At 37.3% G+C, this 64,577-nt stretch overlaps 1 protein-coding gene across 3 annotated transcripts; it reads left to right on the top strand.

Annotated features, from left to right (window-relative positions):
* Positions 1-15,760: 15,760 nt before the first annotated feature.
* Positions 15,761-61,872, top strand: LOC100375806 (uncharacterized). Of its 3 annotated transcripts, none has more exons than XM_085494528.1 (17): positions 15,761-15,852; positions 29,478-31,198; positions 31,775-31,905; positions 32,282-32,345; positions 33,399-33,488; positions 33,712-33,783; positions 35,486-35,724; positions 37,347-37,377; positions 39,060-39,467; positions 40,608-40,832; positions 44,268-44,336; positions 48,857-48,916; positions 49,708-50,103; positions 51,244-51,485; positions 52,682-52,712; positions 55,205-56,446; positions 58,461-61,872. In XM_085494528.1, exons 1-17 carry the CDS (start codon positions 15,800-15,802, stop codon positions 58,688-58,690), a joined length of 5,304 nt encoding a protein of 1,767 aa, XP_085350654.1. In that variant the 5' UTR covers positions 15,761-15,799; the 3' UTR covers positions 58,691-61,872. The 3 variants fall into 3 exon arrangements, with proteins under 3 accessions (XP_085350654.1, XP_085350655.1, XP_085350653.1); XM_085494529.1 differs by having other exon boundaries at positions 39,054-39,467; positions 40,608-40,820; XM_085494527.1 differs by having other exon boundaries at positions 39,054-39,467.
* Positions 61,873-64,577: the final 2,705 nt, after the last annotated feature.

Genomic DNA, 64,577 nt, shown 5'->3' with positions numbered 1-64,577 from the left:
TTGGTGACACAGTTGTGACCATGTTGAGAGACACTGGGTGTAATGGCATTATAGTCAAGAAGAGCTTGGTACCAGATGACCAGTATACAAAAAAGATGGGTCATATGTTGATGGTTGATCGTACTGTGAGAAGGGTTCCAGTCGCCATGGTGGAAATTGATACGCCATATTTGAGAGGCACGGTGGAAGCATTATGTGTGCAGGACCCAATCTATGATTTAATTGTTGGGAATGTGCCCGGAGCAAGACCACCAGATGACCCGGATCCAGTGTGGAATGTGAGTGGAGCAGTAACAACCAGAGCACAAGCGAAGAAATCTGGTAAAGTGAAGTCGCTCAAAGTATGTGATGTAAAGACTGGAGCACATGTAACAAAAGACAAATTAATCGAGATGCAGCAAGCAGACACATCGTTGAAGAAATATTATAATAGGAGAGAACCAGAAGTGAGAGGGCACCATACAACCGAGTTCCAGGTATATGGAGGCTTGCTATATCGTGTGTATCGGGATCGTCCAGTTCCAGGAGGCAAGACGGTACGTCAAGTGGTTGTGCCAAAACTGTTGAGGACTTGTGTTATGGAGATTGCCCATGATTCAATATTTGGTGGACACATGGGGATAAAGAAGACAGAAGACCGGATTGTGACTAGCTTTTATTGGCCTGGGCTACATCAAGATGTTACCAGTTTTTGTAGGTCGTGTGATGTGTGCCAGAAGACTGTTTCAAAGGGATCAGTTGTGAAGGCCCCATTAGGTAAGATGTCTTTAATTGATATGCCATTCAAGCGTGTGGCTATAGATTTGGTTGGACCAATTACACCAGCCAGTGACGGGGGTCATCGATACATCTTAACTATGGTGGTCTATGCTACACGGTATCCAGAGGCCGTTCCACTTAAAAATATAGATACAGAGACTGTAGCCGAGGCGTTGATTGACTTTTATAGCCGATTGGGGATTCCAGAAGAAGTATTAAGTGACATGGGGACTCAGTTTGTGTCAGAATGCATGCAAGAAGTATCAAGATTGCTTAGCATTAAGAGACTGACGTCTACGCCCTATCTCCCCATCTGTAATGGACTGGTGGAAAAGTTTAATGGCACTTTGAAGAAGATGTTAAAGCGGTTGTGCCATGAACAACCAAGGCAATGGCATCGGTATATTAGTGCTTTACTCTTTGCGTATAGAGAGGTACCACAGGAGTCAACTGTTTTTTCCCCATTTGAGCTGTTATATGGTCGAACGGTTAGAGGCCCAATGAAGATCCTTAAAGAGTTATGGACCGAAGAGAGCGATACTCCTGAGATAGTTAATAGTTACCAGTATGTGTTTGAGTTGAGAGATCGGTTAGAACAGACTTTAGAGATTGCTCAAGAGGAATTACAAAAGGCACAGAACCGATACAAGTGTTACTATGATCGTAAAACAAAGAAACGAGTGCTTAAGGAAGGAGATAAGGTGTTAATTTGGCTGCCAACTGACAACAACAAGCTATTGATGCAGTGGAAGGGTCCTTATGTGGTGGAGCAGGTAATAGGCGAAAACGATTATCGAGTGAGGGTAGGTGACAAAGTGAAGACGTATCATGTAAATATGTTAAAGTTGTATGTTGAGAGGGAGATGTCACCTCAACCAGATGGAAGTGAGACAAGTTACTCACCAAATACGGCCATAGACTTGATGAATGCTGTGCGCGCAGCTACAGCGGGGTGCAATGAGTCAGATGAAGAGAATGCTGTAGATGAAGATGATCTTCTAGAGTTAGGAACTTGTAAACCCAAGGAGTCAGGTAAAGATGTTCAAATTGGTACAGACCTGACAGAAATCCAGAGAAATGAACTGGTGGGTTTAGTCAATACTTATGATAAGGTGTTTACTGACTTGCCAGGAAAGACCAAGATAATCAGTCATAAGATTGACCTGACAAATGATACACCAATACGATCTAAGCCATACTCACTACCATATGCAATAAGGGAGAACCTTAGGCAAGATATTGAAGACATGTTAAAAATGGGAGTAATCAGGAAGTCCACATCACCCTATGCGTCACCGGTGGTGATTGTAAAGAAGAAGGATGGATCGAATCGCATATGTGTAGATTATAGGAAATTAAATAAGGTCACTGTAACCGACCCTGAGCCAATGGTAACAACAGGGGACATATTTCAGAGGCTACATAATAGTAAGTTCCTGTCGAAAATTGATTTAAGTAAGGGTTATTGGCAGATACCAGTAGCTGAAGAAGATATACCAAAGACAGCATTTGTTACTCCTGATGGAACTTATGAATTATTAAGGATGCCATTTGGAATGAAGAATTCGGGAGCTACTCTGGTGCGGGGAATCAGGGAAATATTGTCAGGTATGGAGGGGGTTGGAAGCTATATAGATGACCTGATAGTTTATTCAAGCTGCTGGGATGAGCATGTTCAAGTATTATCTGAGTTGTTACGAAGACTGAGGGCAGCGGACATAACAGCTAGACCATCCAAGTGTGTTCTGGGTGCAACATCAGTAGAATTCCTGGGTCATGAAATTGGACACAATTGGGTCCGAGTCACGACAACATGAAAAAAATTCGAGAAGCGCAAAGACCAGCGACCAAGAAAGGTGTCCGATCATTCTTTGGGCTGGTCAATTACTACAGAGACCACATCCCCTTATTCGCAACTATTGCAGCACCCCTGAGTGATCTACTAAGGAAAGGACAACCCAACAAAGTTGTATGGGGAGAGGCCCAGGAGAAAGCATATAACACTTTGCGGGAATACTTATTGGGCAAACCAATTTTGAAGTTACCAGACCCACAGAAACCATTTGTGTTGCGGACGGACGCGTCTCAGGTAGGAATTGGAGCAGTACTTATGCAGAATCATGGTGAGAAGCTTCATCCAGTTGCGTATGCAAGTAAGAAGTTATCCGATGCAGAAAAGAAATATTCAACTGTAGAAAGGGAATGTTTAGCCATTGTATGGGGCGTGAATAAATTTCGCCTATTTTTAGCCGGTGTGGAGTTCATTTTGCAGACGGATCATAAACCATTGTCTTACCTGGATAAAGCCAAGTTTGCAAATGACCGAGTGATGAGATGGGCGATGACTCTGCAAGGATATAATTATCGTGTTGAGGATATTCCTGGACGGGACAATGTGGTAGCGGACTACCTGAGTAGATTGATGGATTGAAGAACTTTTGAACAGTATAGTGGAATGTTATTCGTTTATGACTGTATTTCATATTTTATTATATTCTACTGTATGTGATTTTCGAATTTATGTACTCAGTTCGATTTGATTTATTGTATTGTTGTTTTATTTGAAATTGTTATTGTATTCGTATTATTGACGTCGTTGCTAGTTATGTAATATTATATGTTATAATATTCCTGAGAGGGGAGGCATGTCGCATACGACTTGTTTACCACTTCCGTGTGACTAAGAATGTTCTAGAACCGTACTGTGTCTGGGTGGAATTTTTAGAAACTGGTTGAATAGGTAACGGAACATTCTAGAAATTTGTAGTAAGTTCCAGACTCATTATGTATGCTGATGTAATGGTCTATTTATAGACAGTGTGGGTATATATAGGGGAGTTGTTCAGCGCAGAGATCAGATCGGAGATCTCGTTGAGTTGTATTGGAGTTCGTGTATCTAGTTATTGGAGTAGTGGAGTTTTACCGAGTTATTGTACTTGATGTTTGCAGAGTATAATAATACCAGTACCAGTTGAAACCTCATCTGTTGGCTCCGTGTTCGTATTTTATCATCGCCGCCAGGGACGTCTTTTTGTTACTGTTGCCATTTTGGTATTTGAACCATCACACCTGTACTATACCAATTACGGTAATATTACGTTGCGTGTGACAAAGACAACTAAGGCATTCTCATCATCTTCATCAATATGTATTATAAAATTCAAACTAAAAGCTGAAATTTGTGTTTGCTGATTGAATAATTTTGCAACGTGCTCAGGTAACGTCATTGCGAACGGAGGCTGTTAATTAGCTGGCTTAATTCAACTGCCACAGAATATTATAAATATTTATAAAGATGGAGGAATGCTTTTGTTTCGCCAAGAATGTGTTTAGGTATGAGCAATTTTTACATAACAGTATTAAAGTGTACCATTAATAATTTGTTTCTATAGAATTGTATTACCGTGGCTCACATTGCGTTGCAGTGCTTTATTGGTTATGCCGCCCTCAACTACAGACGTTGGCTTTATCGTCTTGAGGGCGTGATATTTAGAGTAACGTAACTTAATTAATTTGAGGAAAGTTCTGATGAACATTTGAAACACTTTCAAAACAGGTCGTAATGAATAACATCCATGTAAACATACGAAACTCACGTGTATCAGATAACGAATGCACAAACATTCCTCATATATTTTCACCGGTTCGATAGTATATATAGAAAATATTTAATTTACGGTGTTTTGTGGTGGGAGGGGTAGTCAGATAGGGAATATTGTGAAGTAGTTGTGTGTTCACAGACGTTTAAATAATTCAAATACATTAATTAACTAGATTTTATACTGACAAGTAAAATCCGCTAAATTAAATCTATGTGAACATGTAAAATAACATTAAAACTCACTGTTTTCTTGTCAAATTTGTAAAACTAAAACACAATAGTAAAACATAGAGAAATGTATTTGATATATTTGAACATCTATGGGACTCACAACGACGTATATAACGCGTAAAAAATACATTGTTGATTTAAATGAAATACCAACACGAACTGCATGAGAAGTTCATTAGGCTAAGCATGTTTAAATGAAAAAAGGATAGTCTGTTCCCGGGAAGTGTCGAAAATACCAACTAGATTGGGTTGGACCCGTGGGTACTGCTAGCAGATACAAACAAGCACTTAGACACCACACGATTGTTGATATTGATGTATTAATCACTCGACAGACTCACAAAACTCAACGCCGTACACAGAAGAACTTTGTTCGGGGAACCCCAAAACGAGGCTAGAGTCAACTCATTATCATAACAGATTTGAAAGGTCGTAATTTCCCTTTTTATCGGAACTGGCAATTAGCGTTTGTATTCGGGGATAACCGAATACCAGGAAGGCGCGGATGCGATTTTGGGCTAATACACATATATGACGTACTTATCCACCATGGATGTACGAGACGATTAGACATGATTTCAGATAGTATCAAATATATATTGAAATTAACTCATTCCATGCATGACGATAATAGGGGTTAATGTTATGATTCACTCCACTGTAATCCATGTGTTTATTACAACAAATTGTACTATAGAGCGACGGCGATAAAAGAGGCATTGACATATTTTTATACTCCCTATGAATGAGAGTAAATGTGGTAATTTCGCTACGAGTGGAATTATGTGAAATCATTATATACTACAGTCTATACATGGTACATGCAGGAGACTAATAAACATTAGCCCTGCGTACAGTGCTGTGTGTACGGGAACGCGTTGAAAAAGTTCATGAGTCAGAATTACACCAGGCTTCACACCCCCACCCTCCCCTACAGTCATGCAAAACGGGGACAATACTCACTCACTAGGGTCATTCCTACTTTTCCATCTACTATTGGTAATGCCATTTTTTCACCATCACTATCACTAATGCACACTGTTTGGGACATACTGTCAGTTTAAACCACTATGTTTAAACAGGTCTGTAGAGGAATGAGAAATTCAGGTTTTAAATTATTCTGTTATGATAGCTGTAGGTCAATTTCATGGTAAAGTTGCCTTTCCACCAATTTTTCAAATTTAATTGGCTATCAAATCATACCCAGGAATGAAGTATATAACATCTCTACTATCTAAAGCTATCACATTTTATGTTTTTGGTAAAAGAAAAACTATAAAAATAACCATGTTTCATTTTTCTTGTCACTTTTATCATACTATTAGTAATTTAATTTAAGACCTCAGAGCACTGCACTTTGACATGCTGGACTGCAGAATTTGTTGCTGTATTTAGTACCTGTGTCTAATTTGCCCTGAATATGACGTGGCAATGATGTCCCATAAGTCACAACTATTAGGGATTTGTTTACTGTGTATGTTAATTATACATGTTTCTAGAAGGAGTTTTTGTTCTTGCTATCTAGTAGAGTGTTCAACTTCATCAGAGACCAATATAGTGTTTGAGTTTCATTTCAATTGTTTCTTCTGTGCTACCCAAGAATTTTGTCCTATAAGTCACAAAAATTGTGTTTGAACTGTAAGATGTCAATAAAAGGTGGCACCAAGAGACAAAGGAGAAGGCAAGCATGGTTGGAAAATATGGGAAAACACAAAGAATGTAAGAAAAAAACAGCCACAATACCATAGGCACTAGGAGGGGAAGAAGAAATGGCAATGTTCTTAAAAGAGAGAAAAGATAAAAAAGAAGAATATGAATCAGAAAACTAGCCTGATATGACACTTAATGCAACTGATGGCTAATAACAAATTAAATGCTTTAAACTAATCAGTCAGGCAAATCATAATCTTATAATGAGAAAAAGACATAATTTGGTACAGTAAGGACAAAATCAATTTATTTTTCATACTTTTTTCCCCTAAATAGGACAGTTGACAGTAAAGTCTTTAGTAGTCATGGTATTTCTACATTTCTACATTTACTAATCTTGTCTGATTGAATTAAATGTTAATGCCTATAAATGTATTAATTATAAATTTATGTGCAATGATTTAGTACAAAATTCAGCAAATTGGAAGAGATAGCATTTTTATGATTTTGTGGGGATAGCGTTCCATCAGTCACGTTGTTTTGTTCTATCGGTCACACAGAAAAACTTGATAATATTAGAACCAGAAAGAATTATTTTTCTCAAAATTAGTATTCCTGCTGAGCTAAACCTACTAGCTTGTGAATTGGCTAAAAACCAAAACCACATTCCTTGAACTGAGATAGCATTCACATAATCAGTGGACTCAAATAACCTGGTCCGTAAATGTCCTATAGTCACAATAGGATTCTGAGCATGCTCCAAAAATATTAATAATTTACCACTATACAATTTTGGAAATATTGATCAAATGTCCCATAAGTCACAGTGAAAGTGACCTGTACAGTACACATATAGCATAACCTGTCGCGTAGTATTGCGTACTTTGTAGAGCAATGAATTTGAAGCCACAATAAAGCTACAAGTATGCAACAATGCCGCGATATTGAAGCCACATGTTATGCTATATGTGTACTGTAGTTATGATCACCCCATAATTACCAAGTTTTCTAAAAACAAATATCTGTGAAACCCAAAACATACCATGAAAGTCAAATGCCTAAAAATCATTGTGTGGGCAGGCGAAGAAAATGTTTCAATTTGAGGACTGTTTCAATGTTACTGAATAGGACCAAGATAAAGTAGTGTGTAGCGCTATATATCATAATAAACAAACTTTTGTTGAATTTAAGGGTTTAAGTTTGAGGTATTTTGATTTACCAGTTTCACGCCTAATCCGTTAGAGTTGGCAACTTTACCACTCACAGCTTATGGTTTCTGCAATTCACTTCACTGCCGAAACCTGACACCTCCGTCCCCCCGGCCCGTCCCACACTCAAAAACCTAACATACACTTATTTAGAATATCCGACTTTGTCAGATAGCATTTTACTGCAATCCGATTGACTCTCACAAAATGTTGCTTATGGTACACAAGCAGACGACTGTCTCAACATGATTTATACCGAAAATCAAAAGAATACACAAGTGTAGAACAAGAAAACTTTATAGTTACTTACCAATGTTGTTAAATTCACGTTATATTTTAGCGTGGCACTCCTCCTTTAGTAGATCTGTAAAGCTTTCACTCCGGGCTTTCACTGCGTGAATGCAACGCTATCAGTCACATGTGTGCTAGCGAAGCGCCCTCTTACGGATAATTACAAAATGTTTGAATTCTGAATAATGAATTCTGAATTTTGAATGATGAGTTTTGAAATCGGAATTTTGAATAGTGATGAACCGTATCGGCCATCGTATCAATCAGTAAGTATTATGACAAGGAAAACAAAACATCAGACGCGGAGAAGCGGCAGCGCGTCAAAAGAGTTGTTAATGTATCAAGTTACCTCTCTCTGTGATTTATTTTTCATTGACATTATTTGCTTGTTTTCTATTAATTTTAGCGTACATCTGCAATTTATTTTAGCATTGTCAGTTGTTTGCTTCATTGAATTAAACGGAGTTCGTCCGGTTGCAAACAAAGCTGTCTCGCACCACCTAGCACCTAGCATTGGACAAAAGATACACGAAAGTTTGTATCTCCCCGACCCAGTGCAATATATCCGGTTAGAATCAAAGCTCACGTGTCCCTTATTAGAGGGACCAGATTCTGCCGTAAATTCGGGATGGGATTTAAAAAAAAAGGACTTTTAAGGTGTATTTTGGCGTCATTTTCGGACATTTCAATCATTCCTGATGCCTAATATAGAGTCTAAGTTTTACCGTAGTCATTGACGCCTATTCAAGAGTATGATGTTTATTGTGACTAGCGTGAATGGGTAAGCTTCGTTTCGACAATGAGCTGTTATCACTGTGAACAGTGTTAAGTTATTCTTCACATGCTCAGTTTATTTTTTGAGAACAATTATTTAAAAATAAAATCTCTCAGTCAATCAGAAACTCGGATTCACGCCGTCAGGGAAAGTCACGTTTGGACGCTCACATCGATTTTGTTTTTCGTTCGGCGGGCTGATGCCTTCAGTGTAGCTTTTGCCTCTTCCGACATAGAAATCATCTGAATCTTCTTTCTACCTCTCTTTCTTTTCACACCACGCATAATGTAATGATAAAACTTAGGAAAAAAAAACGCTGAGGAAATATAATGTTTGGTTTGCTAGCGAGCGATAACTGATTCGAGAATAATTGCACATGCGCATGAATTGAATGAACTATGACCCATACAATCTCGACATGCATATTATCAATTATTTTAATGGTGTTCCAATAAGAATTCATTGGTCAAATTTTCACAGAATTTTCTTTAGATAAAAATCTATATAAAAAACGAAAAAAACTATTTTTGATTGAAATTCACAAATAAACTGCATCTCTACCTTAATGACTTGATCAATCAGGTATTTCTGTGCTCTGCAGCATTTGTCAGTACTTGGGTAAACAAAAATACAAGATAATTTTAGTGGGACAAAACAGGTAAACTTTCTTCTTTATAAAACCAATTTGGATGTCGGTTGCACGGATCTTACCTCCTTTCCCCGAAAACCATAACTTTCCGTTTTATTTTTGTTGAACAATAATTTCCACTTATGACAAAAATTAAAATCCAATTGTTTTAAAAGGCACTGTAAATCTATAACACTACTCAGGTCATTGGCAACACGTAGAACGCCAACAACTACAGAACGTCAATATGAACACCCAATAATGTTTCGGTGAAACTTTGGCCCAAATCGTTAAAGCGGCGAAGTCGTCACCAGATGGCCATAGCGTGTCATTGTTTACAAACAAGCGTCTACCCATGGGCTTTTGCGTTTTTAGCATGTGTGGGTTGAGACGTACAATGTAGTGATTTAAAATCAATAACTGCATACTGTAAAATACTTTATTTTAGCTGGAATTAATTTTCGCTGGATAGTTTTTTTAGTGCTTTTTTATGGAATTTTTTTTCACTGGGTTTTGATGAGTTGAATGTGAAATGTAGGAAAAAAGGCATATTCACTGGATTTTATTTTCACTAAATCACAAGCGGAAATAAAGTATTTTACAGTAAGTTATATCTTTTTATCCCTGATATTATTAACACATTACAAATTAGGCAGATAAAACCGAGAATCCGTTTGGGGGACTATACCACAATTTGATAGATAATCGCAAAAGTCAAAGTTCCGTACCTTGTGTTTTAGACCACCAATATTTCAACTAAGAAAGCTGCAAAACTGACCCAGTTAAGTCAATATCGTCGTCCATAGTGTCAATAATGTTAGCACCACGCCCAGAGTTATTAATAATAAAGCCATGGTCCAATCCTTATTTATGAGTGTTTACTGATATTAAACAAATTTCATCGGCATTTTCATCATACATGAAGGTATTATCGCCAATAACAAGTTTATATCGTATTTCATGTGTGCACTCTTTCCCTCTGCTCTTGCCTCGACTAACATGCGACCAAGCTTACGTGTCCGCTTCTTTAAAACGCTGTAGTCGTCGCGCTGCGCATGTTCGACATTTGTATTGATAAACATTGATTTTCCCACAATCCAATGCGCTCTTCAAATGGAAATCACAAGTATGAGGTTTGACCTGGGCGCGACTTGCACTGATTACCGCTGGTGACTCCTTCGATACCTTCCAATCACATGAAAATTACCTAATTAAAGCTTGGAAACGTGTCAGTTCGTACTCGTTGATCTGCGCAACAGTCAAAGTCGCCATCTTTGTTTATATGAGACCCATATATCTCGCACATGCGCAGCGCGACGACTACCGTGCTTTAACCATGGCTGAATTATCTTCTTTGGTATGATAATTAGATTGGATAAATGTTATTCTCGAGCTTTGTCTTTAAACTTGCCTTTATTTTGATGCATCACATATTGGTGCTGGGTATAGTATAAATCAATTACATAAATTTTCTGCTTCAGTAATTCATCAAAAAATAAATAGAAAAATGTTCACATTTCATAACAAGTCAACGATACGTCTATATCAAGCCCCTATATTAAGAACACCTCTCATTCGTTATGTCACACGATGTTTTTAGAGTTGAGTATTTTTCACAAAATTTCATGATAAAGTCAACGATATCCCATGAAAAATAAAAAAATAAAAAAATTCATGATAAAATAAAAAAATAGAAAATCACCAAATTTCATAATCAACGATATCATGATACAATCAACGATAACTCATAAAAAAGAAAATCGCCAAATTTCACGATACAATCATCTATAGCTCATAAAAAATAAGAAAATCACCAAATTTCACGATACAATCCTCTATAGCTCATAAAAAATAAGAAAATCACAAAATTTCACGATACAATCAACGATAGCTCATAAAAAAGAAAAATCAAATTTCATGATACAATCAACAATAGCTCATAAAAAAGAAAAATCAAATTTCACGATACAATCAACGATAGCTCATAAAAAACAAAAATCAAATTTCATGATACAATAAAAAATAAGAATATCTCCAAATTTCACAATCAACGATATCATGATACAATCAACGATATCTCATAAAAAAGGAAATCACAAAATTTTACGATACAATCATCTATAGCTCATAAAAAAGGAAATCACAAAATTTCACGATACAATCATCTATAGCTCATAAAAAAGAAAAATCAAATTTCATGATACAATCAACGATAGCTCATAAAAAAGAAAATCACCAAATTTCACGATACAATCAACGATTGCTCATAAAAAAAGAAAATTACGTCATTTGAATATATAAGACTGACACACCCAGTAAAATAAAAAGAAGTTTCAAATGTAACGTTGAGGGCGTGATCCATGCGTCACCAAAAATGGAGGTCAGAGAAAGTCACAGAGGAGTGGCAGAACGTTGGAAACATTTGTAACAACTTCTGATGTTTTTTTCGTCAATGTTACGTGGTGATGTTTTCATGTATGCACGTTTAACTTTATAGAGCAATACAAAGGTATTTTTTTTGTATTTTACGTAAATGGGCACTCACTGGTCAGCGTCACGGACGGTTACTCGTACATGTTTACTGTACGAACTATTTCCGGGAGAGTGTTTTTCCGGCTTTTATATTACGTTTGGTCTTTTTTTTTACCTCCATGGTTTGGTCATGGACCGACTAGATATGGCCACTCACTGTGATCACACAACTATGTCACTTATTAACTTTTTGTCTTTCAGTTGTTTGTTCGTTGTATATTTGAAAAGGCATTGACCTTCTTTGACCCCTATCCCCGTTCGATGTTTCCTAACGACGGGCGTCTGTGTACTAACAACGTTCAGCAACATTTTCTGTTCATTACACTTGCATGCAATTTTTAACAATTACAACTTTCTGGTGAAACTTAAGGATTGTTTAAATGGCGTTGTGTTGATAAACATTGATTTTCCCACAATCCAAAGTGCTTCTATTTGGAAATCGAGAGTATGATTTTTAACCCTTGACGACGTGCTGCGGTTCACTAGTCACTGTCGTTGATTCCTTCAATACCTTTTAATCTCCAAGTGACGGCACTTGACTAAAATTCCCAACTCTCAGGGGCGGACATCCGGGCATTTTCACTGCATGGCAACCATCGCGGTGAAAACACGGTTACTAACCGTGGTGAAAACAAAGACCGAAAACTCTCAGAAAACGGTACTTTGGGATGGTTGTTGAAACTCCCCTGAACAGTATAACAAGATTAGCCCTACGTGTGTAACATATATAAATTTGGTTGTTCAGGATTACTTCTAAGTTGAGTCTGTATTGTTTTCTCCACAGTACCTAGAGAGACTGTGTTTTCTCGAATTTTCACCGGCTCCTCGACCCCCGGCGGTGGTAGTCATGTGGTATATAGGTACCCATGCTTGTTCCCCATTTTCAAAAAATGCCCCTTTTCTCTGATAATTTCTCATACACCCCCTATTTATACTATATCAGGGAGAAATTTAAAGTTAAAAACACATCTTTTTTTCCCCAAATCTGGGAGCTTGTATTTATTTACCTATCACTATGTGTGCACATTTTAGGAGTCATAAAGAATCAATTTTCTTATCATTCTTGACCGTGCTGTAATTACTATCACGCTTCTCGATTACGAAGTTCACGCTGTTTAATATACCGCGTGGCATTCATCTTAGTACGTTCGCCGGGTACGTACGCATTGCGTTGCCGGGGATCGTTAAACGCCACATTTCCCCCCATTATTAATTTAAAAGTACCCCCTTTTTACGATTTCACGGTCCGTGGCATTCAACAAAATAACTCCCTTTCTCCGAGAATATAGGAATGAGGATGCGTACCATTTTCTTCTGGAAATGCCACCACCGGGCCTCAACCGGCGTTCCACACCAATGCACAGAGCCCATAGAAATGCATAGTACAGTGGTGCGCGTCCTAGCAACGTGGAACGTCTTGTGACCTAGCTCTTCCCCGAGGGTAGGGCATTTTTATATCAGTACATTAATATAGATAATATATATATAAATCTATATATGTTATTATCACTTGTATGCCAGTTGACTATGTCCGTTTTTCTGTGGGTTCCAAAACTAGAGAATGGTGCTTAAATTTTACCTACCACTCATCTAATAACAGTTTATAAAATTGTAATTGTCTTTTCAGATACATATACTGTTGTGCTGCAGCCACTATGGTATATCTAATAACAGTTTATAAAATTGTAATTGTCTTTTCAGAGACATATACTGTTGTGCTGCAGCCACTATGGTATATCTGATAACAGTTTATAAAATTGTAATTGTCTTTTCAGATACATATACTGTTGTGCTGCAGCCACTATGTTATATCTGATAACAGTTTATAAAATTGTAATTGTCTTTTCAGAGACATATACTGTTGTGCTGCAGCCACTGTGGTATATCTGATAACAGTTTATAAAATGGTAATTGTCTTTTCAGATACATATACTGTTGTGCTGCAGCCACTATGGTATATCTAATAACAGTTTATAAAATGGTAATTGTCTTTTCAGAGACATATACTGTTGTGCTGCTGCCACTATGGTATACTAATAACAGTTTATAAAATTGTAATTGTCTTTTTAGAGACATATACTGTTGTGCTGCAGCCACTATGGTATATCTAATAACAGTTTATAAAATTGTAATTGTCTTTTCAGAGACATATACTGTTGTGCTGCAGCCACTGTGGTATATCTGATAACAGTTTATAAAATGGTAATTGTCTTTTCAGATACATATACTGTTGTGCTGCAGCCACTATGGTATATCTAATAACAGTTTATAAAATGGTAATTGTCTTTTCAGAGACATATACTGTTGTGCTGCTGCCACTATGGTATACTAATAACAGTTTATAAAATTGTAATTGTCTTTTCAGATACATATACTGTTGTGCTGCAGCCACTATGGTATATCTAATAACAGTTTATAAAATTGTAATTGTCTTTTCAGAGACATATACTGTTGTGCTGCAGCCACTATGGTATATCTAATAACAGTTTATAAAATTGTAATTGTCTTTTCAGAGACATATACTGTTGTGCTGCAGCCACTATGGTATATCTGATAACAGTTTATAAAATTGTAATTGTCTTTTCAGATACATATACTGTTGTGCTGCAGCCACTATGTTATATCTGATAACAGTTTATAAAATTGTAATTGTCTTTTCAGAGACATATACTGTTGTGCTGCAGCCACTGTGGTATATCTGATAACAGTTTATAAAATGGTAATTGTCTTTTCAGATACATATACTGTTGTGCTGCAGCCACTATGGTATATCTAATAACAGTTTATAAAATGGTAATTGTCTTTTCAGAGACATATACTGTTGTGCTGCTGCCACTATGGTATACTAATAACAGTTTATAAAATTGTAATTGTCTTTTTAGAGACATATACTGTTGTGCTGCAGCCACTATGGTATATCTAATAACAGTTTATAAAATTGTAATTGTTTTTTCAGAGACATATACTGTTGTGCTGCAGCCACTATTGTATATCTAGTAACAGTTTATAAAATTGTAATTGTCTTTTCAGAGACATATACTGTTGTGCTGCAGCCACTATTTTATATATAATAACAGTTTATAAAATTGTAATTGTCTTTTCAGAGACATATACTGTTGTGCTGCAGCCACTATGGTATATCTAATAACAGTTTATAAAATTGTAATTGTCTTTTCAGAGACATATACTGTTGTGCTGCAGCCACTATGGTATATCTAATAACAGTTTATAACATTGTAATTGTCTTTTCAGAGACATATACTGTTGTGCTGCAGCCACTATGTTATATCTAATAACAGTTTATAAAATTGTAATTGTCTTTTCAGAGACATATACTGTTGTGCTGCAGCCACTATGGTATATCTAATAACAGTTTATAACATATCATGTATTTGTCTTTCAGATACATATACTGGGCTGCATGTATTGTCTGTTGTGATATGTCTCACGTCTGACAATGTGATTTTATTTGAGTTGTGAACATAACTGCTGCATTCCTGTGCCATTGTCAACTACAAGGTAGGCGAAAGGCTAATCATAACCAGAGAAGTTTATGATATTTTCTGTGACCTCGCAAACCAGACCAGAATAAATCATTATGTTGTTATAGGGCAAATGACCATTAGAGGTTTGGAAAAAGTTAGTTAGCTCTAAAAAACTACATGGGATAAATGCACATGTACAACCATCATAATACATGTATAGCCAAACATAAATACATGCTTTACCATATTGTCTATAAAAGATAGCCAACTTCATGGTAATTATGAAACTACAGTTCAAAAATCATGAAAGTTTTGACCATGGTTACGGGTGTTCTGCTAATCATAACCATGGTTGTTATGAACATGGTAATCTTTGACCATAGTTGACTATGGTCAAGTGGCATTGGAATTGATGCTGGACCATGATAGTTCATGGATGACATGTACAAAATCTGTTCACTGTCCACTACACCTTTATGTCCAAATAAAGCCACTGTCTGTGGAATTAGTTCATAAATGAACTAAAGTTGTTGTGCAGTGGTAATTCCAGTGTTTTTTTACATGTATGGTGCTTCATTTAGAATCTTTTTCTGCAGATTGCTACACAAGAACAACAACAACAACAATATATATTTTGCAATGAAGAATTCAATCCTTGGTCTGATACTGTGCTGTTTGTTCTTCACAACAAGGTAAAACCTTGATTTACTTTTGTTATACTATCCAGGGTAATATGTAAAAGTAGAGTATTTAACATAATTTGCAGTTATAAAATGACTCATCATTTCCCCTCTTACTCGAGTGGTCGCCCACCCAGCTTGCAGGGGAAGCAAGTTTGACGTTTCTGCCTGTGCCGAGAAGGATGGGTATATGTTTGGCGGGAGGCTGAACCTTTCAACTTTCACAGGCCTCATAGAGTAATGCCAATGTAGAACCGGCGAACCCATGGCCACATATCTCTGTCACACACAGATTGCGCCATTGTATTCTGGCTTGGAGGCAGCACATAACGAACCCCTGAACTCTCCAGGTGGTGATACACAGTTACAAGATACCGCTGCGATCTCCACCTTCCCTGTCAGCAGACCCCATTGGGGGTGCTGCCAGGGGATCCCCTCAAAACGGAAGCAATCTGACAGGAGGTGGAAAGTTTGCTTACAAAGAGTACTATACACAGAGTGTTTGTGGTTCCAAAGACTACAGGTGGCTAGCGTCCAGTTCAGACTAAATCAGTATGTGCTTCTCAGGAAACAGAGTACCACACAACTCTCTGTGCTCTGTTTTGACTGGTTAGCCTCGCTAGACTTGAGCGCTGCTTACCTGCACATACCGATGCACCAAGCGAGTCAGTGACTCCTTTGATTTGGGTCAAGTATTCAAGTTCAGGGTGCTCCCCATACGTGTTCACTAGAGTGTTGAAACAGGTGGTGCTGCTGTACACATCAACCCATACCTTGATGACTGGTTGCTACACAACAAAAATAAGGGTTTGTTGGCCGGGCAAGTAAGGCTAACACAGGATTTACTACACCAGTTAGGCTTCCTAGTAAATTGAGAAAAATCCAATCAACACCCAACACAGCGGTTGGGTTTCTGGACATGGAGTTTGACTTGGAGGTGGGCTTAGTACGACCATTGCAGGCTCGTTGCCTAGCACTTGGCAACCTAGCTGAACGTCTAGTCAATGTTCCCTCTGTGTCTCTCCAAGAGCTGATGCATATCATCAGAATGATGAGCTCAGTTCACAGGGTAGTTAGCTGAGTTACTCAGATGCCTGGTACAGCTTACTTTGTTGCAGCACCGGGATTACCTATGGGAACTGGAGAGGCGAGTAACTCTCTCAAACCAAATGAGGGATGCCTTGCCCTGGTGGATGGCAATTGCCAACCTCAGGCAGGGGATCCTGCTGGATCCACTCGCCACGGCTATGACTCTAATAACAGATGCCTCCCACAAAGATTGGGGAGCACACCTTTTGGACGAACAAGCCCAAGGAATATGGCCCCTGCATTGGGTTCAGGGCCACCATATCAATTTGCTCAAGCTGAAAGCATGGACAACACAGCGGTGGTCTCCTATATCAACAAGGAGGGGAAGACCAGATCCCCATCACTGTCAGTTCTGGCGAAGAAAATTCTCCTTTGGTACCTGGAATACATTCTGGAGCTAACTGTACACCACCAGGGATGCGAAACAGTCAAGCAGACACCCTCTCGCAGCGACTCTGTTTCCATAACAGGGATTGACAGATACACCAATGGGTGTGATGCCCCATAGGCTGTGGGATGGTCTTAAGACCTATTTGCCACACCGTGGGATGCCAACTCCTGACATACAGACTCCAGGAGCCTGGGCCAGGGATGCTTTGTCGATCCCGTCGGCCCACATGGATGCATATGCCTTTCCCTTTTCCTGCTAATTCACCAGGTACTAGAGAAACTTCAACAGGAGCTCATCTGCATTTTGACGCTGGTGACGCCAAACTAGGCCTGGTTTCCACTACTGTTGGAAATGTTAGTCAAAACACCAGTAATGCTTCTGGACATACCAGATCTGCTGTCCCAACCGAACGGCACACTGCCATTGAGCCCAGCAGTGTACCACTTACACGCATCAAGACTCTCAGTAGACTCGCTCAGACAGAGGGTTTATCTGAGCAGGATGCCAACATCCTGGCCAATGTGAATAGGGATTCCACCAATGTAGCCTATGTCTCACAATGGCGGGTGTTCGTTGATTGGTGTAGTGGAAGGGAGATTGATCCATGCCATCCCGCCAGGTAGCTAATTTTTTCATCCATTTGTCTGACGAGTTGGGCTTGTTCTATGCAGCAATCATTGGCTATAGGTCAGCCTTGTCACCCACCATCGAGAATAATTTGGGGACAAGACTAGCCGATTGTTCTATTATTAGGAGACTGTTTACTGCCTTCCATCAGAGGTTTAGACCCCGAACAAGGGGACCGCCCAATTGGGACTTGTCGCTCGTATTGTTCGCTTTAAGCAGACCACCCTTGGAGCCCCTGGGATCAGCACCACTGAAATATTCCTACTAGCTCTCGCTTCTGGTAGATGTCGTTCTGAGCTGGGGCCTTGTCCTTCTCAGATGGCTGTGTCACCTTTATGGACAATCAAGCTATGCTAAAGACACAAATTAAGTTTCTCACCAAGAACCGAATCCCAGGACACGATCCATAGCCGATTCTCATCTTGTCGGCTTGGAGGACACTATTTCCAGATGGAGCACCAAGTACGAGCGCAGGACGTTTGTGCAATCTTTCATTGGCTTTTGCATCAGGTGCCCCCTCGAACATCTACAGAGGGCAGACTTCTGGAGAACGCAAACGTCTTTACTAGTGATTATCTAAGGGACACCCAAACCATTGAGGAGGGTCCTTTTAGGGTGGGTCCCGTTGTAGTGGGTCAGACTTTGGTTACTGACCCAGTCTGAATGACTGCAGAGATCTCTCGCTTTCAGCCTATGCCCTCACGCAGAACTGTTTCAGCCTCTTATTCTTTGGAATGTTACCCAAGAATCTGGTTTTGGGTCTAGCATCTTCTGGCATGCCAACCCTGTCACCCTATCAGTAGTTGCTTTGTTATTTGTACGAAACTGGCAAAGTAAGACACCGTTTGTCACTGGTCTTAATCTAGGAGGTAGTCGTAAGTAGGGAATATTGTCCCGGGCTGGGACACCCTTTTTTATTTTTGCTCGGAAACCCACTATCTCTCGGTTCTGACTCTAAACAGTTCAAAATATTCACTTTGACTGACTGGAGTCTATGGTGGGTAATTAAATGTAGTGAATGTTTTCAGCCTGCCTATTCACATAGTCCATACCCACCAAAGCAATCGGCTTAGTCCTTGTATACGACGAAAACCAGAAGTGATCAAGTGTTGCATGACGTGGAAGAAAATCTATGAGGTTACGGGGCTTCTCCTGACCTAGATTTTTCTCTCTGTCATTGGCTGAATTGCAGATTAATGCCTACAGTTCAAAATAGTAATTTCGACTGACTGGAGTCTAATTCGGGGCTAGAATCCCTATTAGTATCATTTAAAACAACTTCCTCTTATTTTTCTTCCATTGTTTATTTGTTTGAAAATGATCTCACATTTTTGTAATGGTTTTTAATTTTTTTTTGGCGACGTGATTTGCATGTCATTTAATGTAATGAATTACATTGATTTGGATAAAAATAGGTGTTAACCCCAAGGTGAGCATCGTAGCAACCTTTCCAGAGATGCCAATCACCTATTTGAGTGACATCTATGGAGTGTAATGTCATACTCATCTGGAGTCTGTCCTGCAGTAGCTCAATACTGGTGTCATTTTGTGCTAAAAAATCATCAAAAATAAGCATTTCTGGAATTCTGGAACAGGATCCTGGATGTTTATGGATTGATTTCGTTCAAACTTGGCACATACACTAGACATCATTGTCATTTTGTTTTTCAGATTGGATTCAAAATGGCTGACTGGCGGCCATTTTCTTTTATTGAATGTGGTTCTCGAGCCATCTCTGACATGCTTTGACTGATTATGTTAAAATTTTATATATTCATTATACATCATGTCATAGATATACAGATGTTTTCAAAATGACCAATCAGTGGCCATTTTGTTTTAATTAATGCTTTTTCAGAGCAATATCTCTTAATATGGTACTGGTTTGATGATCAGATACTAGATGACTGAAAGTATTTCTGTACCATTCTTTTCTATGCGATAGTCATTTTGCGTGTTTTGTTCTGTTACACTATAGTGCCCTAGCCATTGCATCCACAGCTTATCATAGGAAGCAACAACAGTACATCTCACCCATGGTAAATGATCAGAGCTTTGCATGTCTGTCAAAATACTAATCAATAGCCTTGCTCAGTTTTATCTGAGCCATTTTGCAGGCTCCTCGTTTGTAGGTCATTGACATATTTATATGTACCTTTAATTAATTTTACGATTGGTGATCTATTTTGTCTATATCGTTTGCAAGGTCATTAGACCTCTCACTGGTCTTCCATACAACAGCTTCAAATGGTGAGAATCTCAAGCTGGTTTGCAGCGCTTCTCTGTAGGCAAACACTAAAGATGCGATGCAATTGTCCGATATAGTTACCAGAGCATCTGCTACCACTTTGGGCATGTTCTTTGTGGTAGCGGATTGCAGCCAAGCTGCACATAAACATACTGGAGATTTTAGTCTTCAGCTTGCTTTCCTGATGAGGTACAGGACAAGAAAGCGCCAGTCCATTGCGACAACCTGATGTAGTGCATTTTTCACTAAGAGGGAGAAACCTCCACACTAAGCCAACTGGTTGGGAAGATTTCGCTCTGCTGATGTATGAAGCTAGAAACCTGTCAACTGGCAAGGGTTAGTGATAGTTTTGCTGATTTAACATTCATGCAACTGATCTGTTTGCCTTGTGGTAGTTGCCAGTGATGAACCTGAGCCTGAGCCAGAAACTACAAGCTTAGGAGGTATGTCTTGCAGTTTCCAGATCCTTTGCATACTAGTACATGATGGATAAACTAACAATACCATGAACGAATCTGGACCTGTATGTGTTGCAACCATGCTCACTAATTAATGCTCTACTGGAGAAAGTAATGGTGATGTTGACTATTCACTACGTTCAAATACCCACCATAGACTCTGGTCAGTCAAAATGACTATTTTGAACTGTAGGCATTAATCAGCGATTCTGCCAATGACGGAGAGATAGAAGCCACGTGACCCCAAGATTCTTTTCCCTTACGTCACAAACCACGTGACCGAGCCCATATGGCGGCGCCATCAGGGCTGGATATCCACTCTGCTTCTTCTCCACATCGAGTGGAGATCAAGTCTAGCGAGCTCTGCCTGTATTGCTTGCTTTTTTTCCTGTCCGGGTTTCTAGCTTGGGTTGTTGCCGCTGCACAGCATCCGACATTGTAGCTGGTAGGATAAGTTTTCTTTGTCATTTTTACCCTTGTGGCGTTTTTCCCTTTTTGTGTAGTATTTTTCACAACAAAGAAATTAAAACCTGGGTGACGTAGCTTAATCACTTTTTGGTATTGTTACGTCTCTTTTTCCTACTGTAATTCGCTTCCCTCATGCATGTCGTCTTCATTTTATGCTTGATCTATGTATTTAGAAATGAATAGATGTAATGACAGCACCAGGGCTCGCTGCCGTTTTTTTTTTGGACTTCTCGTGTTTCGAGTCGACTGTGTAGTGGTTATATTCTAAATTTACCAGCATAGAACCTGCATCCAAAATACTTTTGTCATAGCTGCGTGCGGGGTTCGAGTTTTTTGCCATGAAGGCCTGTGTTTATCACTGGAGTTCTGAGGCCTGAGATCTTACTTTCAGAGCCATCAAAATCGCTGAAACTGACCGCATCGCTCGTTTCTTCACAGCAAGGTCGCGCGTCCAGTAAACGAATCAGTTAAAGTGAGTTGCATGTTTGGCATGAGTGGAAAGTCCTCACGCCCGGCTACCGGTGCTTCGTGTACGGGGACGTCGAGTAGGAGGCCCGATGGTGGAGGTACCAATATTTTTTCTCGGCCTCCCCCTGCTGATCGGAGGGCATCCTCACAGTCTGTTTTTTCAGGCGGTGGTTTACCCGATTTTACTGGCTGCAGCGAGGGGCAATTGCGTCCATGGCAGGCCAGGTAGATCAGATGCAGTCGAAGCGAGCTGTCTCCACTGCGGCCCTTGGTGGGCAAGCAGGAAGAAACACAAAAGCATGTTAGCATTCAAATGCGTCTCTTCCCGGAACCCCAGTTCCCAGCCATGGCTCTCCCACTAATTTGGGTGAGGCCGAGGCTCAAGCTAATTGCACCAGGCCTTCTTTGAAGCCTCGAGCACTGAATGCCAACGGGGTGCTGGCAGCCAAGCCTCCGATCTCTGGGCAGAGATTTCAGGGTAGGGCACACGTTGACTTTCAGCCAGCCAAGGTTCGTCGCGCGGTAACGGTACAACAATAACAAATTTATCCTTGTGTCCAGTCTCTGCTGTGGGTTTTGACTCCCTTCTCACTGACCCATGGGCATCTCCAGAGGGAACTGGCCCTGTCATAAGACACACAGTCGAACACGCTCCCTCTCACATATTTAAGGTGAAAGGAGACACAGTTCCCTCACGTCGGATACAGCCGGTACGCCGGGCGGTCCCTCAGAGTCTTCCATCCGTAATGACGCTTTTGGGGTGATGCAGAGTATCATCGATCCTAGTGATACAATGTAAAATATTCCACCCTTGATCCTGAGGCGACCACCTAAGGTTGCTTCAATGCTTATGGGATCACGGGCATTGGGATCCAAAGCAACCCCGTCAGCATGTCTAAACTCCCTGTCCGTTCGAGTGCAGAATGGGGCACATGGCGCGCAAATGGTGTTGATGGGCAGACGTTAGTCAGCCGTGGAGGAGGTAATGCTTTAGGCACCCGGGTGGGGAAAAAACCTTAGGTAATACTTCCCGCTGGACAAAGCGCTACCCAGTTGGTGTTGTTTCGGGATCAGACCCCATAGTGTGGGATGTGACCAAAACGCCCCTAACCGGATCCCAAGGCTCCTTCCCCAGATCCTGGTACCACAAATTTCCATTTGGCAAACCGGACAAACGGGGACAGCCGCGTTCCATGGGCGTTCTCGCCAGCTCAATTGGAGACGACCCATCCAGCCCTGAGGACAGAGTTATTGTTGTTATTATTGTATGTGCCCAGGACTCAGGAGACCTCAGAGGCAGAACGCACCAGCCTCCTAGACCAGGCGACACATTTACTGGTGGGCAACCACACATCTACGTGCGAAATCTCTTAGTGTCACCTGGCTCTTTTGGCTGGGGCCACTACTGTGCTACGAGACACGGTCTTAGACACATGTGTTTTTGCCGACAAACTGAGTCGGTGTGTACGTCCCCCACCCCAGTGACGCAGACTGGACATCTTCCATCCTCTTGGTTCGGGGAATGGTGGATACAGTCTTGGAGCATCGGAGTGCAATGAACCAGAGGGTTCAAATCATATCCGCTAGCCATTTGGCTCTGCCAAGGTTAAGTGGAGACCACCCAAAGCACAGAAAATGCCCTAGGGTGTCGTCCACTAGCCAGAGTCAGGCAGGAGGAGGCAAGCACTCATACCCTAGCATGGGAGGGGAGAGTAGCGGCACGCCCCTAGGAAGAAAAGGGTCAGGTGGTGGCTCCCCACTCTTCTTGGGTGGCCGTTCATCCCGACAGCGGGGGAAGCATGTTTTGATGCTTACCTCTGCAACCGGTAGGGGGGGGCAGGCATGTGTTCGGCGAGTGACCAGGTCACAACTTAGTGACTATTTCATGCACTGGGGAAACTCATCTCATGGTAGAAGAGAGCACCCCCCTCACAACTGCTGAATCCATGGCCACATATCCCTGTCGTACACAGATTGCACCGGTGTAGTCCGGTTTGGGAGGCAGTGGGTGACCGATCCTTGGACCTGTCCAGGTTGTGACATCTTGTTACGGGATATGGCAGAAATCTCCATCTCCCTCGTCAGTGTCTCCCCTATTGGGCACTGCCAGGGGACTCCCGCAAGGTGTAAGCAATCAGGCAGGAAGTAGCAGTTTTGCTGGAAAAGGGTGCCATACACAGGGTAGATCAGCCGGAACTAAGGCCAGGCTTATACCCAAATGTGTTCGTAGTACCAAAATCTACAAGTGGTCGACGTCCAGTTCTGGACCTAGGCAGACTGAATCAGTATGTGCTCCTTGCTCGATTCCACATGGAGACGCAATTCTGGGTTCTTCTCTCCATCCACCGTTTCGACTGACTAGCACCCACTAGACTTAAGTGGGGCATACGATTGCACCCAGCGAGTTGCTATCTCCTTCGAATCGCCCAGCTGGGCAAAGTATTCGAATTTCGGGTGCCCCCTGCTCGGGTTATGCACAGCGCCCTACGTGTCCACCAGAGTGATGAAACAGGTAGTGCTGCTGCTTCACCAATGTCGGTACACCTCAATTCGTACCTAGATGACTGGTTACTACGCAACCCAGACAAGGGGTTAATAGCCAAACGAGTCAGGCTAACACAGGATTTACTTCACCAGTTGGGCTCGTTAATAAATTGACACGCCCCATCTCGACCCAACGTGCAGTTGGTGTCCCTGGGCATGGAGTTTGACACAGAGGTAAGCTTGGTATAGCTATTTCAAGCGTGTTGCTTAGCGCTAAGCAGCCTAACTCCGATAACTAATGTGGATCATTGGAATGATGACCTCGATTCAAAGGGTGGTTCCCCAGGCCGCACTACGCAGCTGCCCGGTATAACGCTTGTTGTTATAATGCCAAGCTCACCTATGGGAACTAGATAGGCAGGTTTCGATCTCGGACCAAGTGAAGGAAGCCCTGCCCTGGTGGTTGTCACTGGCCAACCTCGGACAGGGGGGCCCCCTTGGACCTGCTCGCCGCAGGTATGACTCTGGTAACAGATGCCTTCCCCCAGGGTTGGGGAGCGCATCTATTGGACGAACAAGCCCAAGGATATGGCTCCCACATTAGTTTGGGGACTACCATATCAACCGTCTCGAACTGAAAGCAGTGTACTTAGCACTACCATGCTTTCTACCCATAGTTCAAGACCACAGAATCCTGCTCCGCACAGACAACAAAGCAAAGGTCTCCTTCAAGAAGGAGGGGAGGGACACATTCCCCATCATTGTCAGTCCTAGTGGAGCAAATCCTCCTTTGGTGCCTGGAATACAATGTGGAGCTGACCGTACACCACCTTCCAGGGGTGAGGGACAGTCTGGCGATGCCCTTTCAGGAGGGCTCCGTCTCCAGAACATGGAGTGGCTGATACCCCAGTGGGTAGCCTCCAGGCTAACACTCCTGCTGACTCCAGGAGCCTGGGCCAGGGTCGATTTACTAACCCCGTAGTTGTGTACGCTTTTCCTCCCTTCCCACTAGTTCACCGGGCACCAGAAAAAAACTTTGACAGGTGCACACCTGCATATTATCATTGGTCGCACCCAATTGGCCAAGTAAGGCCTAGTTTCCACTTCTGTCAGAAATGCTAGTCGAAACACCAACAGTGCTTCCAGACTTACTGGACCTGCCGTTCCAACCAGACGGTGTACTACCAATGAGCCCAGCAGGTATCACTTACATGAATAGAGGCTCTCAGCAGACCCATACATTCAAAAGCCTTATCTGAGCGGGCTGCCAATGTCCTGGCCAGGGAGAAAAGGGATTGCACCAATGCAGCCTACATTTCTAGGCTACGAGCATACACTGATTGGTGTAGCGGAAGGGAGATTGATCCATACCATCCCTCTATTGGCCAGGTAGCAGGCTCTTTCATCCACCTGTTTGACGAAGTGGGTTTGTCCTACGCAGTGATCGTTGGCTACAGGTCGGCCTTGTCTCCCACCATTGAAAACGTAGGAGTAGCACGGAGTTGCCACCAAACCGTACTAAGGATTCAGGACGAGGTGACAGGCACATGTCTTTGTGTTATGGCCCAGGCAGGCAGGATAGGCCGGTCTCCCCAACTTCCATAACCAGGTGGTTTACTGCGACTGTATTAGAGGTCTATAATACTTTAACTGCCTCGATTGCTAACTTACTAGTGCTAGCTTCAGGTGCCCCCTTGAGCACACATGGAGGGCAGGCTTCTGGAGAACGCAGAACGACTTTATCAACTACCACCTAAGAGACACCGAATCCATTGAGAAGGGTCTCTCTAGGTTGGGTCCTGTCGTAGCGGGTCAGTCTTGGTTTTCCGACCCAGCCCGAACGACCACAAGGGTCCCTGCGCATATGCAATAAGTCAGTCTCTCTATTTTTACGGACAGATTTCTCTACCATTAGCACTCCCCTGGAAGCTTCCAAGTCCCGCTTTGGTCTAAGTCCTCGATGTGGAGAGAAAGGATCCAGAGTGGATATTCAGCCCTGATGGCGCCACCATATTTTATCTCTCCATCATTGGCAGAATCGTTGATTAATGCCTACAATTCAAAATAGTAATTTTGACTGTCCGAAGTCTATGGTGGGTATGAATTATGTGAATAGGTGGGTTCGGAGAACCCTCTGCCTAAGTCCTAATGATGACAGTCATACACAGTTGTTTAACGAAACAGTGGTTTTCATTTATCTTGCTGTTTGTAGCCAAAATGCCTGTACGGCTGCTGGATGACTCACATTTCTGATGCAAGACCATAGTGTTCTTCCACGCCTCTGGCATTGTTCTAATTACACGCTTGTATGCAGTAGAAACCTTGACAACCATCAAGGTGATTGAGAGCAGACTTAGAGCTTTGAAGACACATGTCTATGGTGTATTCTTAAAGTACTCTGGTCACAGCATATTTCAAACACAGAAATTAGCAGTTGTATTGATGCAGAGGCGCTGGCAATGGTTGGGCATGTAATGCGAACAGACATCTTTGCACTGCATTCAGATGGGCACTACAAGTCTTCCTAGATCAAATGTTGTTATTAATATATACAGGACTAGCTTATGACTAACAAATTTGGGATAAACTGCTGGGATTGACTTAGGATCAGATCCACACATACTGTTATTGTTATTGTTCAAGTTTTAAAATGCATTACACAAGCCTTCTTTCAAACCACTATGATCAGTGTCACTTGAACATTTGACTTCTTTCTCATCTTTGCCTCTCGTTAATGAGGAGCAAAATAACAACCATGTGGAAAGACAAGGCTCTATGATAACGAAGCTTGATGTCATAGTGAAAAATAAAAAAAGTGAGCAAAACTCCTATTTTTAACCCCTTCCTCACACAAGTTGTTGGAGGGAGACTAGGAGAAACTACTGCCTTGCCTGGTCATTGTTATTATTTTAACTATATAGATTTGTTTCTGTTGTCAAGTCCTCATCTCTAACGATGATTAGCTGATGGGTGAAAGATACTGTTACCCAAGCATACAAGTTAAAGACAGACATTCTAGTAGTCTCCTAGGAATGAGATTTTAAGTACTTTCTTTTACTTGGCATTAAAGTCCCCAGTTGGGGTAAGTGTATATACATACATATTTTTGCACTATAGGAGTATTCGTTTTTAGTTAGCACAAATTATTAATTTTGAACATACTAGCCTTGCCTTTTCATTCAGAGAAGTCAGTTGGGTAGAAACAAAGATTATACAGCAGTGAGTCAATGTTTCCCTTTACTTTTATTAACATATTGAGAAGGATAGACACAGACACAGCTGAATTGAATTAAATTTAATTAACAAATTCACCACACCTGCCCCGCTTCACTTCTTCTTCACTAAGCATCAGTGTATGGGACATTTTGATCGTAAGGAAGGGGGTATTCAATAACATCACTTGGGGTGCAAATGATTTTGTTGCAAGTGAGTGTGGTTTCACTTTGTAAATATCAAATTATAATTTACAGTGCAGTCCAAGCGTTGCTTAACATTTATTTTATTTTAAGCTGCAACCACTTTATTAGCTCCACTGTCATTGAAGATGGCTGTAGCTCATGGGTTAACTAGGTCTGTCATTGTCTGTTTGTCATACGTAGTATGTGGTCCGTCAACTTTTTTCAGATGACTTATCCCAAATCATAAGGTAGAACATTTTGCTATTTATAGCACAGCTACCTTGGGTGGTCCCCTGTCAAATTTGTTCATTCATTTGTTGTTCATGACATCACATCCAAGTCTCTATTTTTAAGGACTACTTGTCAGATTGCATTGAAATTCGGCATCAATGTTCTTGAAATGGACTACACTCTGACTTATTAATTTCATGCAAAATATTTTTTCCGAAACTGCCTGCCAGATTGCTTTGAGATTCATAATGTAGACATGCGAACTGGTCCTCTTTCAATTTGTTCATTTGGTAAAGATATCTCTATTTTGGTGAAAAATATGAATTTTTTTGTGAATATATTTGTTCACTAATATTTTCCCACTTTCCCATACATTATATATGGGCTATGTATAATTCATGGACTGTATGTTGGGATCTGGACTACCAGGGTCAATGTTTTTTTTTTTTTTACAAAATGTTGAATTACAGGTCAAGGCCATTTCAATGTTTATATGTTTTGCTGCTCGATCTTTATTCTATTTTTAGTTTTAAAATTCTTGCCCTGACTGGTCATATGACATCATAACATGATACGAAAATTCGAAACATCAATCCACCTTATGTTTCGAATTCACAGTTAACAAGCCATGCATGACACAGTCCCCGGTAGTTATAACATTTAAGATATATAGTTTTTTTTATAGTAATATAGCTGGAATATAACCATGTCAGGAATATGATATTTTAACATTAAAATGATTGACATTTGTATCTGATCGTCAAACAAGTACTTGTCAATATTGAGAGATATTGCTCTGGAACAGCATTCAAAATCAGCCATTTTGAATACATGTATATGTATATATATAACATGATGTATAACGAATATATAAAATTTGAATATAATCAGTCGAAGCATTTACGAGATATGGCTCTAGAAGCCCATTCATTAAAACAAAATGGCCGCCAGACAGCCGTTTTGAATCCGATCTGAAAAATAAAATGACGTGCATCAGGAACCTGTAATGTCTAATATATGTACCAAGTTTGAACAAAATCCATCCATAAATACAAGAAATGCTTAATATTTGAGGATTTTTTTAGCACAAAAATAGCCACCATTTGGCCACTTTGAAAACGATCGTCAAACCAATATATCTGTATATCTATGACATGATGTATAATGAATATTTAAAATTTGAAATAATCAGTGAAAGCAAGTCAGACATATGGCCTAAGAACCATATTCATTAAAACAAAATGGCCGCCGGTCGGCCATTTTGAATCTAATCTGAAAAACAAATTATTTGCATCAAGGTCCCATAATGTCTAATGTATATACCAAGTTTGAACAAAATGCATCTGTAAACAGCCGAGAAATGCTTGATTTTTATGATTTTTTAGCACAAAAATGGCCGCCATTCGACCATCTTGAATCAGGTCGTGAAAGAAATTGACGTGCATATGTATAATAACATGTATGATATATGTGTGAAGTTTGATTGTGATTGGTCCAGGCATTTCTAAGATACATGTTCGGACGCACGCACAGACGCACTCACGCACGCACGCACGGACACACGGAGGTCAAAACATAAGTCTCCATTTTTCGGACTGCATCCGAACGGGGACTAACAAGCTTTTTCAATGGAAAGGTTGCTTGTTTAGTATGTTGCTGAATTATAAAATTTATTTTTAGCTTTATATGTTGTCATCTTCAAATGACTATTTTGATTCAAATTGATACTTCAACATACACTACTTTAAAAAGCTTTTTTTTTTTTTCAATCTCAGTTGTTTGACCAACCACTACTGTACAGAAGATCAGAATGATCCATCAAATATACCAGGAATTCTCTTTGTATACAGTTCATGGGAAATTGAACGTTGCGGTCTGGATGGGTTTCACGTCACTCTCGCAAAATATCTAGCTAAAAACACATCCTGTAGGTACCGAGTTTACAGCACTGTACTTGAAGTAAACGATGAACAGCGCATTGATGCGGAAAATGGAAATATATATTTAATTGAGCCAAGAAAGAAAAGGTTAAAAGCTTCCCCAAGTATTGACTGGTTTGTTCTGCATGAGTCTTTGTTTCCTAGTTTAAAGTATCTTTATATAACTCATGTGGTCGGATATTCACTCAAAACTGCTATTGCTGCTGCAACCATTCAAGAAGAAGTTTTCAGTGATGCAAAATTACTTTTGATTAACCATGTTTTGCCATATCCAGTGGATGGGATTGATTCTGACACCCTTGAAGATGAAATAGATGAATTGGTGTACAAGGCTGCTGCATTTATATCCATTGGACCCACCCTGTATAATGAATATCAAAACATATTCAGGCTTCCCGAACTGCGTGATAAGCCACATGTGAAATTACTGCCACTACCTTCAAACATTTTCCTGGAAACCAAAGTGCCTGAACTATTGTATGACGAAAAACAGCCTTATTATATCTCTACACATGGACATTTTTTTCATCCAAGAACTAGAAATGTAGCTGCCAAGTCGATAGGTGAAGTTGCAGACTTGTTTGAAAAAACCAAGAAACCAAATCCAATATTGATGATCCTGTGTGTCTCTGATGAACTGGACATCAGTACATTGAAAGCAATAAATGAGACTGTTGAATCATCTAATTATTTAATTAGGCTGCATCCATCATGTTTGACGAATAATTACTTGAAATATTTAAAACAAAGTCATCTTTGTATTATCCCCGAAATTAACAGTGAATACAGCTTTGCTGGTATAGAAGCAGTAGCAGTAGGAGTTCCTGTACTGGTTGCTGAACAATCACAAATTGCAGCTTTTATTGAAGAGGTGTTCGTAATAAGCAATACACTTATTGACTGGCAGTCCATGATTGTGAAAAATCCTTTGGAAAGTTGGGAAGTAGAAATTAGAAACACCTTACTCTATTTAAACCTGTCTTGGGATAAATCAGCCGAGTTGCGGGAAATATTCATAACAAGTGACATTATATCAGAAAGTTACAAAGAAGTGGTTGCATTGCTAGATGACATACTAATACAAGATACAACTATCAACGAGTGTCCAGAGTGTTCATGCAAATCATGTTTGAAATTAAGTGTCCGCTGTGTCCTTAATACAACCAATTCAGAATCAAGTACTCTGACCAGAATCAATCCAGATAATGTACAACATAGTCATTGGTTGTGGAAATGCACAGACATTATCACTCAATTAACAATTAACAACAGGGATTACCAAGAGGAATTAGAATGTGCTGTCCGAAACAAGTGTTCCGCTATTATCCTAGGATACAAGGAAGGGAGTCTTATAATTTACATTACATTCCCAAATCTATTTAGTCTCTATACCTTCCAAGGCATTGTAACTTCCGGAACATTGGCAAAAGAATTTGAAAAAATTTTAATTTCTGAAAAAATGAGATATGAATCAGTTCTACTGAACATCCCCTATATGTTGAATATATCATATGACGAAGAGGAGTTCAAGTCACTTGTCAAGTACTTCATCAATCGTAAGTTGTAAAAAATATCTTACCTCCGCTGTTCATATATTAGTTTTGACTTGAAAACTAACAGTAGCATTTTTCATTTCGTAATGATATTATTAATCTCTCTTTAGATGAAGTCCGAAAACGGGACGTGTGTCTGTGTGTCAGCGCGCTAAAATACATGCACAGAAATAGTAAATAATGAATTACGCATGTTATAATATTCCTGCTGTCTCGAAAATATAGTTGTTCTTATCAGTTCTGGAATCCTTTTTGTTGGTGATGTATGCTAAGAAATTTATTGCAACCGTGGAGAAGATATAGATAAATATGTAATAGAGTTCATTTGAAATTCTGATTTATCTTTAGTGTAAATTTCTCAGACTTTTTGGTATAAACACCACACATGTTTGGTTTTGTTATTTTGTACAATTGGATGTTAACTGTATTATATTCGGGTTACCATTTTGTGTAATTTTGACAAAACAAAACCTGAATTAGGTGCTATTTGAAGTAACACCATGTTTTTAACATATTTATCTGAATGATCCCTAACGAATTTGTGAACTTTTGTTAATGTGTTTACATTGTGATTTATAGGAGATGGTGGAAATAGCATTTTCAGCTACATAAATACTAATGTTAAAGATAGCGTTCGTGTTAATATTGACGAGTATGAGGAAGAGTTTATGTCTGTAGAAGACCTTCACAATTTAATCCTGAAAAAAGAAGTAAGTACTAATTAATGCAGAATTCGTAATGAACGAGGCTACAATTGTGTGTCTTGATGCGAATTGTTTGTTTTTTAATACAGTATGTAGCATGTCTATTTATTTGGTCTTATTTTGAAAACAAAAGTTGGTAAAAACAGTTACTTGTCTGTGGCGTAACGAATGTATTAAGCAATTCATTTATGGCTTATGAATTGACCAATGCGTGCATGTCTGTGCGTTCATCCATTCGTATCCAGCCATATCTCACACATGCTTTGGCTGATTAAGTTCAAACCTAACAGATATTCAATGAAATATCTATGTAGATATGCAAAAAATGCGTGGAATTCATTATATAATGCATGTTTATATAACGTGATTTATTTTTCGTAAGGCATCTCATAAGAAGAATGTAAATGACAGGCACCACACTAGCATGAAAGATGCATCATGTAGAGGTAAGTTGATTTCTGTCTTTAATATTTCAGGTTAAAAGTAATACAATTGAAAAATTTAATATTATTGAATCATTAAGACCGTCTGTTTAATCATCACATATTTATGATTAAGTGACATTGAAATCTTATAGAGTCACTATCAATATTTGAATATAGTGAACAGTCAGTCAAATATGGACAAAATTCGCTGCTTGCTTTTACATTGTGATTTTGAATTGAAAGGGATGATTCCTTCACATGACCTTGAACTGCATAAACCCAATGTAACTTTTATTTCAATCAAGTTTGCGTGCAGACAAACATAATATCTTGAGCTTGTGTAAGTCTAGATTTTGAAGAGCACCGGGAAGTTAAGTGACTTACAGTGAACTGTAGCAGAGTACTTCTGTTTGCTCATGCATTTTGTGAACAGCCCTTTTCTCTCGTATCATAAGTAAAATTCTTTACTATCGTTAAACTTTTGTGCTTTTTTGCGACTTAATAATGCAAAAGGTGTCCTTTGTTGGTGTGCCCGTAGTATGTGGAACAGCAGAATTTCTCGTCATGCAAAACTTTTAATTAACCTGACTTACACTTCGGTCTTTCATTTGTATCGGTCTGAAAACAGGAACTTGTGTTTTGACATCTGTGTGTGCATGAGACATTTATCACATACATCAATTACATCAACGCTATACATACATCTTGAGATACGTCCATGTCAATAGGTTTTGCAATCAAATGTTCAAATGAATGTTTGTATCTTTAATTATCAGGGAATGTCTATAGCTGATTCGCCTAAAACAAAATGGCTATCATGTAGTTGGTTTGATCGGATGTGAAAAACAAAACAACGTGCAATATGTCATAATGTTTAATGTTTGTTTTGAACAAAATTCGTCCATGCACGACTGAGATCTGGTTCTGGAATGACAGCAAGTTTAATAGTAAAAAATCAAAATCAAGCATTTCAGCCATTTCAATCCTGTGTCATTGTACCCTGACTGTACAATTTCATTTCTACTTTATAAATCTGTTGTGATTTCATGTTTGTTATTTCTATTGTTATTTTAGTGACCGAACAATACTGTGAAGTGAAGGAAGAATCATCATGTTATCAGTATATAATTATACTTGTACTGATAGTGCTCGTGAATTTAATATGTAAGTTTAGAAAAATCACTGTATTAGCCTTTTCCAACTTTATTCCAACCATGTTGAAAATTTGAATATCTAAATTAGCATTTAAAATGTAATAAAGATAATAATAAGACTGCTAAGATTAAATAATTTGAGTTAATAAAAAACAAAATACATATATGTAATTTCTTTCCGGTTTTGCAAATTATTATTCATAATTTTAAAAAATTCTATTTTTTTTTACCAGGTATAGCATATTTCATTTGGTGGCGCATTACAAGATCTCGTCATAGCAGTAAGAAGAGTTTATTAAAACATGGTAAAAATATTAATTTTTGCATTCAGCAAACATCAAACAGCACATATACAATTGTAATTATGCTACATAACCATAAATACGTGACTAAGTTAATACTTTTATACGTTGAAGAAAATTTAACTAAATGTTAGCTAGTTTTTTACAAAAACTAAAACCACAAATGTTAACAATTTCTCAAATATTCCTAGTCAATTGATTTTGTGTTGCCAGCACACATTTGATTTCATTCAAAACGTTTCACTGGTGGGTATATGTCTGTGTCCCTGTATCGGGGAAAGTTTGAAATCACAGACTTTAAATTGTCTGGATCCATTTAACATAAAAGAACAGTGGGATTGCATTAAAAGTTTGCATCATGATAATATTAAGAGTCCAAGACCGTTTGAACCTTATTGTTTTCGTTCACGCTCCCTAGAACTTGAACAACGTTGTTCATAGACTTTAAGTACATGGGACTCATGAGAAGTGGTGCACTGACATTCAAAATTTGAATTGATTGACTGTTTTGGCAGCAATCTTAGGTGGAAGTTAAACAGGAAGTGTCAATTTTGAACCTTTTCTTGGCTCTATGCATATGTTGTAGTAGCATTGTTGATATATCGGCTACTAATACCTACGTCAGCACTCACATGACTTCTTCTACCATGTTTCTCCCTGAAAAAAACCCATAGATTTCGGCTTCTTCAGAACTAGTGAATACATGTATCTGAACCTTCTTTTAGCCTTCGTGTATAGAGCTTATTAAAGTTTGCGAAGCTTTGTGTTTGGTCACCTGGTTTGGCCGCAATCAATTTCATTTTGACTGGATGTGGTCTTTTACAGATGCATGATTTTTCTGTTTCTTTAAACTTATATATATTCTATCACTTTTTTGAGTGATTTGTTTCTCAGTAGTACTTTATCAGAACAGCTGTAGTATATGGCTGAAGTTTTTTTACAAAAAATATATGTTGATCTGAATTGGATTTCTGAACAATTTACATAAATTCGGGCATTTGTGTCTCATGAATGCATTAACAAATCAATCTGATATTTTGCATGCAGCATGTATAACTAAACCATCACCGTTTTATAAAAGTATATTTTACTTTTGGGCTTCACACTCTACACAGTCGCCTAAAAGCTAAATTAGATTAATGGCACGCTAAGGAAGTCTTTTGATTAGATACAACACTATGTGAGTTCATTTCAAACTATAGTCTTGTCATATTTGGCTTGTTAATCTTTCCTTTATCATTCTGTTGATTTCCTTCAACCTTTCTTTTATTATTCAGTCATGTCTTTTACTGATCACCAAGTATCAGTGACCAGATTCTAGTAACCAACTAAGCTCGTAGATAATGCATTTAAGCTACCCTTCATTTACATTGTCACCCTTTCTTGGTACAAAATTTCTTCTATTACCTGTTCTCCGGTGCTGCTCTGCATAACCTTCCAGTACTGCGTTGTTTGTAGAATTGGTGCATCTTGGTGTGGACACATTGAGGACTTTTCTGACATGGCCCAATCAGACTTTTTCTTTCAAAAGATTATTGTTGAGTTAATTCTAATAGCTTAGGTTGGATGACTTGTTTAACCTGATAAATCAAGAACTAGATATTTATGTTGTATGTCATGATGCAATAGTTAGTTAAGTTTTAGTGTGGAAAATCTTTAAAACTTCCATTACTTCCTTTTTCATCATCAATCTTTTTATGTTTAGCTTGTGAGGAGGAACAGAAAATATTTACAGATGCAAGAGTGGAAACTATTACCAAGTCGTATCTCAATGAAGAACGTCAAGCAGGACTTGCATATCTCAATTTGATGCCCACTAGATGGCCTTCAACATCTGAAATACAACTGTTCACTGAAAGGTTTCTCCAAAGCAAGCCCGCTGATAAGAAAACAGTGCAACCCCAATTTTCTGCCGAAGTTGCCTCAACATCAACATACACACAGGTATTTTTCCTTTATTTTACTTTCAACTGAATGTGCAAAACCACATTAGAGACACTTTTCATTATCCCCTGTTGATACACAATGCGACTAATGGACTGACCTCTATGCGTTCACCATCCATGCATGTCTGCTGCAAACATTGCGCATACAACATGGAAGTTGTCTCAATGTCAACAGACACTGGGGTAATATTCAATCATTTGACTTTTAATTGAATGTGCAAACCTGCAATAGGGACACTTTTTATTACCCCCTGTTCAGACACAATCCGACTTATGAACTGATATGTGTACGTTCGTTCGTTCATCCTTGCATCCAACAAGCATGTTCACCTCAAACTTTATGCATACATCATGGAAGTTGTCTCAATGTCAACATACACTCGTGTAATATTCAACCATTTGACTTTTAAATGAATTCGCTAACCTGCATTAGGGACACAGTTTATTACTCCCTGTTCAGACACAATCCGACTTATGAACTGATATGTGTACGTTCGTTCATCCTTGCATCCAACAAGCATGTTCACCTCAAACTTTATGCATACATCATGGAAGTTGTCTCAATGTCAACATACACTCGTGTAATATTCAACCATTTGACTTTTAAATGAATTCGCTAACCTGCATTAGGGACACAGTTTATTACTCCCTGTTCAGACACAATCCGACTTATGAACTGATATGTGTACGTTCGATCGTCCTTGCATACAACAAGCATGTTCACCTCAAACTTTATGCATACATCATAAATCTAGTGATACATATGCGCATCTATTAGTTTTATGATCTGATTCAACATGACAGTCACGTATTTCAAAAGTTATGCATACATTGGACATAATCCGATATTGATGCCCTTCATTTTGTTTTTGACTCGTGTGTGCGAAGCACACAAATGAAGTCCTTACACTTAGTATGTCAGTATGCGTATGTACGTGTGTGCATGGTATCAACGTTGTTACGACTTTCATTCATATTTACACTTCACTATGTTTTAAAATTTAAATCAATATTTAATCGAATTGAAGTCAAATTTGCATGGCTATCCCTTTGCTAAACCCGAGCTTTGTAAACATTCCCATGTTAGGTCACAAGATATTTTATTTATATTGAACTTGTATTAAAAAGCAATTCTATGTTGAATTGCATTGAATTTAGTTTAATTAAATTCCAGTTGAAACGCAATTCTATATGGGAACGACAATGGAATGTAATGAAAATATCGTTTATCTGATATGCCAACACCAAATGTAAGATCTTTTTAAATTGATCCACTAAACATGTTTTCAACGACCCTTGGCCATGTTTAACCAATTTTGTTTCGTTGTTGTTTGTTATTTCTCGAGCACGTCTACTGAGCATATGAACATCACAACTGATGTGCGACTGCTAAAAAACGGCAATGCAAGTTGATAAAAAAATGTCACGTGCATTATATTTGAATACAATAGTAATTTAGTTTTCTCACATTATAAATGATTATTTCAAACTGTCAATCAATATACTGACTTTACATGACACTGAGTGGTAATTGCGTGCATGATACTATATTCCAAATTTTCCAAGTTGTCTTGCACTTTCTTGATCTTCATAGACTTGTTTCTGTTTTTTTATCTACAGAAGAAAGACTTGATACAGTCAGTCCCAGAAGGTAATAATAAGATTTTCTTATGATACTACAAACAAAATATCACTCACTTACATACCTGTAAATTGCAGTGAGAACCGTAATGCTCTCGGGCAGAATGTTCTATGTTTCACGATATATGTTGCGCATATATGTTTAATCTTGTTAAACTTAAGTCCTGTGACGTCCTTGATTTGATATTAACACTTCCTAATACATAATACATGTGACGAATTGTTTCACAACTGACTGGCATGCAAAATAGTTGTAAAATTTGTATCTGTGGTGCATGTGATTTGTTCACTTGACGATATCTTGATGCAGGATTTAACCACATCTCTGGTATGTGATAGCCTTCAAATACATTATTATAGGTTTTGATTCAAGCTGGCCGATTGCCATTTAAGGTAGAGATGCAGTTTACCTGACAGATATTTTAATTAATTAATTAGAAAACCAAGATGACCTCCCTTGTCCACAAAACTATATATTTTCAGAAAGCTTATTTTATGAATTTTAAAAATGTTTTAGTATTTTTTGTATGGACACTGTAGTGTGAAATATGCACAAAAATGTGCTTTTTTGGTCAAAAGTGATTAAAAAAAAATAGTTCCTAAGCCATGCTTCTGTTTCCTGTCAAAATTGGTTTGTGGGTACATCTGTTTACTATGAAGAAAGTGCCATCTTGAAAACTGTCTACCAGTTGTCAATTTTGCATGGCAGCAGCCCAAATTTCACTACTTCAAGTTTATGCATGAATTAACACCCAGGCTAGTTGTATGTACGATTGTTGTAACACTGTTCGAGCAAAAGCAATGGCCGACGGCATTTTGAAGATAAACCCATTGTCAATCATTTGTGAAAATTTCAAAACAAAAGGTCAAAGCGTCTAGGAGCTATTTTTTTTAAAGTGAGATAATTGCTAATTTGCACAACAATTCACTCAGTAAGAAGTTTACTAATGCTCATAATTAAAATGGCTGTAACAGTTCCAAATTTAAATGTATTATCATTTTGGTAAAAGTTAAATATGGTACATAATATGGAGATCCCGTCATTTCTTTTTTTCACCATGTTTCTTTTTTATTATTTATGTACAGCCTTGCTAAATATTGCTAAGCATTCAAAAGAGAGAATGTTTGCACCTTTTATTTATATTTTAAAATCGTTTTTTGAGTATGTTCCACTATTCACAATTCTACACAATTATAACCGAGACTGTTTGGATAATAAAAAGCAAAATAAAAATTTCACTCCCAAGTTTCCACAAACCTGCATCTCTACCTTAAGTTTTTTTTATATAAATTGTATGAGAATTTGGAAACGTCGTCACACTATTTGTACCAAACCAACATCACTTGCTATCATCTAATTTCACAAAATTCTTTCTTTTCACACACTATTTCTTTTGGGATGTCTGGTATTTAGCTCACAAATCATGAAACGTCACCGAAAAAGTACGAATTTGATAGTCATTTTCAATAACTAGTCATTTTATTTTTATAATGCATCATAGAACCGAATGAGTTCAACCTAAGCTATTATTATTGTGCTTAACGTTTGTTTAAAATAGATTACCTGAGTCCAAAACACTGATTAGTGAATAATGACTTGAGATGACGTATTAGACCCCATATGACTAGGGTATGATTGTGTCGTTAATGTGCTGTAACAGTGTAACATTTCAATTGTCTTAATAGATACAGCTACATATGTGGAAACGGAATTGGATCTCAGCTATGGAAAACATAAATCTATAGATTTATCAAGACTTGGTCTGTATAAACACCTGAGGATTTTAAATCTGAGTGGTAACGGACTAACAATAATACCACCAGAGATTGGGGAATGCCACGAATTACAGAAATTAAATCTATCGTTCAATAAGTTTGCGAAGATACCAGATTCATTGTGTGCATTAGAACAGTTGACAGAACTTTACATGGAATCTAATGCATTGACTGCTATACCAGATGAGATTAGTAAATTGAAGAGTTTGAAGATATTGAATCTAAATAACAATAACATTGCGAAGATACCAGATTCATTGTGTGCATTAGAACAGTTGACAGACCTTAACATGGGGTTTAATGCATTGACTACTATACCATCAGGTAAGCCAAGATTGACCAATTAATAGAAGAGTATGAAAGTATTGTACCTGTGCCACAAACATATCGAGAAAATAACAAATTCTCTGTGCACATTAACAGTCGACAAAACTAAAAACTGATACTGATTCTATGAACATTGTTATAAACAAATACAAAGTGGTTTCAATGAATTTGTATTTACCGGTACAATGTAAATGGCACTTGCGTTACAGAATTATTTAATTCAAGAGTATTCTTATACGTTTGGAAAATGTTTAATTTTTTAAAACAGTTTTCTTATTTTTCATTCTACAAAAGTAATGTTGATACAAGTTCACTAGATAAAATCATGTCATTGTAATAATTGAAGAAAAGAAATAATTTTGTCCTCAAATATTCATTCACCCAATTACTTATTTATCTCATCTGTGTGTCCCTAAAACAAACTTTCAGGCAAAATTAATGTTTTTTCTGAAATGTATAGGTCTGGTAGGTTTTAGCCATCATGTTCTGATTAGTTTTCTTTCTGTCCAGAATTTGTCTAGCAAAAGACTATCCTGCTACCTTAATGAGCATTCCAGGCTCAAGAACATTCACGTATTTTTAGGTAATGAGAGCTCATGCAAATTGTAACATATAGGTCAAAGGTCAAAATGTATATTCACGGACAATTATTAATCAAAATTTACTTAATCAAGATAATACAGAAATGAAGTGAGAAGGTTACATTATATTGTGAGCTTTATCGGGAATAGGCAAGTCACCCGAATAATCAAAATATAAATGTCAGTGTAAATACATTGAAACGATTAACTCACTGTGGTGACATTCACGTTTATATTGACTCAACTGAACAAGATCTTGGTTTTCTTTCTCATACAGTGTTCTAGTATTCTCATTTTGAAAACCAGTCATCAACATGAGATATGAAAGGGCCTTAGTTAACCTGTTTTCTTTAGATTTGCTCTATTTGCATACATGACTTTAGATAATTCACAAGAGCCAAGTGGTTTATTTTTTTGCTTTATTATTAACATAAATCAAATTAAACCACGTCGAAACAAAATGTCAGAATATTTGAAAAAAGAAATATAATAGTAGTTGTTTAAAATTTGTCAACTGTCATGGAATATCAAATCCTGCATTCTTTATATTTATCAGGAATAAAGAATTTAAAGCTGAGACTGTTACGACTGAATTACAATAAGTTAAAGGAATTTCCATGGCAGATTATTGAAGAATTGCCTTTCTTATATGAGTTATCATTATGTGGAAATAAACTGCAGGCAGTACCTGACCACATTGGAAGATTATTACGCGATTATCCTTGCAGGAAATGCAAACATGTATCACTGATGCATTACAGAAAAAGATGTATGTACTTTAGTAAGTAATTAAACTCTTATATATTATTACCGATACCGATGTACACTGAATACAGTAGTGTAACATCTTGTATGAAAATGTATATGTAAGAATTGTGAGTCAGTAATAACATTCTAGCATGTTATGGTATTCAATTGGCATTCGTATTACACCATATGCCATAAGTTTGTTTCTTAGTTAATCTAGCATTGAACAATTCAAGCCATTAGTCAATGACCACATTGGAAGATTATTACGCTATCATCCTTGCTGGAAATGTGAAATGCATTACAGAGAAATATGTATATACTTTGGTATATAAAAAAAATTCTTATATTGTTACCGATGTACACTGAATACAGTAGCCTTTTGTATGAGAATGTAATGTAAGAATTGTGAGTGAGAAAGAACATTCTAGCAGTTATGGTATTCAATTGACATTTGTATTATACCATATACCATATTCTCCTAGTATTGGACAATTCAAGCCATTGATAGTGAAGCAGACATCTCTAACATAAGTCTAAATGTAGTATGACTTGTTTTATTAGTCCATATTCTAATGAAGTTCATTCATAATAATATTACAGAATCTTCATCACCAAATCCATTCATTCGTCACATATGTCTAGTACTGTATAAGCAGTAGTTTATAATTTTATTCGAACCAAAACGGCTGACTGGCATCCATATTTTTTAGCTCTGTTGTCGAGTGGAGCTGTTCACATAGGGGAATGTCATAATTGCATTTCCGATTTCTTGAAATTGTGAATTGCTTTGATACTTGGTTTGTAGGTACTTTGGGTTGACCTATGTTAGATTTGTTACGTTTGTAGTGATATGTTCAAATCAATTTCTGTTAACAAATGATATCTTTGACTTCTTGGAAACCGCTAGCCTATGAGCTTTAATATATGACACCTCCAGTGGACCATAATAAGTTTCATTAATGTTGTGACTATACCTGTAATTCTGTAAATTTAGTGAATATAAGTGGACTTAAGTCAGATTTGTTCAATGTCACAGTGTAAAGCCTTCTTATTGCAATTGAGAGAGGCACCCACAGAACTCATACTGGACAGTAGGTTATTTCACTGCTAGAATGGGGTAGACAAGACAGCATTACTGGAAATGAAATACACATACACCAACATATCGAATTAAACTCCTGGCTTTAATACTTCTCAAAATAATTACAAGAAATGAAGCATAGAAAAATACAATGAAAAAGGTCACTAAAATAGAGGATTGCTTAGGGAGGTGTGCATTTGTGATAACTCAGAGGAACGCTGTTATTCTAGAGTGAAACCATGAGATCGTTCAAACAAGTCTCACAGAATTATGGTCGAAGCCTGTATCACTTGTCTCACATTATTGCAACAGCAACACTCAGGATACTGAGTTAAAAAGATGGACCCAACTCTCCTCACTCTGTCCCATTTATAGACATAAATTGCCAAGATTAGGGACATCAGCTGGGTTTCCATATGAGCCAATCAGAACGTGTTTTTGCAAGCAGCTGTCTCACGTAGGCAAGTCAATAGATCATAAACATCCTTTGTGATGTAATCACATGTTAACTTGGAAGATTCCAACTGACCTTCTGGAGTTTAAAACAAGTATGACCTGTCAATCACCTTTATGGCTTTATCATACATGCACACTCTTATTTGCAGGATTTGAAGTAATATGACAAAACGTAAAATAAAGAATACTGACATTCAACTTGTAACAACTTTAAGTTCCTTATTTTATCTAATGTTATTTTTAAAATGTACAACTCAATTTATATACCAGTGCTATATCATCCGACAGGCAGTTTCATATTTTTATATGGTTGCAAATAAATTAACATAGCAATATTTTATCTTGAAACGTATACAACAAATTTTGACTATGTAGAAAGTTTAACTGACTTTAAGTTGTATATCCTTATAAAATATCCAATAAGTGAATGTATGTATTGTATGCCAATTAACAAATTGCCCCGTGACCAACATATTGGCTGTTAGTAGTCGGTGTGTCACATGGAAATACATTTGAGATATTTATATTATCATGTGTATACCATAATGTCTTGTTTATGATTGGGATCATGAATAAATTGCGAGTTAGAAATTGGGTATAAACACATTTTATACCAACGTTTCAATCTGCTACAATTACGAAACATCTAAATAACAAAATAACACACTTACAATTATACTAGATACACATATTTTACTTTGGTTTTAGTTTGAATAACGAAATGGCATAAAAATAATAATATATTCTGTAAAATTGCTGACCTTCTAATATTAAATTTCAAATTGGTTTAATATCACCGAACCAGCCTATTATTCCCTCTCAATTACTGACTGTAACAAGGTAAATCTTACTGTGAGGTACTATAGCGAGGTAGAGACGTCAATCATTATACAGAAATAAGGCAGCCAAAATCAAATAAATAATATATTGGTACTAAGATATAGATACGCGTATATGTCAGGGTAGAACTAAGTGAGAGAACGTGCAAACTTATGTGGAAAACAATATATTTAATACATGATAATTTCAAATTATATTGATCAAAGATTAAAACAATAATTAAATGCAAATAACTATGGCAGTAACCGAAACTCAAAAATGTAGAAATATCAACGTCAAATAATACTTTACTTGTTGACCCAGTTCCATATGATGATGTTAGTTGTATAGCACGATTTAATATCTCGATGTTGGTTGACAATGGATTTTGCACAGATGACGGTTTGACAAACAACAGAATGGAGATTCGGCAACTTAACTATGTAGGATACTATTGCTGGTAGAAACACATGTTTCTTGTCACGGAGTTTCCTACCCAAAGTATCATGAGATGGCAACAAACTTCTCAAGATGTCGTAACAGGTGGCAGAAAGAACTTTAACTTATTCAGGAAGATTTCACACCCATTAAAACTATCAAATACACACAGCGTCATCTCTGGCCAGAATGACTAGACGTAATAAACAGCCTGGCAAAATATACACTCCAACCTTTCGAGTTCAGTTACCAAGAAATGACCTGGGACACTGACCTACAAATTCATTTCTGAACAATTAACTGTGAATTACGTATGTTACTGTGCGATTATTTTTATTATATTATTAAATTCCACACGAAAGTTTGTCAGGGGAGCAAAAATACCAGTGACATGATTTGGAACAGGAAAGTAGAGTTGCAAGATTAAACTTTAAGGTTGCTAGATAAAGGATTCACATGTTTTGATTGTGAGATCCATAGTCATGCAAGTTATTTACAGTATTGATTTTCTGCAGTCAATCATTCGGCTTAATCCTAACCAACTAAAGTGTCTGACCAGTGTTCCGAACATGATGACTTGTGGATTACCACCGTGCATGTGTTCATCCATCAGTGCGGCATGTGTATTGTGCATGCAAGACATACCGTTTAATAATATGAATCCACTTTTAGCTGCAGAATATAGTGCCAAATGGTGGATGAAGAGACGAGCAGCCATGCAAACTGATCTAAGTACAAAAGGCAAGTTGCATTTGAACATGACAAAAAGCATCTCACCTCACTCTCACAGATTGTATCATATAACATTTCTTTGAGACAGCTAGGTCTTGAAGTTCACAGATAGTTAAAGAAGACTACTAGGTTGGTATATTTTATTGACGTACATATAACAATATTTACTGTTCGATCAGAGCCACATGTATTGATGACTGGATCGATCAAAGCCACATCTCTAGATGACTGGATCATTCAGAGCCACATCCCTTGATGACTGGATCGATCAGAGCCACATCACTTGAGGAATGGATCGATCAGAACCACATATCTTAATGACTGGATCGATCAAAGCCACATCAATTGATGAATGGATCGATCAGAGCCAAGTCTTTTGATGAATGGATCGATCAAAGCCACATCTCTTGATGAAAGGATCGATCAGAGCCACATCTCTTGACGACTGGATCGATCAGAGCCACATCACTTGATGAATGGATCGATCAGAACCACATATCTTAATGACTGGATCGATCAAAGCCACATCAATTGATGAATGGATCGATCAGAGCCACATGTCTTGATGAAAGGATCGATCAGAGCCACAAATCTTGATGGCTGCATTGATCAGAGCCACAAACCTTGATGGTTGGACTGATCAGAGCCACATCTTTTGATGACTGGATTGATCAGAGCCACATATCCTAATTGCAGGATCGTTCAGAGCCACTAATCTTGATGACTGGATCGATCAGAGCCACTAATCTTGATGACTGGATCGATCAGAGCCACTAATCTTGATGACTGGATCGATCAGAGCCACTAATCTTGATGACTGGATCGATCAGAGCCACTAATCTTGATGACTGGATCGATCAGAGCCACATCTCTTGATGACTGGATCGATCAGAGCCACATAATCTGATTACTGGATCGATCAGAGCCACATCTCTTGATGACTGGATCGATCAGAGCCAAATAACCTGATTACTGGATCGATCAGAGCCACATCTCTTGATGACTGGATCAATCAGAAACACATCATTTGATGAATGGATCGATCAGACTTGAAAATTGATTCTATGAAAGATCCAGCAGAACTAATAAGTGCACTTGAAGAGGCAGCAGTTATATCTGAAAGTGATCTGGATTATCTGTCAAAAATATTGACGACTGTAAAACAAACGAAGCTTGTCAAGAAATTAAAAGAATATTCATGTACCCATGCCAACAGTAGAGGTAAAAGTAGCCAATGTACTTCTCCCAAAGTGTCGGAAATATACCTTGCTGTGATCCCACTCTATGTACTCTTCCGCCAGTGTCGGAAATATGCCTTGTTGCGACCCCACTCTATGTACTCTTCCGCCAGTGTCGGAAATATACCTTGTTGTGATCCCATTCTATGTACTCTTCCGCCAGTGTCGGAAATATGCCTTGCTGTAATCCCACTCTATGTACTCTTCCGCTGTGTCAGAAAAATGCCTTGCTGTGATCCAACTCTATGTACTCTTCCGCCAGTGTCGGAAATATACCTTGCTGTGATCCCACTCTATGTACTCTTCCGCCAGTATCGGAAATATACCTTGCTGTGATCCCACTCTATGTACTCTTCCGCCAGTGTCGGAAATATGCCTTGTTGTGATCCCACTCTATGTACTCTTCCGCCAGTGTCGGGAATATACCTTGCTGTGATCCCACTCTATGTACTCTTTTGCCAGTGTCGGAAATATACCTTGCTGTGATCCCACTCTATGTACTCTTCCGCCAGTGTCGGAAATATGCCTTGTTGTGATCCCACTCTATGTACTCTTCTGCCAGTGTCGGAAATATACCTTGCTGCGATCCCACTCTATGTACTCTTCCGCCAATGTCGGAAATATACCTTGCTGTGATCCCACTCTATGTACTCTTCCGCCAGTGTCGGAAATATACCTTGCTGCGATCCCATTCTATGTACTCTTCCGCCAGTGTCGGAAATATGCCTTGCTGTGATGCCAATCTATGTACTTTGCCATCAGTATAGACAATCTTCCTTGCTGCGCTCTCACATTAGGTACTTTTCTATTGGTGTTGCAAATGTGCCTTGCTGTGCTAACCGCAATGTATTTTTCCACAATTGTCGAAAATCTGCCTTGCTGTGCTCGCACACTATGTACTTTTCCCCAAGTGTCGGAAATATGCTTTGCTGTTGCTGGCACAATATATACTTTCCACCAAGTGTCGGATATATACCTTGCTGTGTTCCCACAATATGTACTTTTCCTCCTGTGTTGGAATTATGCCTAGCTGTCCTCCCACACAATGTACTTTTCCACAATTGTCGGAAGTATACCTTGCTGTGCTTCCACGCTATGTACTTTTTCACAATTGTCGAAAATCTGTCTTGCTGTCCTCCCACACAATGTACTTTTCCCAGTGTCGGAAATATGCCTTGCTGTGCTCTTACACTAGGCACTTTTCTATTGGTGTTGGAAATGTGCCTTGCTGTGTTAACCGCGATGTATTTTTCCACAATTGTCGAAAATCTGCCTTGCTGTCCTCCAACACACTATGTACTTTCACCTCAGTTTCGAAAATCGGCCTTACTGTGCTCGCACACTACATGTATGTACCTTTCCCCAGTGTCGGAAATATGCCTTGTTGAGCTTTCACACTATTTACTTTTATGCCGGTGTGCTAATCTCTGTGTACGTTTCTACAATTGTCAAAAATCTGCCTTACTGTGCTCACACATTACATGTATGTACTTTTCTACAAAGATTGGAAATATGCATTGCTGTGTTCCCACACTATAATCTTTGCCATCAGTAAAGAAAATCTTCCTTGCTGTGCTCACACATTACATGTATGTACTTTTCTACAAAGATTGGAAATATGCATTGCTGTGTTCCCACACTATAAACTTTGCCATCAGTAAAGAAAATCTTCCTTGCTGTGCTCGGACACTACATGTACTTTTCCACGAAGATTGAAAATATACCTTGCTGTTATCCCACACTATGTACTTTTCTTCTATTGTCGAAAATATGCTTTACTTTTCACCCACACTATGTACTTTTTTCCAATTTTCGGAAATATGCCTTGCTGTGCTCCCACACTATGTACTTTCTCAAGTGTCGCAAATAGTTTTTTCTGTCTTTCCTCACTATGCACTTTCCCCCAGTGTCGTAAATATGCTTTGCTGTGCTCGCACACTATGTACTCTTCCCCCAGTGTTGGGAGGATGCCTTGCTGTGCTCCCACACTATGTACGTGTTTACCCTTGGCGGAAGTATGCCTTGCTGTCAACCCACACTAGGTACTTTTCCTCCTGTGTCAGGAATATGCGTTATTGTGCTTCCACACTATGTTCTTTTCCCCAAGTGTCGAACATCCACTTTGCTGTTCCCCCACACAATGTACTTTTCCAGGTGTCAGAAATATGCCTTGCTGTCCCCAAGTGTTGGAAATATGTCTTATATGCCTTTCTGTCATCCCACACTATGTACTTTTATCCCAGTGTTGGAAATATGCAGTCATGTGCTCCCATATTATGTACTTTTCCACCAGTGTCGGAAATAAGCCTTGCTGTTGCTGGCACACTATATACTTTTCCCCACGTGTCGGAAATATGCTTTGCTTTGCACCCACACCATGTACTTGTTTCCCATTGACCAAAGTATGCCTTGCTGTGTTTCCACGCCATGTGCTTGTCCACAGTTTTCGAAAATCTGCCTTGCTGTCCTCCCACACAAATGTACTTTCCTCCAAGTGTCGGCAATCTTCCTTGTTGTCCTCCTACACTATGTACCTTTCCCCCAGTGTCGGAAATATTTTTGCTGCGCCTCCACACTATTTACTTTTCCACAATTGTAGAAAAACTACCTTTCTGTGCTCCCACACTACGCACCTTTATGCCAGTGTCGGAAATATGCCTTAATCTGCTAACCACTATGTATTTTCTCCTAGTGTCGGAAACGTGCTTTACTCTGTATGTATTTTCCTCTAGTGCCGGAATTATGCCTTGCTGTCGTCCACACGTTGTACGTTCCCCCTAGTGTCGGAAATATGCCTTGCTTACTTGCTTGCTCCCACACTATGTAACTTTATGCCAGTGTCGGGAATATACCTTACTCTGCTAACCACTATGTATTTTCCTCTAGTGCCGGAATTATGCCTTGCTGTCGTCCACACGTTGTACGTTCCCCCTAATGTCGGAAATATGCCTTGCTTACTTGCTTACTCCCACACTATGTACCTTTATGCCAGTGTCGGAAATATGCCTTACTCGGCTAACCACTATGTATTTTCCCCAGTGTCAGAAATATGCCTAAGCCCTTTGCTGTGTTCCAACAGTAAATACTTAACAATTGTCGATAATTCTTTTCTGTTCTTCCTCACTATGTACTTTTCCCCCAGTGACAGAAGTATGCCTTGCTATGATCCCACACTATGAACTTTTCCACTATTAAACTATTGAATTAATTCTAGAGAATAGAAACAAAAAACTTTCAAGTTTGTAATTTTGTAATTAAATTTACTAATTCATTTCTATGTTTTGTAACCAGATAAAAAAAGAAAGCGAATACAATCAGATTCAGATGTGAAGTACAAGAGACGCTGTATAGGTACTATACATATTAATTACTTAACTTGCATAACAACAACCCATATTGAATGTTGGCGTCAGCTCTGACAACTTTACACCTTTCTTATTTAAGGTTATGTATTCAGGTCTGGCCGCCTTGTTTCCACTTAAAATCCTCACGCCAGCTCTGTCAGTCTTGTTTCCCAGTCAAGGCTGTGATGTCTCATTTTGGCCCAGTTCATTTGTTTTCATTTGTGACAAGTTGCAATGTGTAACATGACAAAATGAGAGTCAAGGAAATAAACAAATTCAAATATTTATTAATCATGTCATCAAAACTAAAAATAAAAAAGCATACAGCATGTGAATTATGTCAAATCAACATTTTCTAAATCGTAAGTAATAATGTAAAATAGTTAGCATATTTTCATTTTGGACTTGGTTAGTCACATTTTTGCTGCTCTAGGGCGTACAAAATTATTGATTATTATGTTTTGCATCTCAGATTCCTCAGAAGGTATTTTTGCTCTTAAGAACATGGTAAACATATGAATGTTATAGAACTGTCTTTGGAAGTGAAAATGTGAAAAAGCGGTTTGAATTTTTTTCTTTGTGCAGTTAGTCAGTTTCAATATCCAGAACTCTTATGTCCCACAATCCTCCCTCTTTTGTCTTTAGATCCACCAGGATGACTCGAGTCACTTCCAAACTTTCATTCATGTGAAATGTTAAATATCAAGAAAATAATGTAATATTTAGGTTATTATTAAATTGACAGTAGAACTATCAAGCATTGTTGGTTTGTTTATATTGATCTTGTTTTTGTTTCAGACATACCTGTTCTTGTTAATCTGGACAATGCTTCAATTAAAGACAAAATGCTCTACCGGGCATTGGTGAAATCATTTGAACACAACATGGAGGAAATTGCAAACAGTGATGCTGGGATTGAAATAAAAATGAGATTGAGACGTGAAGCTCTGAATGACTTTGAGGTTGGTCTTGTTAAACTCCAAATATCATCTGTCATACTCATCTTACGATGCTGGAGTTTAAACGGATTATGGACATTCAAAGCAGGTCTGGAAAGTGGAAAGCTAGCTATGCTGTTAACTGATATTCTGATAACAGATGAGATGAAAGCAATGGTAGATGGAGGTGTCACCTTACAATTATCAACCACTGTAAATCCTACCTGTCTAACAATGGCTGAAGCATTTTTCAGAGGTAATAATTCAGTACATTACAGCACCAAATAAAGGGTATGTGTCCTATGGCAAGAGATCATTAGAATTGTTATTACACTCCAGTTGGGTGAAACTTTCATGCTTACTGTTAGTTGGCTTTGGCTTTTGATAAAAATAACTTATCCTTTTTAAAGTGAGTTTCGTTAATCAATATTTTCAACTTATTTTTTGTAGTGGTTACCAGTGTTATATAATACACATTTATGAGTACATTGCTTTGCATAATTTTGATGTGTCAACGTTTTTTAAAGCAAGATAAGGTTTAAACCAAATAAATGTTAAATTATGCTTGGGTCGCACTGTATATGCCATTATTAGCAATACATTCTAATCAATAAGATATATCAGTTCTTTCATTTCCCCATTTTGGTAATAGTGACAGCTTTTATTTTTGTTGATTGCAGAACATTTCAAGGTCTTTTAGTGATCAACCAAACTTCTAAGCCTCATTAGTGACTGGATTATAGTAACCATCTAAATCTGTTACCAGTTGCGTGAATGTCTTTGAGCCATCATTTGCACTCCCATCCGATCTCTTGACATGAAGAATTAGCTCTATTCTCTGCCCTGCATAAACCTCCAGTGCAATGTTCTTTGTAGAGTTGGTGCATATCTGCTTGTGAATCTATTCTGACTTCCCTGATTTGGCACACAATCATCCAAGCTACCTATTTCTCACGGTGGTTGCTTTGAGGTAATTCTTTGTCAGGTGGCTTGCTAATCTTCATACATTACTCACCAGGCCTGGAATCTTGCTTTCAATAAAAATATACTGCTTTTCAGTCTTACAGTTGTTTCTCTTCCAGTCGTGGTTGATCAAAGCCAAATTTCTTGCACGCTTGTTGTATTGTTACTGTAGTGAATTAACCAGCTATGACTACATTTATGTTAAAGTACAGTTCAGATGATCATGACCTGCAGTGTAGTTTATACTTATGGTATATGATAATATGTATAGTGTATGTTATACAGAAATATTCTTTATTATGCAAAACTTGCCTGTAATTTCAACATGTATACATACTCCTCTAGTATTGGAACAAATCATACATATGTCAACTTGTTAGTGGGAACTTTTTTTCGCAATCTTGATCACCAGAGAATTATTTTTTATATTCAGCTTATGAGGAGGAACAGAAGATATTTACAGATGCAAGAGTGGAAACTGTTACCAAATTATATCTCAATAGAGAACGTCTATCAGGTCTTGCACATCTTAATTTGATGCCTACCAGATGGCCTTCAACATTCGAAACAAAACTGTTCACTGAAAGGTTTCTTCAAAGCAAAACCGCTGATATTAAAACAGTGCAACCTCAATTTGATGACGATGAAGTTGCCTCAACATCAACATACACACAGGTAATTTTCCTTCATTTTACTTTCAACTGAATGTGCAAAACCACATTAGAGACACTTTTCATTATCCCCTGTTGATACACAATCCGACTAATGGACTGACACCATCCATGCATGTCTGCTGCAAACATTACGCATACATCATCTAAGTTGTCTCAATGTCAACAAACACTCGGGTAATATTCAACCATTTGCATTAGGGACACTTTTTATTACTCCCTGTTATGACACAATCTGACTTATGAACTGATATCCGTACGTTCGTTCGTCCATCCTTGCATCCAACAAGCATGATCACCTCAAACTTCATGCATACATCATTAATCTTGTTATAGAAATTGTTTAATTGCATTGAATTTGTTTTAATTAAACTCAAATTAAAACGCAATCCTATGTAGAAACACACTTTAATTGAGTTCATTTCGCAACTATATTGAAAGTTAGTCCAACGTGTGTTGTCACAACGATGGTACGATGTGAATGAAGTAAGTACATGGATGAAGCCTTTATATTATTAAACAATGGAATGTAAACTTGTGTTCAGGGCCTAATTTGTGAATATCGTTTCTTTGATAAGCCAAGACCAAGTGTTAGACCTTGTACTAAATTTAGCCTCTAAACTGGTTTTAAACGGCCTTTGGTCAAGTTTAACCCCTTTTGTTTTGTTGCTGTTTGTCTGTATCATTTCTCGAGCACGTCTACTGAGAATATGTGCGACTGCTGAAAATCAGCTTTGCAAGTTGATAAAAAATTGCTGACTTTTTACGGTCACGTGAAACCTTCTGTCCGTCATTTCTTGTGCATGTCTCATCCAAACACGGTCTTTATACCCGTTTCATGCTCATTTACAGTTAATATGCTAAATACTATGTTAATATTTAAACATAATCTGACTGTGCTTTTCATTGTTTGATAAAGTCACTAAAACATTGACAATGACTTGTTATTTCTCAATGTTGTGCTGCATGGCATGCCATTGTGTACATATTCTATTTGAATACAATAGTTACTTTGTCTTCTTAGATTATACATGGTTATGTCCAACTGTAATCTGTTATACTGACTTTACATGACACTGAGTGGGCACTCAAAGCATGACATTTGGTGCATGATACTATAATACAAAGTTTGTATGCGAACCCAAGTTGTCTTGTACTTTCTTGATCTTCATAGATTTGTTTCTGTTTTTTTATCTACAGAAGACAAGCTTGATACAGTCAGTCCAGGAAGGTAATAATTAGATTTTCCTATGATACTACAAACAAAATATCACTCAATTACATACCTGTAAATTGCAGTGAGAACCGAAATGGCCTCGATGAAGCTATGTCACAGAATGTTTATGTTTCACGATATATGTATAATATTGTTAAACTGTTCAGGAGGATCTCATCAACTCACCAAAAGTACAGTTTTTTGAGAGTTTTCAACCATTGTTTTCAACGGTGATAGTTGACAGACAGTTAAAATAGGTTGTTTAAAAAACCCGGAACCGGAACCAGAAGGTGAAATTAAAAATATTTAGGCGTGCCTTTCTGGCCAGGGTTCGAAAAGCATTTTGTATTCCTTACCCAATAGAGCTCCAAAAGAGCTAACACATTTGGTTATAATTGGTTTAGGGTTAGGTAAGGGTTTTGGTTTGGTTATTCGGTTATTTGGTTTGATTATTTGGCGCACGTCACGTCTTGAGTCGATGTGTTACACTTACGTCCTGTGACGTCCTTGATTTGATATTAACACTTCCTAAATACATAATACATGTGACGAATTGTTTCACAACTGACTGACATGCAAAATAGTTGTACAATTTGTATCTGTAGTGCATGTGATTTGTTCACTTGACGATATCTTGATGCAGGATTTAACCACATCTCTGGTATGTGATAGCCTTCAAATACATTATTATAGGTTTTGATTCAAGTTGGCCGATTGCCATTTAAGGTAGAGATGCAGTTTACCTGACAGATATTTTAATTAATTAATTAGGAAAGCAAGATGACCTCCCTTGTGCACAAAACTATATATTTTCGGAAAGCTTGTTGTATGGATTTTAAAAATGTTTTAGTATTTTTTTATGGACACTGTAGTTTGAAATATGCACAAAAATGTGCCTTTTTGGTCAAAAGTGGTTTAAAAAAAAGTTCATAAACCATGCTTCTGTTTCCTGTCAAAATTGGTTTGTGGGTACATCTGTTTACTATGAAGAAATTGCCGTCTTGAAAACTGTCTACCAGTTGTCAATTTTGCAGGGCAGCAGCCCAAATTTAACTACTTCAAGTGTATGCATAAATTAACACCCAGGCTAGTTGTCTGTACGATTGTTGTAACACTGTTCAACTAAAAACAATGCCCGACGGCGCGTTGAAGATAAACACATTGTCAATCATTTGTGAAAATTTCAAAACAAAAGGTCAAAGCGTCTAGGAGCTATTTTTTTAAAGTTCAGGGATGTGCACTAAAACGAAACTGAGATAATTGCTAATTTGCATAACAATTCACTCAGTAAGAAGTTTTTTTTAAATATTTTTGTGCCAGGCGACAGTTCTGGACATTGAATGTCACCGTTGTCTCTCCTGACTTTTTTTTTTGTATGTGCAAATTGCAAGTGCTAGTGCTGACACATAGTGCATTTTGCCACAGAAGCCATATTCATGTTTGGGACTACATGACAGGGCTGTGTGGCCATCTCTCTGTCAAATGGCAATTTTTAATGCGCTATCCTGGCGTCAACCAGGCTCGGTCGAACACAAGCACCTGCGGACCTTAACAAAGGTTCCCCCAAAGTCGCATTCGTTAGTGAATGAATCTCGGCCAGTGGAATTGGCCTTCCCATTGAGTCTGTGGCACACTCACCCAGGGTAGGGGTTGACCCTTTGATGTTCAGCCTAAGGTAGGATTTGAACATGGGTCTACCGATCATGAGTCTGGAGCGACAACCACTATGCTACCAGTGACCGGTAAGAAGTTTGCTAATGCTCATAATTAAAATGGTTGTAACAGTTCCAAATTTAAATGTATTATCGTTTTGTTAAAAGTTAAATATGGTGCATAATATGGAGATCCCGTCATTTCTTTTTTTCACCATGTTTATTTTTTATTATTTATGTACAGCCTTGCTAAATCTTGCTAAGCATTCAAAAGAGAAAATGTTTGCACCTGTTATTTATATTTTTAAATCGTTTTTTGAGTATGTTCCACTATTCACAATTGTACAAAATTTTAACTGTCTATAGCCGAGACTGTTTGGATAATAAAAAGCAAAATAAAAATTTCACTCCCAAGTTCCCACAAACCTGCATCTATACCTTAAGTTTTTTTCTATATAAATTGTATGGAAATTTGCAAACGTCGTCACACTATTTGTACCAAACCAACATCACTTGCTATCATCTAATTTCACAAAATTCTTTCCTTTCACACACTATTTCTTTTGGGATGTCTGGTATTTAGCTCACAAATCATCAAAAGTCACCGAAAAAGTACGAATTTGATAGTCATAATCAATAACTAGTCATTTTATTTTTATAATGTATTATATTTCTGAATGAGTTCAACCTAATCTATTATTATTGTGCTTAATAATTATTTAAAATAAATTACCTGAATCCAAAACACTGATTAGTGAATAATGACTTGAGATGACTTATTAGACCCCATATGACTAGGGTATGATTGTGTCGTTAATGTGCTGTAACAGTGTAACATTTCAATTGTCTTAATAGATACAGCTACATATGTGGAAACGGAATTGGATCTCGGCTATGGAAAACATAAATCTATAGATTTATCAAGACTTGGTCTGTATAAACACCTGGGGATTTTAAACCTGAATAGTAACGGACTAACAATAGTACCACAAGAGATTGGGGAATGCCACGAATTGCAGAAATTAAATCTATCGTTCAATAAGATTGCGAAGATACCAGAATCACTGTATGCATTAGAACAGTTGACAGAACTTTACATGGAATCTAATGCATTGACTGCTATACCAGATGAGATTAGTAAATTGAAGAGTATGAAGATATTGGATCTATCATCCAATAACATTGCGAAGATACCAGATTCATTGTGTGCATTAGAACACTTGACAGAACTTTACATGGAGTATAATGCATTGACTGCTATACCAGATGAGATTGGTAAATTGAAGAGTTTGAATATATTGAATCTAGATAACAATAACATTGCGAAGATACCAGATTCATTGTGTGCATTAGAACAGTTGACAGAACTTTACATGAAGTATAATGCATTGACTGCTATACCAGATGAGATTACTAAATTGAAGAGTATGAAGATATTGAAACTATATAACAATAACATTGCGAAGATACCAGATTCATTGTGTGCATTAGAACAGTTGACAGAACTTTACATGAAGTATAATGCATTGACTGCTATACCAGATGAGATTACTAAATTGAAGAGTATGAAGATATTGGATCTATCATCCAATAACATTGCGAAGATACCAGATTCATTGTGTGCATTAGAACAGTTGACAGAACTTTACATGGGATCTGATGCATTGACTGCTATACCAGATGAGATTACTAAATTGAAGAGTATGAAGATATTGGATCTATCGTTCAGTAAGTTTGCGAAGATACCAGATTCATTGTGTACATTAGAACAGTTGAGAGAACTTAACATGCATTATAATGCATTGACTGCTATACCAGATGAGATTACTAAATTGAAGAGTTTGAAGATATTGAATCTAAATCACAATAACATTGCGAAGATACCAGATTCATTGTGTGCATTAGAACAGTTGACAGAACTTAACATGGTGTCTAATGCATTGACTGCTATACCAGATGAGATTAGTAAATTGAAGAGTATGAAGACATTGAATCTATCGTTCAATAAGATTGCGAAGATACCAGATTCATTGTGTGCATTAGAACAGTTGACAGAACTTGACATGATGTCGAATGCATTGACTTCTATACCATCAGGTAAGGCATCATTGACCAATTAATCAAAGAGTATGACAATATTGTATCTATGTCACAAAAATATTGAGAAAATAACAGATTCTCTTGTGTACATTATAACAACTGACAAAACTACAAATGAGATTCAGACTGTAATACCATTCAGTAAGCTATAAGTGCTTGTAAAAATCCCACATACACATTAATGTCTTTGGTTTATGTTGCCCTTAAAATAACATTTAAAAAAATAATAATAAAACATCTGAGTAAAATTAGCTATTTCCTGATTTTTGACATCTCTTGTAGTGAAACTGCAGCACCAAACGTTAGACATAGATTATAGTGCATCTGTTTTTAGTCTCTGCTTTGGACAAAGTCCGAAAGTGAGGACTATTATTTTGGGTCAGTTCGGTCAGTCTATCTGTGAATATATCAGGAGTCATAGCTCACACAGTTGTTGACATATCCTTTTCAAACTTTTTACAAATACATTAGATGTATTTTGTTATTTCACAGGCAACTAGCAGCCATTTTGGACATTACATGTGCTATTTCTGATAATCATATATATCCAGAGATTTTTCTCGTGTTTCCCATTTCCATGACCCTTTAGGGGTAACAACAATGTTTGTCATTTGTAGCTGTATCGATGACAGAGCGGAGCTGTTTGTATGGATGATTGACCCTCATCCGTCAACAATTACATTTCCTTCTTATTGAAACCTACCAGCTCAATTTGCATTAGTACTTCGGTACAGGTCACATGTCCTATACGACTTGAGATGTGTCCCTTGGAAATACTTCCATATCGTTTGTAACACTATAGTATGTATTTTATATGTCTTAGAAGATGCACCATTTTTCGACATGTTCCATGCTATCATTTACTTTGTTGCCACAAATATAATGAGCAACAATCAGAATGGAATTTATTTTAGAAACATAAAGAATACTATACAGTGTACACTATTATGTATTCCTAGAAATTGTTATAAGTCAATATACAATGATTGTTTCTATACTGATTGTATAAACATTCTTATAAACTTATTACTATGTTTTTTCAATACATTTTTATTTATCGGTAATGGCACTTGCATTACAGTATTTAATTTCTATAAAAAATTCAAGAGTATACCTAAACGTTTGAAAAATGTTCCACTTATTTTACAACAGTTTTTTTTTAATTTTGCAACAGTATTGTTGATACAAGTTCACTAGAAAAAATCTTGTCGCTATAATAAGTGAAGAATTGAAATAATTTTGTCCTCAAATATTCAATTACCCATTTATCTGTGTGACCCTAAAACAAAGACAAATAAGTGTTTCAGGCAAAATTAATGCGTTTTCATAAATGTATAGGTTTGATGTACAGGTTTTGGCCATCATGTTCTGATACAAACATAAAATCTTGTCAGTGTAATAATTGAAGAAAAGAAATAATTTTGTTCTCAAATATTCATTCACCCATTTACTCATTTATCGCATCTTTGTGGGCCTAAAACAAACACAAATAAGTGTTTTTCGAAAATTTCTGGCAAAATTTAAGTTTTTCAGTAATGTATAGGTTTGGTAAGTTTTAGCCATCATGTTCTGATTAATTTTCTTTCTGTCCAGAATTTGTCTAGCAAAAGACTATCCTGCTACCTTAGTGAGCATTCCAGGCTCAAGCACATTCACACATTCTTCGGTAATGAGAGCTCATGCAAATGAGTAACATATAAATTAAAATGTAAATTCACGGACAAATATTAATCGCAATTTACTTACTGGATAGGATATTGGTTTTCTCATCAACATGGGATGTGAAAGGGCTTTAGTTAAGCTGTTTTCTTTAGGACTGTTCTATTTGCATACCTGATTTGTTTTGCTTTATTATTAATATAAATTAAATTTAATCACGTTGAAACAAAATGTCAGAATATTTGAATAAGAAATATAATAGTAATTTAATATTTAAAACAAATTGTAGTGTGTTTTTGGAAATTTGTCAACTTTCATGAAATTTAAATTCTGCATTCTTTATATTTATCAGGAATAAAGAAGTTAAATCTGATTCACCTACGACTGGACGACAATAAGTTAAAGGAATTTCCATGGCAGATTATTGAAGAATTGCCTTCCTTATATGAGTTATCATTATGTGGAAATAAACTGCAGGCAGTACCTGACCACATTGGAAGATTATTACGCGATTATCCATGCTGGAAATGCGAACATGTATCACTGATGCATTACAGAAAAACATGTATATACTTTAGATAGTAATTAAACTCTTATATATTATTACCGATACCGATGTACACTGAATACAGTAGTGTAACCTCTTGTATGAAAATGTATATGTAAGAATTGTGAGTCAGTAATAACATTCTAGCAGTTATGGTATTCAATTGACATTCGTATTACACCATATGCCATAAGTGTGTTTCTTAGTTAATCTAGCATTGAACAATTCAAGCCATTAGTCAATGAAGTTTAAATCAGAGATAATTGTCTCCTTCTGTTCATTCAGAGTAATATTCAGAACCTTTATAACCAAATCCATTCATTTGTCACATATGTCGAGTACTTTGTGTAACATGTGCACAAACAATAGGTTCTGAATGTATTCGAACCAAAACGGCTGACTGACATCCATAATCCTTAGCTCTGCTGTCGAGTCGAGCTGTTCATATAGATAATTACCAGTCCTCTGCCCATAATTGCATTTCAGACTTCTCGAAATCTACCAGCTTGGATACTTGGTATGTAGGTACTATGGGTTGACCTATGTTAGATCTGCCACGATTGATTTAATTCAAACACTGTTTAAACATCGCACATGGTGGGTTACTGATTACATTCAAAAAATGGTCGGTTGGTTAATATGTAATTTTTATTTTCATATTTTCATGTTACATGATGATATTCCATATGCACATTTGTCCCAACATCAACAATCACTTCTCTGGTCTACCTGGTCCAGTTCCATTGAAACACGATGATGCTTCTGCTAATGGAGATAACTAATCACATCATTTATTTGTGTGGCTTGATTCAAAATGTGTGCTCCCTATTCATTTCAAAAATACATTACATTTTAGTGTGAATATTTCTTGTGATCAGATTCGATGTCTATGCAGGTCTCTCTTCTAATATTTGGATGATCTACATTCACAAAAAATACTGCATATGAACTGGGCTTGTTTCCCGTAATTCATTGTACAATACAATTAAGGATATAAATATTATTTAGTTCATCATATCTAAGACTATGCTTTCTTTTATTAACGTCTTTTTAGCAAATATTTGTGCAACATTTTCTTGTATTTAGTATGAATACAAGTAACAACAAATAATGTATATCCATGGAATGAGTTTATTATTTTTTGTTATATCCTAGATACGTAGCCCAAGACGCAACCTAAGACTGTCTCTGAGGACAAATGTATAAACTCATAGAAACAGAGAGTCAAATGATTTACTCCATTCTGATGTTTTTTGTATATCAAAAAAAAAACATACTACGAAAGTTTATCCAATGAAAACAATATTGGTACTCATGTTTCTATGTGCAACTTTAGAAGTGCCATTTCCTCATCCAAATAGTAGATGGATTCTGCTGTAAGTATTTAACCTTTCATTGTATGGCAAACTAGTGTATTCTGTATCTATTTGGGACTATTGGAGTAGTTATGTCAACCTTTCATTGTATGGCAAGCTAAAATATTCTGTATCTATTTGAAACTATGGGAGTAGGTATGTCAACCTTTTATTGTATGGCAAGCTAAAGTATTATGTATCTATTTGAAACTATGGGAGTAGTTATGTTAACCTTTCATTGTATGGCAAGCTAAAGTATTCTGTATCTATTTGAAACTATTGGAGTAGTTATGTTAACATTTCATTGTATGGCAAGCTAAAGTATTCTGTATCCATTTGAAACTATGGGAGTAGTTATGTTAACCTTTCATTGTATGGCAAGCTAAAGTATTCTGTATCTATTTGAAACTATGGGAGTAGTTATGTTAACATTTCATTGTATGGCAAGCTAAAGTATTCTGTATCTATTTGAAACTATGGGAGTAGTTATGTTAACCTTTCATTGTATGGCAAGCTAAAGTATTCTGTATCCATTTGAAACTATGGGAGTAGTTATGTTAACCTTTCATTGTATGGCAAGCTAAAGTAGTCTGTATCCATTTGAAACTATGGGAGTAGTTATGTTAACCTTTCATTGTATGGCAAGCTAAAGTATTCTGTATCTATTTGAAACTATGGGAGTAGTTATGTTAACCTATGCAAATTAGGGACAACGTCGACAGTTCACTGTAGATTTAAAAGACTCGTTTTTTATTTTTCGGCAATACTATCCAACCTTAAATCCATAATATTGATTATCGGCACAAATCTATTAGGAATGGTACAAAACCATGTTTTTTCCTTATAATACACAGATTCAATAATTGGTGTATCATTTTACAGTGTGCACGTGTCAATTATCAAAATTTATAAATAAACAGATTAGATCTTTTGAAGAGTTTATTGTTAACACAGACTCAGTTATAATAAAAATGATTTTATCGGACAGAAACGTTTCAGAGCCAAACACCAAACTAAAGGAATTAGATCTGGCATTGGTCTTTTGACATTGTTTCTTATGAAGTGACATATAACTGCTCAAACCCGAAACTTTAAATGATTTGTTGAAATATTTAATCAGAGATTTGTCATTGTATATCATGGCCATGATTTTGGTAAAATCGATTTGAATACACTTTGTTGCTTAAATGAGACTAATGATTCAATTGAAAGTTGTGAAATATTTAATCAGAGATTCTTCATTGTATATCATGGCAATGATTTTGATAATATTGATTTTAATACACTTTGTTACTTATATGAGACTAATGATTCAATTGAAAGTTGTGAATTATTTGATCAGAGATTATTCATTGTATATCATGGCAATGATTATGATAATATCGATTTGAATACACTTTGTTGCTTAAATGAGACTAATGATTCAATTGAAAGTTGTGAAATATTTAATCAGATTTGTCATTGTATATCAAGGTCATGATTTTGATAATATCGATTTGAATACACTTTGTTGCTTAAATGAGACTAATGATTTAATTGAAAGCTGTGAAATATTTAATCAGAGATTCTTCATTGTATATCATAGCAATGATTATGATAATATCGATTTGAATACAATGCTGCTTAAATAAGACAATGATTTAATTGAAATGGTGAAACTATTTAATCAGATTCTTCATTTTTATATCATAGCAATGATTTTGATAATATAGATTTGAATACATTGTATTCTTCAGATCAATGATCACAGTAGAGCGTTACATTTCTGTGTCTTGTGTGGGAAGTTCATTTTTAATAGTGTGTTTGTATTTGGAATGAATTGTGTTTTACATACAATGTAAATAAAATAAATTTTCAATTTAGTGCAAATGTGATCGTCCAGTATAAAATTCCGAGACTAATTTTCGAACATATTGTATACTGCTCTGTACTTTTAATGTTTTAAATACTGTATTTTTGTTGAAGGTGATATTTTAGGTGTGTTAGTTTTCAGTTTTTCTGAGAGATACTCCCATTTTTACATCAATGATGTTTGGGGTGATACTTACGCTCAGATTGAAGTCATCTAGATCTGACCAATTTCATGACGGAAGGGTTAACATTTTTACAAAAATGAATATGTGTTCAGTTCATAGAATGAATTGCCTTTTGTCTTTCATCCTATACATAGTTTAGTGGACACGTTGTTTGTTACTGAAGACTTTTACTGACCTGTTGTGTATTTCTATATATCATTGTAAACTACATATTGACATAGCCTTGTGTGCTCTTCGGGTTACTCATTATGCATTGGGGCAGCAACATCTACAGCAGAGATTCAAGGTCACATTATAAAGGTACCAGGTCGATGGTCTTTTAATACCCACTTATACATTCCCCGACAAATCGGTCCGATCTTCAGATTCTACTTCAATCAACATTTTATAATTTAACTGGTATAATTAGTTAGATAAGTATCGTCTTGTGAATTTACTGCACTGTCAACCGATTAGTGTTATATGTACTGTTATATCTACAGCTACATAACGTATTTCACATAGCTTTCAGCTACAATAGCCAACCTGTAGATTCTCCTGTTCACTCATGTTAACACTCAATAACATTTTTTTTCAGTTTTTGATTGGTGTTGTTTTGCGGTCAGTATATTTATTCACTGGACAACTAATTTATTTGATTACGTGATAGCATCTTGACAATTTCTATTTTTCCCACCTCACCTCTCAAGGTTGGTTAGTAGATAAATGAAGAAATGAAGGACACTTGCTGATGAAAACCCAGATTTTTCTATAAATAAAAACGTTTTATATTCAATGTTGAACAATTAATATATTAAGTACAGTTGTTAGAGGTTTTTAAAAATGGTCATTTTATATTTGGGTTTTATCTAAAAAGAACAATTTTTATCTATCATGTATGTTATATTGGTGTGGGTGTGCAATAAACAATAAATAAACATTGTATTTAAAAGTATTGTCTTTGATCAATGTCATTTGTTAAGTTAAATGTGTACATAATAAACCGGCAGGACTCCAGAAGACGTACCTACACTTTATGCATTTTTTAATTATGCTAATTTATTCATGACGTAGCAGTTTCTGTGCTCATGAATATTCATTAATTTGTGGGTCACTACATTTTAAAAGGGGCGATATATTACTTTTGGGGGAAGAGTTAGAAAGGGAGATCAGTAATAATTAGGGGGTCAATACAAAAGAAGGGAACCATTTGGAAAGCAGCCATGCACCTCGTGTCTGTTGTTGAATAATTTGTTGTCATATTTAGCTTTATTGCCAAATAGTGTTTGCGAGAAAAACATGGGCAGGCAAAGGAATTGAACCCAGGTCCTCCTGACCACGATGGATTGACTGGTTGTGTTTGCATTTGATAAGAGTATATAGTGTGTATATATATATAAAAATAAAACATATTTCTATTATTGAGTTATAATTGTCCAAAAAATTGGCAATTTTGTGTTTTTACTTGTGTAAACTATATACATGGCATAACTCGTTAGTGTACATTTTGCCAATTGGGTGTTTGCCATTTGCGTTGCCCATACCTGACCCGACCCTAACCTTAATGCCAAGACACGTTCCTGTTAATAATTCCGTTGCCCATACCTGACCCGACCCTAAACCTAATGCCAAGACACGTTCCTGTTTATAATTGCTCAATAATGATACTCTGTTGTGCACTGTCTGCGGGTAAGTTGCATTGATGTCAACTGATTAAACAAGTCGCGTTTAAGTAATTTCCACTATTAAAAAGTGGTTAAATTGTGACAATAAATGTGTGGACAAATATTTGAGATTAATTTTGGTGTAGACAACTCGTTTAATTATTTTACACCATTACATGTTGTTAAATTGAGAGAATAAATTTCTCAACAAATATTCAATACTTAGTTTGGTGTAGACAGCTCTCGTTTGATTAATTCCCACAATTACAAGTTGTTAAATTGAGAGAATAAGTGTGCAGACAAATATTTTAGACTTATTTTGGTGTAGACAGCTCTCGTTTGATTAATTCCCACAATTACAAGTTGTTAAGTTGAGAGAATGAATGTGCGGACAAATATTTAATACTTATTTTGGTGTAGACAGCTCTCGTTTAATTATTTTACACCATTACAAGTTGTTAAATTGAGAGAATAAGTGTGCGGACAAATATTTTAGACTTATTTTGGTGTAGACAGCTCTTGTTGGATTAATTCCCACAATTACAAGTTGTTAAATTGAGAGAATAAATATGCGGACAAATATTTTAGACTTATTTTGGTGTAGACAGCTCTCGTTTAATTATTTTACACCATTACAAGTTGTTAAATTGAGAGAGTAAATGTGCGGACAAATATTTTAGACTTATTTTGGTGTAGACAGCTCTCGTTTAATTATTTTACACCATTACAAGTTGTTAAATTGAGAGAATAAATGTGCGGACAAATATTTTAGACTTATTTTGGTGTAGACAGCTCTCGTTTAATTATTTTACACCATTACAAGTTGTTAAATTGAGACAATAAATGTATGGACAAGCATTTGAAACTTATTTTGGTGTAGACAACTCT

The sequence above is a fragment of the Saccoglossus kowalevskii genome, chromosome 20 (assembly GCF_978046115.1).
Source record: "Saccoglossus kowalevskii chromosome 20, keSacKowa6.1, whole genome shotgun sequence".
NCBI lineage: Eukaryota > Metazoa > Hemichordata > Enteropneusta > Harrimaniidae > Saccoglossus > Saccoglossus kowalevskii.
This window is presented reverse-complemented; position numbering and strand designations above follow the sequence as displayed.

Bases quoted from the DNA above. Each gene is read 5' to 3' on its own strand.
- LOC100375806 (XM_085494527.1), top strand. From the start codon at position 15,800: ATGAAGAATTCAATCCTTGGTCTGATACTGTGCTGTTTGTTCTTCACA. The intron at 50,104-51,243 runs GTAATAATTCAG...TTTTATATTCAG, and splicing joins GGCTGAAGCATTTTTCAGAG to CTTATGAGGAGGAACAGAAG. The intron at 51,486-52,681 runs GTAATTTTCCTT...TTTTATCTACAG, and splicing joins CAACATCAACATACACACAG to AAGACAAGCTTGATACAGTC.